Below are 72,089 nucleotides of genomic sequence, written 5' to 3'. Positions count from 1 at the left end.
GTGGTGCTAGGGTGGTTTCAGGTGCCAGGGTGGTGCTAGGGTGGTGCCAGGGTTGTGCTAGGGTGGTTTCAGGGGCCAGGGTGGTGCTAGGGTGGTTTCAGGTGCCAGGGTGGTGCTAGGGTGGTGCCAGGGTTGTGCTAGGGTGGTTTCAGGTGCCAGGGTGGTGCTAGGGTGGTTTCAGGTGCCAGGGTGGTGCTAGGGTGGTGCCAGGGTTGTGCTAGGGTGGTTTCAGGTGCTAGGGTGGAGCCAGGGTTGTGCTAGGGTGGTTTCAGGGGCCAGGGTGGTGCTAGGGTGGTTTCAGGTGCCAGGGTGGAGCCAGGGTTGTGCTAGGGTGGTTTCAGGTGCTAGGGTGGAGCCAGGGTTGTGCTAGGGTGGTGCCATGGTGGTGCTAGGGTGGTGCCAGTGTGGTGCTAGGGTGGTGCCTGTGTGGTGCTAGGGTGGTGCCAGTGTGGTGCTAGGGTGGTGCCTGTGTGGTGCCAGTGTGGTGCTAGGGTGGAGCCAGGGTTGTGCTAGGGTGGTGCCTGTGTGGTGCTAGGGTGGAGCCAGGGTTGTGCTAGGGTGGTGCCTGTGTGGTGCTAGGGTGGAGCCAGGGTTGTGCTAGGGTGGTGCCTGTGTGGTGCTAGGGTGGTGCCAGTGTGGTGCTAGGGTGGTGCCAGTGTGGTGCCAGTGTGGTGCTAGGGTGGTGCCAGTGTGGTGCCAGGCTTCTGCAACGGCGCTGTGGACAGAATTAACAGCTGTAACCACCGTATGATGCAGTGCTAACCAGAGAGACATTACTCCACTATATCTTTCTACAATATATATGATGTTCAGAATGGAGCTCCTTTAAGCATTCAACCCAGAAATCTGTGTTTTTCTATTGCTTTTTTCACACCAATGATTTTGTGTGAGTGGTATTATATGAGAGTCTAACGTCTCCTGTGCAAATGTATGCGCACATTTTAAGCATTTTTGCACCAGCTTTAATAATGAACAGGATGTCAGAGCTAAGCAATAGATGACAAACTATGCACATTTATATTTTTTAAGAACACTGCCGTTAAGTGTTGACTTTGTGCATATAAATGGAATTTAAATCCAAGTTGTTTGAAAATGTTGAAAACAAATTGATTGGATTTGAGTTTTTTGGGGCACACATTCTTATCCCTGGTCATTATTAATAATCCACGTTGCAAAGCTGGAGTGTGTGGGTGAGGCAGGGTGCAGCTGAACAGCAGTCAAGCTCAAGCTACACTACACACACTATCAAATAGGTGGCTGGTTGGTTGTGTGTGTTTCTTGATGCATTTCGTCCTTCTATGTAAAAGTAGGAAATTCTTTTCAGAAATTCAACAGCACCATCTTGCGGCAGCAATACGTGATCATATCTTTGTAGTTGGCATATTCCTGAAAGTGCTGCTGGAGGTCGTCACATGGGTTGAAGTGGTGTGTGTGTGTGTGTGTGTGTGTGTGTGTGTGTGTGTGTGTGTGTGTGTGAGAGAGAGCGACAAACTCCTCCATGCATCACCAATAGGTTCAGAGCAACACATCTAAGCATACTAAACAGATTGCCTTATGTATTTAATATACTTTAACTTTGATATGGTTATAGATGTCAATGGACATTGGTGTGAAGCCCTTGACTTTTCCTCGTGTTACTTACACAAGAGGAATATTACAAACTAATGTCATCTTTTAAATAAATCAATATTTTCGCAGAGAATGAACATGTTCCATTTAGGATCATTTTCTTTTTCCACACTTTTGGGACAGGAACAAGTCTTTTGAACTTTTGAACCAACAATGCATCTATCTATTTTAAGTATTGAGTGTGTATCACAGCCTGATATATCTAATTTAGATCAATTAGATACCATACAGCTAAGACTATTGAGAACACATCATTGATCCACTCAACACTGTTTATTTGACTTAATCCCTCCAGTGAAAAGAGTGCCGACCAAATGACTATTTCCTATGTTTGACTTTCTACTTTTACTGTTGTTAAACAGCTGTTTTTAAAGATGTACATCTTCAGTAATAACCAATGGGTTTGCAGACATGGGAATAAGCTACATATTTAGTCCCACTGTGGTCAAACTCTAGGATTCGCAACATCTTCAAGTGGAGTGTGAGACTTTCTGTTGATGGATGTAGTGAATGTTTCAGTCTGTTAGGGCTTGATACGTATATTTATGTGTTAGTGTGCATTTAATTCTCCACAGTCTTTTAATGTAAAGCTCATTAATGTATTGCTGTCATGTTTTGTCTTTCAGTGTATTCAGTGGGTGTGATTGCTGCTGCCATCTTCCTCATCCTGCTGCTGATAGGCCTCATCATCGCCATCACAGTGGTCTGCTGCAAGCGCAGGAAGAAAGCTCTGAAAAGTGGAAAAGAAGGAGTGCCTCTCCGGGATGTATAAACACACACACACACACACACACACACACACACACACACATTACATTGCATATTATCTAGCTGACGCTTTTATCCAAAGCCACTTACAATAAGTGCATTAAACCATGAGTACAACTCAGAACAACACTGGGGCCAACACTGAGTTGTTGAAGGTAATAGTCAGGTCGTGGGTGGGAGAGCCTTTTTGTGACATACACACTCACACACACACACACACACACACACACACACTGTGTGCGGTACAGCTTAATTGATTCAGTCCAACTGTCAAACACTGGAATCAAGCCTTCCTTTAGTTTCTGTGAAACTGCCTTTGAATATGATATGTATTTATATGTATATTTAATCATGTTATCATTCCATGCTGTAGAAAAAGACACTGTACACACTCTACTCTAAGCTACACACTAGTCAAACTGCTGAGATTGTAATATTCCATTTATTTCTTTTATATTTGGTGAGTGGTACCTCTGATGACTGTATTGGAACATAAAGACTACCAACAGATTTTATTTATTTCATTCAATATCACATTGGATCTTTGGGAGACGAGTGAAATCAAGACCTAGTATATATTATTTTTGTATCTGATGCTTAATTTATTGTGTTTATTTGAAATTAACATATTTGTATATGATGCAATTTTTAGCTCTTTTATATTTCAGGTTGTTGCAGATCGTTTTATCATTTATAAAAGGTAACACATGTTTTACAGAACACAAGCAAGTTGTACATGTCCAAAATATATTTCTCTATTTCACTATCAATACTATTAAATGTTGTTCAAGTCAAACTGATGTTAAGAAATCATATATTCTTATCATACTTTTGTTGTTGTTGTTGTTCATCATTGCAACCTCTAAAAACAGCACTCGAGCAGGGCTGATGGTATTATTTACAGATCAATATTACCAAATATCTGTTCTTTAAAATGACTTGATTTGAAATGTTCATTGTATAGTTTTCATTTGTGAAACAATTGCCGTAAACAATATTTTCATTGAATGCAGTTAGAGCTACACTGTATAACAAACGATTTAAGGTGATTAATATACTGGAAACAAATCTAAGATGTCAATAAAATGTAGCAGAATGAAACACAGACATCTGTGTATAGTTTCTCATTAGGGAACCTCGGAGAACCCTAAGCTTCAGGAACCGTTCTCTAGAGCCGCTGGTCAGTGTGTCCGGAGGCTGCTGGTGCAACATGGTGGAAAAAGTGATGATAAACTAATTCAAACATAGTTATGAATATTATATTGCATTGCTGCCAGCAAAGTCCCCTAAACGTTACACACTGTTCCTCTAGTGAAGCCGTAGTTCCCTGGATGCTCCATCAGAAGGAACCACTCTGAAGGTCAAACAGTTGGAGTATACGGAGAAGATCTTTATTGTAGGACCAACACATTTGGGCTTGTGGTCTTCATCAAGCTCATCATAAAACATATTACAAATAACATTTGAACAGAGAAGGTATAGAGCAGAACATTTCTTTATATAATATAAAAGGCCAATTATATACAGTATATCCGCACAAATGTGAGCACCCAGCGATGGGCTGGGCTGTATGTCAGGTGGCACCTGTCAATCACATTCCCAAAGTGGCAGAGGCGAGGGCCTCATTAAGACCTACATGGATGACACCATTTGTGCATTCCATACTATTCAGTGACATTTAGTCTTTGAATCTTAAAGTTTGGCTGAAATAATATATGATATGCATATAGTGCTTAATTACAGCATAATAGAATTCACCACAATACAACACACAGGCGTTCTTAATATGTACAGTAAATAACCTGGAATGAGTAATACATTGAAATGTAACTGTTAAGGGTATACTGTATGAGTATGAAGACAATTAGTAAGTACATGTCTATCCACCTGCTGTATACAGAATGTGTGAATAAAAGAAGCTTAGACAACTCTCCTGTCTCTTATTTCCCCGTAAAAGGTTTTTCCTGATCCGATGTGAGGTCAAAGGTCAGGGAGGTCGTATGTGTACAGATTGTAAAGCCCTCTGAGGGGACTTTGTAATTTGTGATTTTGGGCTATACAAAATAAACTGAATTGAATTGTGTGAGCATGTGTTCTGTTTTGTGGCATACAAGTGAGTCTTCCCAGTGTGAGTATCTGATGGTGATGCTGCACAGCACCATGATGGAGAACTGTCATCGAAGTTTCCTAAATTATTTTTCTATAGTGTGTAGCAACTTGTGTCATATTTGTCAGTGTGGATCAGCCGTGGCAGGGTGTTGTGAACGAGGTCCTCTCTAAAGACTAAAGTTAAGGTGCAGGTTTATGAACCAATACAGCACCGAGTCACATCTTTTAGTCGGGGGTCGGCCCTCTGGGCAACCACACGGTGAGTCATGTCATGACTACTGTATAGATGTTCAACATATTTACAATGTTTGCAACTTAGCAATTCAGCCCATAGTCTTTGGGTTTGGTATTGTAGAGAATATTTCAATACTTGTGCTGATGTAATTAATCCATTTGGGTAATAAATCAAAACTAAATTAATGCTTTTTTCAATGTCGTTCTGAGAGGAAAATAACATGCAAAGATGCTAAATGTCATCTAAACACAAGCATTCATTAAAGACCTTTGATCTTTGTACATACATACATGCACAGCGTCAATTAATGACAGTATGTAAGAAATAGAAAACATTAAGCAGAAAATAATGGTAGTCAAAAATACGAGTAAAATATGTGAAACATACTAGACGTGCAAAACTATTGGTACTACACCACATGTCAAATAAATGTGTACGTGGATGACAGGCCTGGTAAACACATCTCCCATCAGTCTGCATGAAACTGACCGTCATCTGATGCTCAGTGACCTGGAAGTAAGCCACGCCTCCTGCTGTGATTGACAGGACTGGAGTAGAGCTGCCAGGAGAGAGGAACACTGTCCCTGTGAGTGGTGGCTGACAGAGCCACTCCCACTGACGACATACGAGCTCCCATCATGCTCTTTGATGAACTGGTGGAAGAGACAGACAACATCATCCGTGTTGAGGCAACATTAAAAAGAAAAAGCAAACCATGACGTACCATGATGTAATCAGATATTTAACCTAACCTGACCACTTCTGTATTCAAAACTATACATATATCAGCAAAATATAAGTCAGTTAGGGCTGTCCTCGACCTACACAATTGTTACTTGTTGTGGACATCCCAAAAACGCCCTGGTGTCTGGGTTTGATTCAACGGCATGACGTCACTGACGATGGGCGGAGCCTGTCAACGCAAAACTGTGCTTTGTTACTTTCCTCCACTGTTATGACTAATATGTTCATAATGGGTAGAAACAAAGCATCATACAAGCATATATCATACTCTGCCAACTTGAATTTCTGCTTTTGTGAAGATTTTTGGACCAAAATAAAAAGCAGCTTTGGTCCAATCAGCAGCAGGTACACATTCTTTGTTGCATGTGTGTTTGGCCAACTGGAGATAATGTCAATAATGGTCAGACAATTTGACCAATTCATTGTGGAGCAGACACACAGTACACACAGTACACACAGTACACACAGTACACACACAGTACACACAGTACACACAGTACACACACAGTACACACAGTACACACAGTACACACGGTACACACAGTACACACAGTACACACACAGTACACACAGTACACACAGTACACACAGTACACACAGTACACACACAGTACACACAGTACACACAGTACACACACAGTACACACAGTACACACACAGTACACACAGTACACACAGTACACACACAGTACACACAGTACACACGGTACACACAGTACACACACAGTACACACACAGTACACACAGTACACACGGTACACACGGTACACACAGTACACACAGTACACACACAGTACACACACAGTACACACAGTACACACAGTACACACACAGTACACACACAGTACACACAGTACACACACAGTACACACGGTACACACGGTACACACGGTACACACAGTACACACAGTACACATAGTACACACACTACACACGGTACACACGGTACACACAGTACACACAGTACACACAGTACACACACAGTACACACACAGTACACACAGTACACACACAGTACACACGGTACACACAGTACACACAGTACACACAGTACACGCAGTACACACGGTACACATAGTACACACAGTACACACGGTACACACAGTACACACAGTACACACAGTACACACGGTACACACAGTACACACAGTACACACACAGTACACACAGTACACACGGTACACACGGTACACACACAGTACACACAGTACACCCACAGTACACACGGTACACATAGTACACACAGTACACACAGTACACACAGTACACACACAGTACACACGGTACACACGGTACACACGGTACACACGGTACACACAGTACACACAGTACACACAGTACACACACAGTACACACACAGTACACACAGTACACACGGTACACACGGTACACACAGTACACACAGTACACATAGTACACACAGTACACACGGTACACACGGTACACACAGTACACACAGTACACACAGTACACACACAGTACACACACAGTACACACAGTACACACAGTACACACGGTACACACAGTACACACAGTACACATAGTACACACAGTACACACGGTACACACGGTACACACAGTACACACAGTACACACAGTACACACACAGTACACACACAGTACACACAGTACACACACAGTACACACGGTACACACAGTACACACAGTACACACAGTACACGCAGTACACACGGTACACATAGTACACACAGTACACACGGTACACACAGTACACACAGTACACACAGTACACACAGTACACACGGTACACACAGTACACACAGTACACACACAGTACACACAGTACACACGGTACACACGGTACACACACAGTACACACAGTACACCCACAGTACACCCGGTACACACAGTACACACAGTACACACAGTACACACACAGTACACACGGTACACACGGTACACACGGTACACACAGTACACACAGTACACATAGTACACACACTACACACGGTACACACGGTACACACGGTACACACGGTACACACAGTACACACAGTACACACACAGTACACACACAGTACACACACAGTACACACAGTACACACAGTACACACGGTACACACAGTACACACAGTACACATAGTACACACACAGTACACACACAGTACACACAGTACACACAGTACACACGGTACACACGGTACACACAGTACACACAGTACACACACAGTACACACACAGTACACACAGTACACACAGTACACACGGTACACACGGTACACACACAGTACACACAGTACACCCACAGTACACACGGTACACATAGTACACACAGTACACACAGTACACACAGTACACACACAGTACACACAGTACACACACGGTACACACAGTACACACACAGTACACACACAGTACACACGGTACACACGGTACACACGGTACACACAGTACACACAGTACACACACAGTACACACACAGTACACACAGTACACACGGTACACACGGTACACACGGTACACACGGTACACACAGTACACACAGTACACACACAGTACACACACAGTACACACAGTACACACAGTACACACAGTACACACAGTACACACACAGTACACACGGTACACACGGTACACACAGTACACACAGTACACCCACAGTACACACGGTACACATAGTACACACAGTACACACAGTACACACAGTACACACACAGTACACACAGTACACACAGTACACACAGTACACACAGTACACACGGTACACACGGTACACACAGTACACACAGTACACCCACAGTACACACGGTACACACAGTACACACAGTACACCCACAGTACACACGGTACACATAGTACACACAGTACACACAGTACACACAGTACACACAGTACACACACAGTACACACAGTACACACGGTACACACGGTACACACACAGTACACACACAGTACACACAGTACACACGGTACACACGGTACACACAGTACACACAGTACACACACAGTACACACACAGTACACACAGTACACACAGTACACACAGTACACACACAGTACACACACAGTACACACAGTACACACACAGTACACACGGTACACACGGTACACACGGTACACACAGTACACACAGTACACATAGTACACACACTACACACGGTACACACGGTACACACGGTACACACGGTACACACAGTACACACAGTACACACAGTACACACACAGTACACACACAGTACACACAGTACACACAGTACACACAGTACACACGGTACACACGGTACACACAGTACACACAGTACACATAGTACACACAGTACACACGGTACACACAGTACACACAGTACACACACAGTACACACACAGTACACACGGTACACACAGTACACGCAGTACACACGGTACACATAGTACACACAGTACACACGGTACACACAGTACACACAGTACACACAGTACACACGGTACACACAGTACACACAGTACACACGGTACACACGGTACACACACAGTACACCCACAGTACACACGGTACACACACAGTACACACAGTACACACAGTACACACGGTACACACACAGTACACCCACAGTACACACGGTACACACACAGTACACACAGTACACACAGTACACACAGTACACATAGTACACACAGTACACACAGTACACACAGTACACACACAGTACACACAGTACACACAGTACACACACAGTACACACAGTACACCCACAGTACACACGGTACACATAGTACACACAGTACACACAGTACACACAGTACACACACAGTACACATAGTACACACAGTACACACAGTACACACAGTACACACAGTACACACATAGTACACACAGTACACACAGTACACACAGTACACACAGTACACCCACAGTACACACGGTACACACACAGTACACACAGTACACACAGTACACACAGTACACACACAGTACACACAGTACACACACAGTACACACAGTACACACGGTACACGGTGACTCTACTTCTCCTAACCCTAACCCTCAGGCAGGAGGTCGGTCCATGGTGGCCAATGGACCACACAGGATAGTGACCAGAGACTGGGAGGAGCCAGATAACCAGTTAGAGCTTCATCCAGACACAACACAAACATCATGTCACAAATCATCAAACTGCATGCTTGTTTATAATAAATGATGTAACAAAGTGGTTCAAAGAACAATGTACTGATAATCTTAGGTTTGAACATGTATGACTTCATTTAGAGCCACTATGTGAAGATTTGATATGATTAAGGAGCTTCAAAGTTATTGTGATGACATATGTTTTGGTTGGTTCATAACTGTCTTCTGCATTGTTTAAGATGCACGTTGTGCCATCTGTTAGTGAACACTGCCACCTCCTGGAGGAATCCAGGTTTACTGCCATACATAATGAAGTGCCCTTGCATATACATACAATCTTGTACTTTGTACTTACAGACTAGTGGGTGGTTTCTGATGGGTGAAACATTAAAGGACAAACCTGGATAAATGAGGATGGGCATTGAAGGTTTCATTGAATTTGCTATTGCAATGTGTGTGTATCTTGCATCCCATTTAGTAAAGCAGAAGCTCATTGCTCATATCTAGGCTAGTGAAGGAGAGGGCAAAGTTCAGCAGCTATATTTCAGTTTAATTATAATCCACAAAAATGATCCAAACCACATGAGTGAAGAATGCTGTTCAACGAGTTCCACACGAGGTACTTCTGAAGGCTTGTGCTGGAACAACACACTGAATGCTGGCTTTGCATTCATGTGTTAGACATTTGTGTTAATTATGACAATTTGTCATTGTTGAGAAAGAAAAGCTGTTGCTCGTGTATTCAACCGCAGATGAGAACAACTGCTCTTGAACAACAGGCACATCTTGTTAATTAGGACGGCAAACGAGTACAAATAAATGAACACATCTTTTTTCTATCAGCATGTTTGGCTGTCAGGACAAAACAGGTCATTGGTGTCACGCTCAATGATAATTGGATGCTTTGTTCAGGATGTGTACTATATGTAGTGACACAAAATGAACGTGACAGACGTGCATGCTTATGGCTGATGTTTTTTAGTCTCTCTATAATGTGCCACTTCATGGCAGCTCGCCTGCTGCGGGCCAGTTTAGACCTGATCCAGTTCCAGTGTTGATCTGCGTCTCTGGGGTTCTTTGGTCCTGAAGGCTGGCTCTAAACTGGAGATCATAATATAGACCTGGGTAATTCCTACAGACACAACACAGCCTTTGTGAAGTACTGATACAAATAAGGCATCAGTGAGTCTTTTAATAAATAATTTAGGGGAAAGGAGGGGAGGTCACACCTCTGTAGCCTTCTCTCGAGGCCGTTCCACTATCCTGTGGACTAGTCGCAAGAGAAGGGGGAGTTGTGTGATCCCCTCTGCATTGAGCATCGTGTCACCAGTGGTATGGGGGGTCAACACCTGAACTGGATCAAGGACCCCTCTATCACCTTCCCCTACCTGAGCTGGGGACTCTGTGCTACATTTACTTGGCTGTTTCCCCTGGTTTGCCACGGGAGATGTAGAAAGATCACACAATCTGATATCTAAGTTATTGTCGCATCAGAGGGCAAACATTTTGAAGAAAATGATCTTAAAATAGATTAATAATCAATGACTGACATGAAACTCGTTAGAATTAAAGCAGAAATGAGTGTAGGAGGGTTGATTCTTTTAATTTCCATTGGAACCATGAGTAGGCCATCTGAGCTGAGATGTTGCCCTTGTGGTCGTGGTTTCCAGTAATCAGGTACCATGAGATGTCCAGCAGAGGGCTGAGAGAAGACCTTTCAAAGGTGTGCTGTGGATGACCAACTATTAGGACTTCATTGTTAATGTGCTTTTCACGTTTAAAATACGTCATTTGAATCAAAAGTTCAGAAATAATGCTGCATTCCCAGCATGGAATGAATTAGAAGTTGCCATGACAGTTACTTTTATGGCTAATGAACATATTTCTGTGATCAAATCAGAATCAGCCCTCTCATCCGCGCTCTAGGCTGCAGACAGCGTGGAAGAAATATTATGCACATTTTTATTTAAAATTTGAGTTGCTTTATATATTTTACAATTGAAATACATTTGCATAATCAATTATGGAATAGTTATGGCTCACTAGCATGTAAGCACAAATAACACTGCTGGTTTGAATGTATATGATAAAGTTATAAATGGACCCCAGATAAGATACAACTGGAAGAAACACGTGATTATTGAGGATCTTAATAAATGATGAACCGGATGGACCTCTGATGAACATAATGGACCTCATAATGGACCTCTGCGCTGCACTGGCTCCCTGTAAAATCAAGAATCACATTTAAAATTCTTCTCCTCACCTACAAAGCCTTGATTGGTGATGCACCATCATATCTTAAGGAGCTTGTAGTACCATATTGCCCCACTAGAGAGCTGCGCTCACTAAATGCGGGGCTACTCGTGGTTCCTAGAGTCCTAAAAAGTAGGATGGGAGCAAGAGCCTTCAGTTATCAAGCTCCTCTTTTATGGAACCAGCTTCCACTTTCAGTCCAGGAGGCAGACACAGTCACCTCATTTAAGAATATACTTAAGACTTTCCTCTTTAATAGTGCTTATAGTTAGGGCTGAATCAGGTTTGCCCTGGTCCAGCCCCTTGATATGCTGCTATAGGCTTATAGGCTGCTGGGGGATGTTTTAGGATACACTGAGCACCTATCTCCTCTTCTCGCTCTCCTTATGGATGAATTTACATCTCTCCATTGCACCTTATTAACTCTGCTTCCTCCCCGGAGTCGTTGTGACTTCACATCTCATAGGGTCCATTGGACCTGGAGGTGTCTGATGCTGGTGAGCCGGTCTCCCATTGGCCCTGCTGATGCCCCGCCCCCCCTCCTCTCTACCTCCTTCTGTTTCATGGATTGGAGTTCCTTTCATACATTGTCATATTCATGTAATGTGTTTATGTAACTCTGTAACTCTGTTCATCTGGTCACATGACATCTATTCTTCTGTCCATCCGAGGAGAGGGATCCTCCTCTGTTGCTCTACAGAAGGTTTTTTCCCTTTTTTCCCTGTCAAAGGTTATTTTTGGGGAGTTTTTCCTGATCCGATGTGAGGTCAAAGGTCAGGGATGTCGTATGTGTACAGATTGTAAAGCCCTCTGAGGATAATTTGTAATTTGTGATATTGGGCTATACAAAATAAACTGAATAAAATAAACTGATGGACCTCTGATGGAACACACGCAGAAAGGTTCATTGGGCTGATTACACGTTATGTTTTAAAGGTGCAACATACCAAATTGGGAGCATTTTGATTGCCTCAATGCTCCCATCATGTCACGGTGGTAACTGGGCCCACAGAGCTGAGGAGACATGCGCCCCGATGACATCAGCTGGAACTGCCGTATGAGCAGCGCTGACAAACACCATGCACTAAAAGTACGAGTGGCCAGCTGTGAACGAGCCGCTCTGATAACACATGACAAGCTCATTTCAGGTGTGCAGAGGTACCAAGAACAGAAGAGCTAGTCGTAAACTCAGCAGTCATTTGGATGGACCACATGTGACTGTGGCTCAGCGCAGAGCAGGTCGTCCTTCAGAGGATCGGCGGTTCGATCCCCGGCTCTGCTAGCCCATGTCGATTCAAGACACTTAACCCCAAATGTGCCTACGGCGTAGGAATGAGGTGGAAGCCATGAGCCGTCCTGAGCACCACTCTGGTCCACAGGAACCAGAAGAACCTGGATCCCAGCTGTGGTGAATGAAGGTGGAAAAACGCTGTTTTAATAAACAATGACTGCTCAAAGCATTTTTCATGAAGATGGGGAAATAGCCCGAGCTCTGGCAAAGCACACCATTAATACTGCATCACCTCAATGACCTGCTGGATACACAGCCACGTGCAGAGTGAAGTCCAGTTTGAGCACCTGAGGCGATAACACTTCCAATCATTGACATACTTGCTTTCTCACTCAACCACAACTGCAGGAAGATCTTTTGTGATAACAGCTTATTATTTTAATGCAGTGAGATCATTACAGCAGTATTAGCTATTCCCATGGCTGCTTCTTTCCATGTTCACATTGCTCATCAGTGTCATGGGGCTCGTCTGCATATGAATGTACCGGTGATCAATTGACAGACGTCATTATTACACTTTAGACACAGTCCTCAGCTTCATTGAGCTTGTGTAAAATCAGTTATCAACATAAAAAAAAGAAAAGGCTGAATAGCGAGATAAGAAAATGACTGATGTGTACTGAATTACTTTATTAACGGTTAGACAACAAAGTGTTCCCTCTTCATTAGAGCTTTCAAGCCATGTTTATTCATTAAAATCATAATCAGTCATCCTATGACTTAATGCTCCGACCAAAGAGCAGCACTGTTACATGAATTCACGTGTTCTCAAAGTCCACATGGGGAGCTTTTTCAATCGACTGCTCCACAAGCGGAATGGGAGCGCTTATGCTCGGGCATAAGTCACAAAGATCAGCACTTCCACACCAGTTTGGTCAATAGAGCCCAATCACTAAATATATAACAGTTCAAATCTCCTCATTTCACAAATGTTACAGGTGGAATGTTTAAAACACTAAATCCCTGCCACTGGCCCCAGTGCTGTGCTAATGAATAGGTTCACCCAGTGGCTCTTGAGTACATGGCATTGCTCTCTCATCTGCTGAGTCCATATTTACTCTTCTGATGGCCGTTCCCTCAAACAGGAGCTGACGCTGCACCACTTTAAGAGGCTCCCCTCAACACCTTCAAACCAGGTGGGTCTGAAGAGTCTGTCCTGTTCCTTCCCTGTAGCTACAGAAGCAAACAGCAGATGGTTGACTGTGTTCGGATTCTCCTTATGTCAGGATAACAGCTGTTCTTAATCCACGGGATATCTACGAGGCTCTTATTACCCTTTGTCCTCAAGAAAAAGACAGAAATTAAGTAGCAAGTAAGCCTACGTCCCATTATCTTAACCACCTCTTATCCTCTAGTCGAAATGACATCCAGGAACATTCACGTTGAGCACACCGGTATCTAGCATACTAGTTACTGAGGATTAAAACATTGGATATTTCCACCTTCACTGACATTTTTTTGCGTTATTTATATTTATAGAAGTTGTCAATATAAATAACATGTTTTTATAATCTGAACAAATTTATAATTAGACTAGACTCAATTGATGATTTAAATAACAGAAAACACTTGATTAAAAACATTAATTTCTATGACTTCTCTCTTAAGTGCAAATCATTAGTGGACTGGATTTTATCAGAGCATTTGTGTCTGCAGCAGCAACCAGTTAGGAGCCAAACTCCACCGTCTCCTCTGTGATGGGCTTGAACTCGTAGTTCCCTCTCCCGTCCATGTGGAGGTAATACTTGGACACAATGAAACAGTCAGTGAGACAGGAGACCTCTAAAGGCAGTACAACCTAGCTGAAACTTACAGAACAGAAACTATTTGTTTGTCAAATACACAATTATACCATCAAGTGAAAAGCTTAGTCATAGTGCCTAAAGAGTGTTTGTACAAATGTTAAATCATTTAAATAATAGACATTTAGTGAGCAGCCCAGCTGTAACCTAACACACATTAATGTCTGGATGAGGATTTCATTTAAAAGTCATAAAGTAATATTTACCTCGTGGTGCTTCCACAGAGACTTCCTATGGGACACTGTGAACAGGGTGATGCCCACCTGTGGACCAAAGAACACAGCTCGTCAAGGCAGAAACCTTCAGGAGTTACCATTGTGTCCATCCTGGGACATTAGAGTCAATATTAACACCGATACTCATTTAGAGGAGCTGGTTGACCAATAGCCAACCCTCATTTACCGACCAGTCTCCTTTGAGCCCGCGGTCCAACCAACGCTACCGGTCCGAATGAAACAACATTTTGATTAACTATCAAGGTCGGAAATACGTTTTATTTTGAAAAATGACCGGATACATCCGTCTGTGCGTCTCAGCCTCTTGACACATGTCACATCACCTTAAAAATTAAACCCACAAGCTAGCAAAAATGAGTGACTGACGGTGGCCTTAAAAGTACGTTTCAGACAACACGCTCAATCGGCGCGCTTTGAGCGGTTGGAAGACTAGAAAAGATCTCTACAAGTCCAGGTCCAGGTCCAGATGTTGTATTCGGTGAGTCATACAATTAAACTGTAGTCACGAGTGATGAATTATTGTATCCAAATGAATCCTGGCGGATGGTTGTCCAGGTTGGACAAGGCAGTAGAGGGATGGGAGCAGGAACATGTGATTAAACTGGCACCAGCGTTAGACTATTAAAGATAATGGTCAGCTTTCATGTTACCGGCCCTTCAATGCGTACTTTTTTATGTGTTGGTATTTGCCCTCTGCTCAACTGAAATGAAAACATTTCTACAAACAGTGTATTTGTGTTATGATGGTCATACCGTCCTGCAGTGGCTGTAGATGAAATCCTCCACATCTACACTCACTGCACTGGTGCACTCATCCAGAATGGCAAACTGGGGCTTGTGGTAGAACAGCCTGGCCATCTACGTGCATGAAGAACAAAGACATTACCAAATGGACCGCAAAGACAGCCGACACACCAAGGTGAACTTGATGAACCAGATGACGGACCACCACAGTTCATCGTTACCATCACTGACATAAATGTATATTATAGAAAGAATTATGAGAAACAAACACAATAGATGACTATAACAAAGTAAAAACGTAAAAGATATTAAGGTTCACACTGAATTCAGAAAAAAGATATTTGGAACGGTAACACAAAAAAAAGAAGAGCTGAAGCCTTATAGACCAGCTGCTATAATCAAACAAAGGAATGTGCATCTACCAATATGGATCATCATTGATCGGTATTTAGTATCAGCAGCAAAACATTTTGATCATGGTTTTCTAAAAGATATACTTTTGTGCTGATGGGGAGTTCTCTGATCCTCGGCACCACTGGCCATCAGATTAGAGGGCGGCTCAGTGGTCATTAGGGTCCTTCTACACAACAACTAGCAGTGGACTCATGATGACTACTTCACCCCATCATTCAAAAAGAAACAAACATTTAGGATGCGGCTTGTTGCCAATATACAAACACATGATATATTTATTTACAAAGGGTGATTAATGTTCTGTGGTTGAAGTCCCATGACATTGGGACATGCCACACTTACAACTTATTAATATTGGTTTTAGCCAACGTTTTGTTGCTAAAAGAATTTCCAGTTCTACCGATAACTATAATAAATAAAACACTTAAATAGGCCTAATTTAAATTATTATGTCCCAAAGTTCACTAACAGAATCCAGAGTTATTTGGAGTGCCCTCTATATCTATATCTATTTTCAAAACTACTGTAGCTGTCAAATTGGTGGACGTTGCATCACGGCTGTTGCCAAACCAAAGTGGGAGTGGCTTCATCTCAGCCCCTTGCCACGTTTCAAAATGATGCAGTTGGTGGATTGAGGCTCAGACCTGACATTTTCTTTGCATGTTCTCCTCACAGTCTTAGGACATACGACTGTAGTGGTGTGTGTGTGTGTGAGCAGGGAGAGGCCACACTACCCTGACTGAGCAGACTAGGCAGTTCAAAATGGATAGATGGTCTGTGTGGTTAGGAATGAAAGTCAATCTCAAGCCTGAAAGAAGTCCTTACAGCCATTCTCTGCTTCTCTCCTCCACTGAGGACATCCATCCAGTCCTGGACTGAGTCCCAGCTCGCCTCCCTGTCCAGGATGTGACCCAGCTGAACATTGTCCAGATACTCTTTCAATACCTGGACAAAGATAAGATGATGCAAGTAATTAGAAACACACACACACAGACAACCAGAGTGTGTGGGAGTGTGTGTTGTCTCACGTGGTCAGAGATGCCTTTCCTTTGCTGTTCTTCGTAGGTGTCGGGGTAAATGACTTGGTCCCTCAGAGAACCCAGAGTCATGTAAGGTCGCTAGAAAAAAAACAAAAAACAGTTTTGATGAAATTATTCCAAATAAAAAAACATTGTAGTTATTTTTATCTAGTTTTTACACTGAGCATGTTTAACATTACTGTGAAAGATACTCCTCCTAAATCTTCAGTACAAGTGTTTTGATCTTTGTGCCAGTGTTCGATTGTTCAGAGACACATTTTGTATGCTTTTTAGACTTAAAACAATGTTTATTTATATACACATTATTGGTATCAATGTAAATGTTAGCTAGAATACAGACAGGCCAGTCAGAGCAGGAGGACACCAGGAAACACAAACGTACCTGTGGAACATAGAAGAGCTTCCCTCTCTCAGGTTTTGTCAGCTGTCCTCCAAACAGAGGCCACAGCTTTCAAAAGACATAGAAAATTACTTTTTTATGCCAAAGGAAAAAAAATATACATGCAAAACATGTGCACATTATTTTTCAGACCAAACCTATCTAGAAGGTGTCTCACCTCTCCGAGCACTCTGAACAGAGAGCTCTTTCCACAGCCGTTGGGTCCACACACAAGAACATTGGTGCCAGACCTCACCTGCAGAGGGCAGAGAAACAATACAACACCAAAAACTCAATATTTTAAACCAATTCATAGTTAGCCTGTCTGGATTAGATATGGCAATAAATGAGCTTGACCTCAAATGTGAGGTCTTTGATCAAAACGTCTCCGTTGGGTGTTGCTAGGGGCGCATGGTCAAATCTGCAAAATAAAATTAAAAGTTGCTTTAACCTGTGCAAAAAAATATGCCAATGTATATTCAAGTGCAGAATAAGAGACCTACTTGATTATGTTATCTCTGTTGATAATGTGACCACTCCCAGGAACAAGTAGGAGTTTCTCTGCACCGTCTGATTCTAAAGGGAATGAAATAAACCAAACATCATTCCATGGTTTGGCTGCACAGCTCCAGTTATGAGATGGGAACTCATGTCTGATCAGGAGTCCTGTGTACCTTTCTCCTGCTGGGAGACCATGGTGCGTTCATATTTGCCAGCATTCAGCTCCTTCAAAACTTTCATCAGTTCAGTGATACGAGATGTGAATCTGTTAGACAAAGAAATCACAACATTTGACTTCATCTGAACAGAGCTCCGTCTCATGTTCCCTTCTAAAGGCAACACAGGCTGAAGGGTGACATTAACTGTATTACTAATGCAGCTTGCCTTTGCCATGTCGTGTGTTAATGCCTCCACAGTTTGCAGTTCGCGAGGGAGAAGGAACAAAGCATTCTGTCCCTAATGCTCGCTTTTTTTATGTTGCAATTAGCTGATCTAATTTACATTGACACCGATTCGGACTAATACATTTTTGTTCCGGGGCCGACAGAAATTCAGCTCTGCTCTGCTACTGGAAGCAGACTCCTGAAGAGGGGCAGGACTCTAGTTCTGCTGGGGGACTTTAACGCTTACGTTACCGAGTTCAAAAGGGATTTCATCAGAGGTGCAGAGCTGCTGTCGAGTTGACTCGGGTGACGGAGGATCTGGTAAACTCAAACGTGCAATGAGATACACTCGGAGATATTGAAGGCTCTTGACATTGCTGGGAGGTCAGAAACATTTTTTATTTATTTTCTAATAAAAAGCAGCTGTCTGTAACTGTAGGTCAAGCTGACGAGGAACAATTAAACTGTAATGATGGCAGAGAAGGACCCCTGTCCTAACACGCGTTACATTACGTCATGTAAGCAAACCACGGATCAGCTGTTCAATCGAGATCAGACTGGAAACGGAACAACGTCAAAGATTAGAAGGTAGTACCTCCTTCTGTTTCATGATTGGAGTTCCATTCATACATTGTCATATTCATGTAATGTGTTTACCTCTCTGTTGGATATTGTTAATGTGTCTTTGAGGAGTTTCAGTCAGGATTTAGAAAACACCACAGCACAGAGACAGCACTGATACAAAATTACAAATGACCTCCTAATTGCATCAGATAAAGGACTCATCTCCTAGATATGCTGCTATAGGCTTATAGGCTGCTGGGGGATGTTTTAGGATACACTGAGCACCTATCTCCTCTTCTCTCTCTCCTTATGGATGAATTTACATCTCTTTATTGCACCTTATTAACTCTTTTTGGGGAGTTTTTCCTGATTCGATGTGAGGTCCTGGGTCAGGGATGTCGTATGTGTACAGATTGTAAAGCCCTCTGAGGATAATTTGTAATTTGTGATATTGAGCTATACAAAATTAACTGACAAAATACTTCTTTTTGTCCCATAAATCTAATTTAATATTGTTATGTTTTATGGAAATGACATACAATGTAGTCAACAACCAGCAGGATCCTTTTGCGTATGACAAGACTGTCATCACCTTGGAAGATTACAGCTGGATCCTTGGAGCTTTTACTTCCACTGTGCTGCAGAGTCCACTCATCAAACCAGACTCCATGACGATGGTTCCAGAACAAGAGGACTGTCACAAGCCCTTTTCTCACTGCAGAGCATAACTGAACTTTGCACATGGACACCAGAAGGGGCAATGTTGAGCTTGGTAGATGTCATTGATTTTAGCCTTAGGATCTTTGCTGTTGGCTGAGAATTAGTTTGACCTAACATGACCTGGATCCCAGGTGGGGTCTAGATCGTCAGTGGTTAGCCGGTCCGTCTCTCAATCAGAGGATCGGCGGTTGGATCCCGCCCTTGTCGATGTGTCCTTGAGCAAGACACTGAACCCTGAATTGCTCCTCGTAGCCGTTCTACGGTGTATGAATGCAAGTCGCTTTGGATAAAAGCGACAGCTAAATGACATGTAAAGACCTATATTTTTGGCAGCAACTCTATATTCTGTTAGTTAAGGCAGTCAAGAAAGCTCCGACTGGTTTCAGACATTTAATTCAGTACATTTCATTTGAACCGTAACTGGCCAAGATGATAATTCACAACATATATTGTCAATGAATTACTGATTGTGTACTCAAGAGTTAATGCAAGCTGCATACTGAAAGAAATGTAATAAAAATACTTCAAACTAAATGAAGGAAAAGGCTAAACAAATCAAGGATGTGAATTGAATATTTGCTTCTCATGGCGGTACAAACCAACACTCAGCCTTTTTATATCAGTTTCTACATTTTATGATTTTCATATTCATCTTTCCGGTACCATTCTGAACACTCACCCAGAGAGACGGGTCATCTCTCGGCCAGCCAGTACAATCCTGCCCAAGGCCTGGGACATTCTCAGGAGCATCCTCCCACTCTGGTAGTAGTCCTACAGGCCAAACAGGTCCAATTAGTTCAACCTCAGAGCCCCGAAACATTTTCAAAGCAAGCTGTACTGTTTTTCTACCTGAGAGCCAGTTGTTTTTCTTAATATTAAGATGGCATATTTAGAATAAGACGTGTTTATTATTGTCAAAACCACCTTATTGCCATTTGTATGCACTGACTAGTTTGACAAGCATTGATATGCAAGGCCAGACATTCATCAAATGTCTTATCATTTAAAATGTAAAATGGTCAAAAACAGGAATGCTTTTCAACTTGTATTTTACCACCCAAATGTGTGTGTGTGTGTGTGTGTGTGTGTGTGAGAGATCTCTGACCTCAAGCAGCTCAGAGTGTGTGCTGTGCAGGTGTCGAGGGTGGGACGTGGTGAGGAATGGCCGGCTGACCACCATGTAACCTACTACGGTGGCCAGGTCTGCACAGAAACAGCATGTGGACACACAATCAGGCCTAATTCTATAAACATGGTTCTCACATACATTCTACTATATTAACACAAATTCTACAACATTCCTGTCACGGGGCCCAAGACAAGGATTTTGACTCTCACAATACATTTAAAGTCATAAATATATGACTATCCTTTTTAAACACTGAAACAGAGAAATGCCTTGTGTTCACTACCTGTAGTTAAGGATTATATTTTCAGTCAGCATGATAAATGGACCCCCCTCTGCATGCATGTTTTGTGAAAGAAAATGTTATATATCCAACATCTTTTACATTTAACACCACATGAGCCTAACTAAAATAAAACACTTTATTCATATCAATGAATCAATAAATGGAATAATTAATTGGGTATACATAATTCACACCTTTAATCTAAATCTAAAATCTAATCCAGTTGCTGAGGGTATGGTGATAATACAACATTAAATTAATTTGTGCATTTTCTTTTATTTATATATTCCCTTTTGTGTTTGTTTGCTCCCAAATTTGTCCTGATACTTAATATGAATTATTGTTGGAACAGTAAGGAACCTAAATATCAGGTATATGACTTGTGAATTAAAGAGATATATCTACTTACACTTGGCAATTATGCTGTCAACAAATCCCATAGAGAAGCGAAAGAAGATAAAGTTATGCAAGTGGTCCACCTGGAAGACAAAAAAAATGTATACGTTTTGAAGTTCGGAAAACAGTAATATGGACGTTCACAGAAGTTTGTAGAAATTAATTTGAGAAAAGAGATCTGCAATGTTTCACTGTAAAACACAGCGCCGTCTCTGGCAACCTGTACAGTGGTACATGTTGTATTCCACTAGGCAACATCATGTTTCAGCTGTTTTCTAAACATGTTGCATGTCATGCACTGCAATCCATGAAATGGTTCAGAGGACTTCATCAGCATATGATTCAGAGACCTGAGCGCAGCCTGTAGGAGGAAGCAGGAGTTGGAGTTAGTTGGGGACTCCTTACCAGCGTAGATAGCCACGGTTACATGGTTCTCTCTTTTATCATATGTTCATATTATTTATAAACTTATCTGTGTCAGCTTCTTGAAACTTCTGTTGCCAGTGCAACATGTTGGAGAATGCATTGCCTTACCTATATAGTCAGATATACTTTCTCTAGATGGGGCCTGATAAGTTATGCATTCACACAGTCTGCAATTGTTTTGCCAGCTATTCTTTTTGTTTGGCAAACTGCAACTGTGTTACTTTTAGTCTGGATTAGGATTTATAACTTCCTCGTAGTTGTCATATGTCAAATCTGTTGACAGTAGAAATGTTTGATTTTGGTTGTTGGTTTGTAGGGTCAGATAACTAAGACATCCTGGGCCTCTCTGGTTGAGAGTGGACAACAACAAAGCACTGCTGTTGCAGTCACATTTAAGGAGTGACCTAACACCATCTTTTGTTTTCCAGTGGTTGAACTTCTCAGTTGCTGCAGTGATGGTAAACTCCAGAAAACCATAACATGGTGTGGTTACAGGTGCAACCAACACATTCTAGACCACACCAACCAGAGTTGCTGGCAATAGTAAGAGGTGACAGTCATACAACTCCAAGTCCCTTTGGAGAGTACATTCGAACCTTGTGGGAAATACTGCTCAACTGTTACCCACCAGTTTCTTGAATGTGGTGTAAATGGTCTGCTTTTCCCTGATGTTCCCATTGTAGAATGCAATCTCCTCACTTTAGGGAAACAAAACACATCAATGCAGTGTTGTAGTAAACATCTGTACAGGGATAGCTTTTGAGCAGTGGACGATGCGTTTACCTATTAGTGATGAGGCGAGAGTTGACGAAGCGGTACTCTCCCTCGTACCGCTGCTCGGTGACGGTCATCTTGCCTATGGGTCTTCTCAGTCTGGTCAGGAAGAGGCCTGAGATCAGTAGGTATGTCATCATGACGGCCGGGCCCTAGGTGGGGGAGGGTGGTGGGACACATTACATTCACTTCCTGTTTGGTAGCAGATTTCTACACAGCTTTTACAACTAGTGTTGATCTGCACAGTTGATTGAAGTTCAGCCACATTTTGGCAATCCGCTGATCCCATACCGACGCCTTCAGACATCCAGACTGTAGCAACAGCCGGTTATACTTGTATTATCATTATTATTGTTTGCTTTATCTTGTTGTTTGGGGGGGTCTCTGGGGCACACAATATGAAGCCATACAGGCTCAGTTTCATCTACAGTCCCTGGCAGGTCAATCACAAACATGTTATACACACACGTAAAATATCTGCACACTTTATCATAATCATTTTACATATGAACATGACTTTTTATCCATAGTTATAGAAAGCCAGCTTATAAAGGGTTCCTACTGATTTTGTGGCCTACCTGTATGTGTCAGTGTGTGAGAGAATCATTGCATTGATGAACTTAAAAGTCTTGATAGTTCCTAATGTGTCAGCAAAGGCCCTATTGAAACTGCCATGTTTAGGATTCTGCAAATTAACTGGCTTTTTGGGGGCTTTATCATATCCCAAAACTCCACCGGTTTTAGGAGTCTCACATTTATGTATAAAAGATGGCTCTAGAGTATCTTTTAAGGTTAAGAAAAGTTTGAAAACCGATACTTTAAAGTCAACACATGTCTGTATGCTCTACAAAAAGGCAATCGGTGCATTATACGCTGCCTATTTTGATTTTTCCATTCTTTTTTGCACATTTCTGGGCACTATACTTTAACAAACACCGAGGGGATTCGTCAGATCCACTTCAAATTGACGTGGCGGACATTTTACATGAATTTCCATTAAACAAGCTCATGAAACTCCACTGAACTTGCTCGAGTCTGTTGCGGCCCGAGTATGTTGACAAGCCCATTTTCATTCAAACCTAGCGCCACCTACTGGCAACAGGAAGTCAGTGTTAACGCATGTTGTCGAGCACCACACAGTGGATACAGGAGGTGGTGGACGGTTTGAAAAGCATCATTTCCAGCCTCACTCCAACCAGGTGCTTGCAACTTTACATTTTATTTGTGTTTCGAATGTATATAGTTACATAGTATAGCCGAGGCAGGGAAAGTTGTGTGAGAGATACAGACTGTAGCTCAGGTATAAAAACAAATGGTTTGATAGTCAATTTTATGCCAGATTATAATAGACCACAAGAAGAAATCTGATCAGTCAGTCCAAGACGAGAGACAAACATCTAGAAGTGTGATACATGTCCCAGAAATGAGGGAGTAAGTGATGACATCCTGCAAGGACTTTCACCTAAAAGGTCATTTATTACTTTATTATTAAGTTGTCATGGGCAGGTGGCACCTTGAATGGTAGCTCCTCCCATCAGTGTATGACTGGGTGAATGATGTGATGTAGTGTTAAAGCGCGTCGAGTGGTCGGAAGACTAGAAAAAGTAACTTTACCATTAAATAGCAATGATGAAAATGTTTTACATTATTCCTTTTCAATGTGGTTATTAAACACCTTTCAAGTTTAAACATTTTCTTGAGGCATTTTGAGAGCATGGGATGATTTTATTACCATAGACTGAAGAGATCATGCAGGAGATAACCTACTTACCTGAGCTCCAATGGCACTTGTCAGCTTAAAGGTGTACAGACAGATATCCAACAGAGGCTGAAGGACACACAGACAGACAGATTTACAAATAACGTATTGCTAATAGAACTGTTCAAACTCAGCTGTTATATATTGCTCATAATATCAATTATGTGAAAATAAAGCAGGACACTTCCCGATCAGTAGAGCTCTTCAATGAGGTTCTGTAAATATCTTGACTACCCTGTGAGACTTACATTTGATGTCAAAAGGCCAAAGGTCATGCTAACATTTTCTACAACATTTGCATGCCTGGTGCATACACTGCTGAGGCATATCAGGCATCATCAGGTATTGTCATATGTAATCAATCACGTATGATGATACCGGATAAGCCTCAGCAGTGTACAATGCATGCCCATTGTGAAAGGCCCAAATCTCAATGTACCCCAGGAGTCACGTGGCCAAAGAAAGGGTAATCTGCCTGCCACTGTGACGACTTACACAGCACTCCACTCTATTAATTAACATACATGCTAGAACATTATTCATTTGAAAGCCTTTTGTACCTTGCTGAGGTTAGAGTAGAGGTCCACCACACTGTTGCAGAATTTCTCCACATCCTGTGTCAGTAGCTGGTCTGCATTGGCTATCCGGTTGTCCAGGTTTCCCATTTTGTAGTAGGTGAAACCTCTAAAGAACCAGAACACAGGGAAGGCTCAACAAACCAGGAAACACACAACACATTGGTTGTTTTTGACATGTTTGGACTTTGAGAGAGAGGTCAAGGTATTTCTAGAATGACCTTTGGTTCCAAATTAAACTCTTTTTTGCATGAGTGGTAAAAATATATACTATGATGGAACAACCAATTCACTTTTGATGGAAATCTGTCTGTATACAGGGCTCTTCTGCCAATGAAACAGTTACCAAATAGGATGGTTATGTATTTAGCAGCTCCATTCTGAAACCCAAAGGTTAAAGACAAAAACATCACGTATGAACCCCCATGAGCACCTCCTTCATTATTCATCATCATTTCACTCCTCACACATACCTGTACACTTACATAACATACATGAAAATACTAAGTTCTCCAACTAACAAAAATACAATTCTTTACCAAACTCAAATCATAACCTCTGCTTGTTATTTCTTAATATTTTGTATCATCTATATCATTTGTTGCATCCGTGTTCAATTTGTCCCCATTTTATACTTTGTCCAATTGCACTAAAACTTAAAAGCCAACATGACCCTACACCACTACGGTAACCGGAGTTCAGTGGTAGAAATGTCCGTCACTGTAGAACTAAACAGTGACGGACATTTCTTTAAACATAGTCTTGCCCTCACATTCAAATATGTCAAGTCATCCTTTTTTTCAGAAACATACATGTCAGCACAATTCCTATAATATTGTATGTTAATTCTGAGTGAGCAGGCTTGTTGTGCAGTTTTAGGCTGTGTAGTCTGAATGTGTTCCAACATGATTTGAAATGCATTTGTTGAAGTAGCTCATATAAAACCAGTGGATGCTATTGAGCCAAGATGTAGAACAGTTAAAAAGCAATGTATTTTAACCTTTAAACACATTGTTACTGAATCAGACTGTGATCCATCTTACAATCATATGTCTCTTATGTCTATTGATCAATTTAGTTTTTAATCTTCAAATATATTTTTTATCTTAAAATGGCCTGCGTTTGTCAGATCAAATATGAACAAATTAAAATATTTAAATGTAGTGTCAGAAACCACCACTTTATCTATTCAGGATATGCAAGTCTGGAAAATCATAGGATAATGGATGACACTGAATAAAACTGCATCGTGTTAACTTATTGACACTTTTCCTGGTCTGACGGGTTCTTTTTTTTAAAGATTATGCTCCATAGTTTTCATTTAACAGCATAATATCTTTACTCCCACTGGATCGAAATGGAGCTTGTGACTTCACAAATATGAATATATCAAATGTATATACCTTGTGTCCCCATGAAGTACTTAGTCATACTATTAACGTGCCTTTGACACTCACGCAACCGACAAACCACTTTGATTAACTTTTTCCTCTGGAGATAGATTTTTGTGTTCTCATATTGCGAGAATTTAGCTGCTATGCAAGGTGCACCTAGTTATGCTTCATTGCTTTGCTTTATTCAATATAAAAGACTAAATGATAATCAAAAGAAGGCATATGATACTTACTGCAGGTACTGGTCGTACAAGTTCTTAGTGAGCCTCTCACGGAACCTCAGCTTCAGCTCGTACAGACCCAACTTCAGGAAGTTGTTCACCAAGGCGATCTGTAACCAGTCAGACAGCAGACATGAATCCAGCGCTCACGAAGAGCTCTTCAGTAACAGGGTTTTAGAATCCTTAGAGGAAATCATGCCGATTGTTGACTAGAAGCACAGGGAGTGAAGAAAACATGCAAGAGCAGAATATTTAGTATGATTTTACAAGATCAAAACAAACTCACAACTTAAAGAATTAGATATTGTTCTAATGGTCAACAAATCAACGGTAAGTATACGGGGACTGATCAGTTTCAAGATTAATGCGCACACACATAAATATTTGTCAATGCACAAAAATATAGTTGTTATACCAAATGTTAACAAAATCCGCATACCAAATATAAGAGAAAAATGTACTTCGGATGCACACACAAATATTCCTTGTTTTAAATAAATGCAATAGAAATCTGCAAATTTGTACTAAAGAATAACTGAAAATTTGCATCAAAAACATACATATTTGGATGTTGGTAAACTTATGTATAAACTGTTGAACCTGCATTTACAAACTGGTCACGTTTAACTGCATGTGTAATTTCTTTTAGACTTCCTTGAAGTCATTTGATTCACAAATGCATTTTTTTCAACATGAAAAGCTAATATTATATCAAAATAATAACCATGCTAAATTGTACTGCAAATGTAAATGAAATGATTCAATGAAAAAATGATTAACCATCACAGTCAGTGTTTTTCATATCAGGTCTCCTCTGTTCAGAAGAATGAACTGACACTGAACTACAGAAGAATATAAAGCACGTTAGCAATTAAGATCACACTTGTGACAGATCATTTAAAAAAAAGTTTTATAAAAACAAACACTTACAAGTGGCATGAATTTGATAAAGCTGAACAAGAAGGTCTTGAAATCTTTTGTCGAGCGACCGATAATTGCACTGCAACCCACAACATGCACAGAGATGAGCAAACATGGCAAAGATCCAGAGGCTTCATACACTTCCTTTTCCTTTGGAACCAACACACAAAGAAGTCCTGACAGATAAACTCAGGAATGCCATTCAAACTATGTATGCCCATGTTATTGTACATGTTGCACACTGACTTGTTGGACACACACACACACACACACACACACACACACACACACACACACACGGATGTTCGTATTCTCTTATACAATAGTTTTTCGTATCATTTCATCAAAGCAGTGCTGTACTGTTTGGTATTAAGTAAGATGGTAAAACAAATCTTTCTAAAGTAAAGTGGAAGTGGTCCATAGCAAATATAAAAAAGGTGCTCGAGAGGGAATATTATAGCAAGATGATGAACATGGACAGAGACCTGAGAACTAATGAAGTTACTATGCCACAACATTTGTTTTTTTTTTAATTAAAAAATTAAAAGCTGTGACATTGATATGGTGAAATAAATAATTAGGTCATTGGGTTTGTCTTGATTATACATTTCATTTTATTGAAATCCAAATTTCATATAAGGTCTTGTATATGTTTTTACTGCAAGAAAGGCAATTGTAAGGACGGTTTCTCCCATTAGTAAACTATACAAGTTATCCACGAAAAGATATTTTTTCGAATTTCAAATTAACACATGAATTGAATGGAATTCCATGTGCACATTTTTTAAGTTAATATAAGCTATGCAAACACTATTGATTTTACCACTTGATAAAACACACTGGTCAGTGTTATGGCTTGGAAGAAAAAGTGGACCTCAGACAGTAAGTGATGAAAAAGCACTATTACTAAGCAAGCTGTTAAAACATCAGTGTTAGTGTTTTAAAGCTGGACTTCACTTCTAGGAGAACCCGGTGTTGGACAGTTACCCCTGGTATGACTGATATGTAGGAATAAAAGTGCTTCTTGAAAAGACTGATGTCTCTGCTTATAATACCGCTGTGGAAAATCAAAACAAAGTCATCACTTTCTACAAAGAACCACATAGATGCATGATGACTGACACACACACACACACACACACACACACACACACACACACACACACACACACACACACACACACACACACACACACACACACACACACACACACACACACACACACACACACACACACACACACACACACACACACACACACACACACACACACACACACACACACACACACACACACACACACACACACACACACACACACACACACACACACACACACACACACACACACACACACACACACACACACACACACACACACACACACACACACACACACACACACACACACACACACACACACACACACACACACACACACACACACACACACACACACACACACACACACACACACACACACACACACACACACACACACACACACACACACACACACACACACACACACACACACACACACACACACACACACACACACACACACACACACACACACACACACACACACACACACACACACACACACACACACACTACTGAAATATGAACCATGGAGATAAAGACGACTTGGCAGAGACAGCCAAATATGTAAAATGTACAGTGTAGAGTTTATTACTAACTACATTTCCAAAGCCACATCACCAATATAACAAAGAATACTTTGTTCATCTTAGACAACAAGCCTCTTGCTCTTGTCAAATGTATATAGTATATGGACTGTGTCACCATTTTTCTTATTTTCCTCTTTACACAGATTTGAAATGACGCAGTCAATATTCAATTCAGTTTATTTTATATAGCCCAAAATCCCAAATTATCCTCAGAGGGCTTTACAATCTGTACACATACGACATCCCTGACCTTTGACGTCACATCGGATCAGGAAAAACTCCCCAAAAATATGTAAATATGTAATTAAAGTGTAGACTTGTAGCTTTAATAAAATGGATATAGCAACATTTGCATTAACTGTTTAGGAATTACAACCATTTGTACACAGTCGCACACATTTTCAGAGGTTCTGAAGTATTTGGACAATTGTCTTACAAATGGTCTGATGGCCAGGTGTGGCCTGTTCCCTCATTATTTCATGACAGTAAGCAGATAACAAGGTCTGGAGATGATTCAACATGTTGAATTTGCATTTGGGAGCTGGTCCAGGGAACTCTCAGCATGAGGACCAAAGAGGTGTCAATGCAAGTGAAGGAGGCCATTAAAAGACTGATGAACTACATAAACCTATCTGACAGATAGCAGAAACATTAGGATGGACCAAATCAACAGTTTGATACATTCCTATAAAGAATGTACTGGAAAGCTCACCAACACCAAAAGGCCCAGAAGACCACAGAAGACATGGACAGTAGACGTAGCAGAATTATTTCCTTGGTGAAGAGAAACCTTCATAACAAGAATACTGAGGTCAAGAATACTCTGGGGGAGGAAGGCGTGTCTTTGTCAAAGTCTACAATCAAGAGATGCCTTCATGAATCTGAATACGGATGTTTACAACGAGGTGCAAACCACTGAAGAACAGGAAGGCCAGATTATACTTTGCCAGAAAACATCTGAATGAGCCCGATCCGTTTTAGATGAAGGTTCTTTGGAAGATGAAACCAAGATGAACTTGTACCAGAATGATGGGAAGAGAAAGGTGTAGAGAAGCCAACCACATCCTCTGGTTAACATGGTGGAGGCAGTGCTATGGCATGGGCTGTATGGCTGCCAATGGAACGGGGTCACTGGTGTTCATTGATGATGTCACAGCTCATAGAAGTAGCAGGATGAGTTTTGAGGCGTTTACTATCTGCTCACATTCAGCCAAATCTTATTCAGCCATAGACAGAGAAGCAGGCCTTTTAGTGTTGAGATAGATAGAGATGTATCTCAAATAAATTGAATATTCTTTAATGGCAAAGGGAGTCACCTGATCTCAACTCAAGTGAGCATACTTTTCATTTACTTCAGATAAAAACAAACAGGCAGCACCTGAAGGAGGCTGCAGTAAAGGCCTGGAAAGCATCTCAAGGGAGCGTTGATACGGGGGACAAAAGGACATTCAGTTCAGTTAACTTTTTGTTTCACTTGTTTATATCCAAGTTTGGTTCATGTGTAGCAGAGCCATTGATGTAAACAAACCTTTGGTTTCTCAAAGTATCTAATGACTGCGTCCTACCACTCTCCAAAGCCACTCCGGTCAGGCTTCACCACAATGAGTAATTCCTAAACAGTTAATGCCATAGTTTGTTATATCCATTGAAATAAAAGCTGAAAGTCTACATGTCAAGCACATTGACTGCTTTATTTAAAATCCATTGCAGTCGTGTAAATAAGGCAAGATTTGAAAAAATCTGTCACAAATACTTATGGCCCTGACTGTAGTTCTCTTGTCAGTCAGTTGATGAATTATTAAGGACTGACATCATTAAACCCCCAACATAAGTTTAGTCATAAATGGTAGCATCTTGATTTTAAGCTTTAAACAAGCAAAGCACAAAGCCAGTCTGACCTTTCGATCATGGTGCCGTTCTGGATCATCCATACGTCACAGTAGGTCCTGGTCACCAACATGGCAGCGATAAGGAGAAGGTAGCCAGTCTATAGTGAGAACAGAGAATAGTTAGTCCAGGCTGTAAAACACTGCAGATCATTAAGTGCCTTATCATCCTGCCTTTGCTCATATCTAATACATTGATGGGATAAGACCGGATGTGTCCTTGGGTTACGGAGCTGATGCATCTGTGCCAACTATTGTATTTAGGATCACATTGAAGCAGCAGTACAGTCATCTTTAGTTAGCCTACTTTTACTGAATAGACCATCAGTAAAAATGTCATTATACACAAAAATCAACATGGTGTTTTCATTTGATATAAAGAAAAAAAAAAAAAAAGGCATTTGAGGGAAACATAAAATCTTCACTTCTTCCAAATGTATTAAAATGCTGTTTCCTGAAGCTCCATGGAGACGGTGATTTTTTCCATTATAAAGACCTCATGATATGATACGATATAAGATACCAGTCATATAGATGGTGTGTCTGGTTTAAGCAATTTATTTGTAATTGCTTTTTTGGAAGTAATCTCATTCAGAATTTTGTTTTAATATTTGTGGATTTTGAAAATGGAAGACCAAAAATAAATGAACCCCAATTAAAAGTAATTTGAATAAATACTTTTCTTTCCTGGAGTCCCCTTTATAGTTGTTCCTCTTAATGTAAACTTTCAATAGGTTGTTTTCAACATCAAACCATTTGCGATGGCATAATGTGTGTTCTATGTTTTTGGTGTATAGATCTTTTAATGTTTATAAAGTGTGTATTAAATTCCATTTACTTATGTCTTCCTGTATTTTCTGACATAATGTGTTGACATTTAAGGCATAATACGTATTATTTATTCTTGGATGTTCACTCCTAGATATATGTTGTCAATTCAATTGGGTATTAGAGATTATAATCTGGCTAGGGCTGTAAATGCAATTAAGTATTTAGGTCTTTAGAATATTCAATTTATAACCTGAGATGGAATTTAAAACATTTAGGAATGATAACACATTGCCCTGACATCCAACACCACTGTAAAGAATCTAGGCGTTATCTTTGACCGAGACTTGTCCTTTAACTCCCACGTTAAGCAAATCTCAAGGACTGCATTTTTTCATCTACGTAACATTTAAAAAATCAGGCACATCTTGTCTCAAAAAGATGCAGAAAAGCTGGTTCACGCGTTTGTTACTTCCAGACTAGATTACTGCAACTCCTTATTATCAGGCTGCTCTAATAAGTCTCTTAAGTCCCTCCAGTTGATCCAGAATGCTGCAGCTCGTGTACTCACAAAAACTAAGAAAAGAGATCACATGACTCCTGTATTAGCTGCTCTGCACTGGCTCCCTGTAAAATCAAGAATCACATTTAAAATTCTTCTCCTCACCTACAAAGCCTTGATTGGTGATGCACCATCATATCTTAAGGAGCTTGTAGTACCATATTGCCCCACTAGAGAGCTGCCCTCACTAAATGCGGGGCTACTTGTGGTTCTAGAGTCCTAAAAAGTAGGATGGGAGCCAGAGCCTTCAGTTATCAAGCTCCTCTTTTATGGAACCAGCTTCCACTTTCAGTCCTGGAGGCAGACACAGTCACCTCATTTAAGAATAGACTTAAGACTTTCCTCTTTAATAGTGCTTATAGTTAGGGCTGAATCAGGTTTGCCCTGGTCCAGCCCCTTGATATGCTGCTATAGGCTTATAGGCTGCTGGGGGATGTTTTAGGATACACTGAGCACCTATCTCCTCTTCTCTCTCTCCTTATGGATGAATTTACATCTCTCCATTGCACCTTATTAACTCTGCTTCCTCCCCGGAGTCGTTGTGACTTCACGTCTCATAGGGTCCATTGGACCTGGAGGTGTCTGATGCTGGTGAGCCAACCTCCCATTGGCCCTGCTGATGCCCCGCCCCCCCCTCCTCTCTACCTCCTTCTGTTTCATGGATTGGAGTTCCTTTCATACATTGTCATATTCATGTAATGTGTTTATGTAACTTTGTAAATGCTGTTCATCTGGTCACATGACATCTATTCTTCTGTCCATCCGGGGAGAGGGATCCTCCTCTGTTGCTCTACAGAAGGTTTCTTCCCTTTTTTCCCTGTCAAAGGCTATTTTTGGGGAGTTTTTCCTGATTCTGTGAGGTCAAAGGTCAGGGATGTCGTATGTGTACAGATTGTAAAGCCCTCCGATGCAAATATTGGGCTATACAAAATAAACTGAAATATTCCAAATTGAACTCTTTGGTTTTAATTAGGCAAACAGAAATGGTATCCGCAAACAAGCCTATAACAGTGCACAGGTGAGATCGGGATGTTTTCAAAACGTAGCAACCAGGGGACGGTACGAAGAAGCGAGTTCAATGTCATACCTCTTTGCAGAAAACTTGAGGTACCATGATCCGCACAATCTGGAAGATTCGGAGGAAGAAAACCTTGTCCACTGCTGCATGGTCTTTTTTGCCATCTTTCTGAATGATGAGGCGTAACAAAAAGGTGGGCTGTGTTATCTCTCACACACACACACACACACACACACACACACACACACACACACACACACACACACACACACACACACACACACACACACACACACACACACACACACACACACACACACACACACACACACACACACACACACACACACACACACACACACACACACACACACACACACACACACACACACACACACACACACACACACACACACACACACACACACACACACACACACACACACACACACACACACACACACACACACACACACACACACTTACTTCAGTGTTCAGCACTTTATCTGAGCCTCCTTTTCTACTGGAAAGAAAGAACACGCATTTCCAGCAAAATAGTTATTTTTCCAGACATAAATAACTATGCACACATTTACAAATCTCAATCTGCATTTAGACTCTTTTATACATTTATAAGATTGATTCCACACAGACAGATTGACAGTTGCATAACTCTCCACACACACACACTTGAAAATAGCTACAATAATGGCCCCATAGTGTATGCCCTTTAGTTGATTTCAGACAAATAACAGGGGACTAAACGTCGGTCTCACAGGACATTATACTAACACCCCAATAATGTGAAGAAATGTCCCATTGGACCAAAAGCTGGTGAGCTAGCAGCTCCAAATAATATTTAGAGAACAGGCCTCAGGGTCAGGTAAGTTACAGCCTCACTTTACCTCCTTGTGAATTCCTGCTTTTAAACGTATTTTCATTGCATTTAGGCTACAAACGTGATTCATCATTTGATTTATTATGTTATTGTCAATTAGTTAATGCCAAATTGACAAGTGGCTTACAGCAAATCTGAATAATTTAGTATCATGTTTTACTTGCTGATAAGTTTGGTTTATCTATTCTCTCCAAACGATAATCACGTTGAGTGATCAGAGAAAGGAGCTCTGAAAACAGCTCAACACAAAGACAGAACTGATCACACATCATTACAAAGAAAGGAAGCTAGCGATACCCAACTTAGCCAAAGTTAAACAAATCTGCCATTCATGGGTGTGCATGAAGTCACGGAGACATTCGTAGTCTAACATTATGTGTACGTTGAACTGATGGTCAGCTCAGTGAACAAGCCGGCTTACTGCGTAGAAAAAGAAGCAAAAACAATGGAGTGAATTGAACCTCGTCCCAGCGGCAGGTCGCAGTCACCTGGCTGTCAGAATGGGAGCTAGCAGCTGCTACTTAGCATCCAAATAGCCGTCACAAATGTACACGGAAGCAGCGTTTTCTGAGTTTCAAGGCAATACGACCGCCTACTTACCCGCCGGGATGCAACGTCCGTCTTCTACGTTTCAGCAGGTATAAAACCAGCAAAACACCGCCTGCTATGGACGAGTTTTTTGCTGTCAGATATTTACTGAAAGTCGCCATGTTTCCGACACGACGACCAGGGGACGGTTTGGGTTAGCTAGGTTGTCGATTGCTAGTTTTCTCGAGGTTGCAGCAGTTCACAACGGCATTCTGGGAGTCTTCTTCTTCGTTGGTGTTTTACGGCAGCCGGCCTCAGATATGTTCTTCTTCTTCTTGGGGTTTTATGGCGGAGGACATCCAACAAAAGGTGCATTACCGCCACCTACTGGATCTATTCTCGATCATTACTGTGCCTACTCGATCCTTTTTTATTAAACCAGTCTCAAGAAGTCAAACAGCCATATCATCTGTCCACCCGGGGAGAGGGATCCTCCTCTGTTGCTCTCCTGAAGGGTTCTTCACTTTTTCCCCCTGAAAGGGTTTTTTCTATTCTTTGGGGAGTTTTTCCTGATCCGATGTGAGGTCAAAGGTCAGGGATGTCTTATGTGTACAGATTGTAAAGCCCTCTGAGGATAATTTGTAATTTGTGATTTTGGGCTATATAAAATAAACTTAATTGAATTATTCCATTTCCTTGACTTCCAATACACTAAACATTTCTCACTGATATTTCTGTCAATCCCACGGTCCTCCTTTTAGTTAACATCCCTTCTCTTTCTGCACTAGTACCTCCTAGATCCGTGATTCTCAACTGGTGGGTCGCGGTGGGACCCGCACTCTTACTTTGACCAGGGGTGTTAAACTCATGTTCACCGTGGGCCACATCAGCCTCATGCTGCCCTCAAAGGGCCGGTTGTAACTGTAACACTCTATAAATGTAACTACTCCTGAGCATATTGTTAAATAACTGTCTTTGCATTTGATTATTGTTTATTCAAGTGTAAAAATAATGTACATGCATTTATATAAATGTAAAAATATAAGTAAGCACATTACTCTGTTATTATAACATGAATGCATTTAACTTAGGGTTAAGGAATTCAATTAAATTCAGTTTATTTTATATAGCCCAATATCACAAATTTGACTGAGAGGGCTTTACAATCTATACACATACGACATCCATGTTCCAGGACCTCACATCGGAGGTCGGCTCACCAGGCAGGAGGCATCAGACAGTGCCAGGTCCAATGGACCCTAAGAGATGTGAAGTCACAAAGTTAGTAAGGTGCAATGGAGAGATGTAAATTCATCCATAAGTAGAGAGAGAAGAGGAGATAGGTGCTCAGTGTATCCTAAAACATCCCCCAGCAGCCTTCCACGCCTCTTCTGTCCCCTTCCTGGGTTACATCGTTGGACAGGGGATCGTGCAGATGGATCCTGCCAAGGTGTCAGCGGTGACGTCCTGGCCCATTCCAGACCCACGTAAGCAGCTACAACGATTCCTGGGGTTCGCCAATTTCTATCGGAGATTTATTCGTGGCTACAGCACCGTGGCTGCCCCACTCACAGCCCTCACCTCATCCAAGGTGCAGTTCCAGTGGTCACCCTCGGCTGAGGAGGCCTTCCGGACCCTTAAAGCCCGGTTTACCTCTGCCCCTATCCTTCAGGTCCCCGACCCAGAGAGAGAGTTTGTTGTTGAGGTGGACGCCTCCGAGGTAGGGGTGGGGGCCATCCTTTCTCAGCGGGCTGCCAGTGACCAGAAGCTCCACCCATGTGCCTTCTTTTCTAGGCGGCTCTCACCTGCTGAGAGGAACTACGATGTTGGTAACCGAGAGCTGCTTGCCGTTAAGCTGGCCCTTGAGGAGTGGCGCCACTGGCTGGAGGGGACCAGTCTGCCATTTTTGTGTTGGAATGATCACAAGAACCTTGAATATATGCATTCCGCCAAGAGACTGAACTCTCGGCAAGCCAGATGGTCTCTGTTTTTTACCCGGTTTAACTTTTCCCTCTGTTACAGGCCCGTTACTCATAACGTCAAGCCGGACGCCCTGTCCCGCCAGTTTGTGGACAAGGGTGATTCCACCCCTTGCAATGACAATATCCTTCCTGCCCCTGTCTTGGTTGCCGCTATCACCTGGGAGATAGAGGAGAGAGTCAAGGCTGCCCTGGAGTCCCAACCCGGCCCGAGTTCCTGACCGCCTGTTCGTTCCCCAGACCCTGAGGTCTGAGGTCCTCCAGTGGGCCCATAGCTCCAGACTCAGTTGCCATCCTGGGAGCCAGCGTACTAGGGATGCTTTGCAGCAGAGGTTCTGGTGGGCGACTCCGGAGAAGGACACCTGGGAATTCGTCAAAGCCTGTCCTGTCTGCAACCAGCACAAACCATCCCATCAGGCTCCCGCTGGTTTCCTGCAACCACTGTCGGTGCCCCATAGGCCCTGGTCGCACATCTCCCTGGACTTTGTTACCGGCCTCCCACTGTCCAACAAGCACACCACCATCCTAACAGTGGTCGATCGGTTCAGCAAGATGGCCCACTTTGTGCCCTTGCCCAAGCTCCCCTCGGCCTAGGAGACTGCAGAGTTGGTTCTGCTTCATGTCTTCCGGCTTCATGGCCTACCCACGGACATAGTCTCTGACCAGGGTCCTCAGTTCACGTCCATATTCTGGAGGGAGTTCTGTACACTAATCAGGGCCACAGCCAGCCTGTCATCTGGATTCCACCCCCAGTCAAACGGCCAGACTGAGCGCAAGAACCAGGAGATGGAGACCGCTCTACGGTGTTTGGTCTCCAAGACTCCAGCATCCTGGTCCCAGCAGCTCCTGTGGGTGGATTATGCCCACAACACCCTGACCAGCTCTGCCACTGGAATGTCCCCGTTTCAGTGTGCCTACGGGTTTCAACCCCCATTGTTTTCTGCCCTGGAGAAGGAGGTTTCCTGCCCCTCAGTCCAGGCCTTTGTCCACCGCTGCCACCGTACCTGGGCCAATGCCAGGGTTGCACTCCTCAGCTCAGCCAACCGTTACTCCGCAGCAGCCAACCGGCGCCGCTCCAAAGCCCCCATCTACCAGGTTGGCCAGAAGGTGTGGCTATCGACCAGGGACCTACCCTTGCGAGTGGAGACGAAGAAGTTGGCACCCAGGTTCATCGGACCATTCTGTACACTAATCAGGGCCACAGCCAGCCTGTCATCTGGATTCCACCCCCAGTCTAATGGCCAGACTGAGCGCAAGAACCAGGAGATGGAGACCGCTCTACGGTGTTTGGTCTCCGAGACTCCAGCATCCTGGTCCCAGCAGCTCCTGTGGGTGGAGTATGCCCACAACACCCTGACCAGCTCTGCCACTGGAATGTGCCCGTTTCAGTGTGCCTACGGGTTTCAACCCCCATTGTTTTCTGCCCTGGAGAAGGAGGTTTCCTGCCCCTCAGTCCAGGCCTTTGTCCACCGCTGCCACCGTACCTGGGCCAAGGCCAGGGTTGCACTCCTCAGCTCAGCCAACCATTACTCCGCAGCAGCCAACCGGCGCCGCTCCAAAGCCCCCATCTACCAGGTTGGCCAGAAGGTGTGGCTATCGACCAGGGACCTACCCTTGCGAGTGGAGGCGAAGAAGTTGGCACCCAGGATCATCGGACCATTCGAGATCCTGAAGATCATCAAGCCTGCAGCGGTGAGGCTCAAACTGCCCCGGACCATGCGGGTCCATCCCTCGTTCCACGTTTCCAGAATAAAGCCAGTTCGGGAGAGTCCACTGGCCCCTGCTGTACAGCCTCCACCGCCACCGCGGTTCATCGAGGGAGGTCTTACCTACACGGTGCGCCGCCTGCTTCGTTCCCGCCGTCGTGGAAGAGCGTTACAATACCTGGTTGACTGGGAGGGCTACGGTCCAGAGGAGAGATGCTGGGTCCCGGCCCGACACATCCTGGATGCCCCTCTCATAAGAGAGTTTCACCGCAGCCACCCTGATCAGCCCGCTAAGGGCTCTGGGCCCAAGGGGGCTACCGAGCCAGATGCTGTTTCCTCTCTCCCATTAGCAGCAGCAGACATCGGGGAGGATGAGGAGGAGCCATCTTTTGATCTGGAGAACTCACCTGCCGATGAGGAGAGGGCGGAGATGTCTGAGGAGTATTAGTCCTCCCCCAGATCCCCTCTGCCCACCCGGTGTGGCAATTGTTTTGGGACGTCGGGAGCGTCCCTTAGAGGGGGGATTCTGTAACAGTTCAGCTCCACACCTTCTTTCTGTTAATTGTTGTTTTCATTAGATCTGTTTGTCTATTAACTCGTCATTTCAGACCCGGTCATTCACACCTGATCATCCTTCATTCCCTTCACCTGGTTCTCACGCCAATCTCACCTGCAACCCATTCCCTTGTTAGTCACTCCCTACTTAGGTTCCCTCACTTGCACTTGTCCTCTGCCAGATTGTCGTGTGTTCTGAGACCAAGTTCTCCAGCGTGTATTGTTCATGTCTTGTCCTGAAAATATTCTGTACAGTAAAGGATTATTTCTTACTACCTCCGTTTCGTCCATTGTGCTTGGGTCCCTGGTCTTCGATCCTTGACACCAGCAGCCTATAAGCCTATAGCAGCATATCTAGGAGATAAGTCCTTTATCTGATGCAATTAGGAGGTCATTTGTAATGTTCAACAGTGCTGTCTCTGTGCTGTGTTGTTTTCTAAATCCTGACTGAACTCCTCAAAGACACATTAACAATATCCAACAGAGAGGTGCCAATTAAAATGCCAATCGACTGATCCAATCTCTGTAAGGATGTCATGATCAATGGTGTCGAACGCAGCACTAAGGTCTAATAATACCAGTACAGAGATGAGTCCTTTATCTGATGCATTAGGAGGTCATTTGTAATTTTCACCAGTGCTGTCTCTGTGCTGTGGTTTTTTCTAAATCCTGACTGAAACTCCTCAAATAAACTATTCTAATGTAGAAAGTCACACAACTGATTAGCGACTACTTTCTCAAGGATCTTAGAGAGGAAGGGAAGGTTAGAGATCGGTCTGTAGTTAGCCAACACTTCTGGATTAAGAGTGGGCTTTTTCAGGAGAGGTTTAATTACAGCTACTTTGAAGGAATGTGGTACATGGCCTGTTAGCAAAGACACATTAACAATATCCAGCAGAGAGGTGCCAATTAAAGGCAACACGTCTTTAAGCAGCCTTGTTGGGATGGGGTCTAAGAGACAGGTAGACGGTTTAGAAGTAGAAACCGTTGAAGACAATTGGTCTAGGTTAATGGGAGAAAACCCATCCAAATATACACCAGGGCATACAGCCGTTTCCAAGGCCACTCCTCTTGATGACAGATCGGCAGTAGTTGAGGGCAAGAGAGCATCAATCTTGCCTCTAATAGTTAACATTTTTTCATTGAAGAAGTTCATGAAGTCATTACTACTGAGGTCTATAGGAATACACGGCTCCACAGAGCTGTGACTCTCTGTCAGCCTGGCTACAGTGCTAAAGAGAACCCTGGGGTTGTTCTTATTTTTCTCTATTACTGATGAGTGATAGGGTTCTCTGGCATTACGGAGAGCCTTTCTATATGTTTTAAGACTATCTCGCCAAACAAAGCGTGATTCTTCCAGATTGATCCTCATCCTCTCCCCTCACTCTGACCCATCCTCATCCTCTCCCCTCACTCTGTCTCCATCCTCATCCTCTCCTATCACTCTGTCTCCATCCTCATCCTCTCCCCTCAATCTGACCCATCCTCATCATCTCCCCTCACTCTGTCTCCATCCTCATCCTCTCCCCTCACTCTGTCCCATCCTCATCCTCTCCCCTCACTCTGACCCATCCTCATCCTCTCCCCTCACTCTGACCCATCCTCATCCTCTCCCCTCACTCTGACCCATCCTCATCCTCTCCCCTCACTCTGTCTCCATCCTCATCCTCTCCCCTCACTCTGACCCATCCTCATCCTCTCCCCTCACTCTGTCTCCATCCTCATCCTCATCCTCTACCCTCACTCTGACCCATCCTTATCCTCTCCCCTCACTCTGTCCCATCCTCATCCTCTCCCCTCACTCTGTCTCCATCCTCATCCTCTCCCCTCACTCTGTCCCATCCTCATCCTCTCCCCTCACTCTGACCCATACTCATCCTCTCCCCTCACTCTGTCCCATCCTCATCCTCTCCCCTCACTCTGACCCATCCTCATCCTCTCCCCTCACTCTGTCTCCATCCTCATCCTCTCCCCTCACTCTGACCCATCCTCATCCTCTCCCCTCACTCTGACCCATCCTCATCCTCTCCCCTCACTCTGACCCATCCTCATCCTCTCCCCTCACTCTATCCCATCCTCATCCTCTCCCCTCACTCTGACCCATCCTCATCCTCTCCCCTCACTCTGACCCATCCTTATCCTCTCCCCTCACTCTGTCTCCATCCTCATCCTCTCCCCTCAATCTGACCCATCCTCATCCTCTCCCCTCACTCTGTCTCCATCCTCATCCTCATCCTCTCCCCTCACTCTGACCCATCCTTATCCTCTCCCCTCATTCTGTCCCATCCTCATCCTCTCCCCTCACTCTGACCCATCCTCATCCTCTCCCCTCACTCTGTCTCCATCCTCATCCTCTCCCCTCACTCTGACCCATCCTCATCCTCTCCCCTCACTCTGTCTCCATCCTCATCCTCTCCCCTCACTCTGACCCATCCTTATCCTCTCCCCTCACTCTGTCCCATCCTCATCCTCTCCCCTCACTCTGTCCCATCCTCATCCTCTCCCTCTCTGTCTCCATCCTCATCCTCTCCCCTCACTCTGACCCATCCTCATCCTCTCCCCTCACTCTGTCTCCATCCTCATCCTCTCCCCTCACTCTGTCCCATCCTCATCCTCTCCCCTCACTCTGACCCATACTCATCCTCTCCCCTCACTCTGTCCCATCCTCATCCTCTCCCCTCACTCTGTCTCCATCCTCATCATCTCCCCTCACTCTGTCCCATCCTTATCCTCTCCCCTCACTCAGTCTCCATCCTCATCCTCTCCCCTCACTCTGACCCATACTCATCCTCTCCCCTCACTCTGTCCCATCCTCATCCTCTCCCCTCACTCTGTCTCCATCCTCATCATCTCCCCTCACTCTGTCCCATCCTTATCCTCTCCCCTCACTCAGTCTCCATCCTCATCCTCTCCCCTCACTCTGTCCCATCCTCATCCTCATCCTCTCCCCTCAATCTGTCCCATCCTTATCCTCTCCCCTCACTCTGTCTCCATCCTCATCATCTCCCCTCACTCTGTCCCATCCTTATCCTCTCCCCTCACTCTGTCCCATCCTCATCCTCTCCCCTCAATCTGTCCCATCCTTATCCTCTCCCCTCACTCTGTCTCCATCCTCATCCTCTCCCCTCACTCTGACCCATCCTTATCCTCTCCCCTCACTCTGTCCCATCCTCATCCTCTCCCCTCACTCTGTCCCATCCTCATCCTCTCCCTCTCTGTCTCCATCCTCATCCTCTCCCCTCACTCTGACCCATCCTCATCCTCTCCCCTCACTCTGTCTCCATCCTCATCCTCTCCCCTCACTCTGTCCCATCCTCATCCTCTCCCCTCACTCTGACCCATACTCATCCTCTCCCCTCACTCTGTCCCATCCTCATCCTCTCCCCTCACTCTGTCTCCATCCTCATCATCTCCCCTCACTCTGTCCCATCCTTATCCTCTCCCCTCACTCAGTCTCCATCCTCATCCTCTCCCCTCACTCTGACCCATCCTCATCCTCTCCCCTCACTCTGACCCATACTCATCCTCTCCCCTCACTCTGTCCCATCCTCATCCTCTCCCCTCACTCTGTCTCCATCCTCATCATCTCCCCTCACTCTGTCCCATCCTTATCCTCTCCCCTCACTCAGTCTCCATCCTCATCCTCTCCCCTCACTCTGACCCATCCTTATCCTCTCCCCTCACTCTGTCCCATCCTCATCCTCTCCCCTCACTCTGTCCCATCCTCATCCTCTCCCCTCACTCTGTCCCATCCTCATCCTCTCCCCTCACTCTGACCCATCCTCATCATCTCCCCTCACTCTGTCTCCATCCTCATCCTCTCCCCTCACTCTGTCCCATCCTCATCCTCTCCCCTCACTCAGTCTCCATCCTCATCCTCTCCCCTCACTCTGACCCATCCTCATCCTCTCCCCTCACTCTGTCCCATCCTCATCCTCTCCCATCCTCATCCTCTCCCCTCACTCTGACCCATCCTCATCCTATCCCCTCACTCTGTCTCCATCCTCATCCTCTCCCCTCACTCTGTCTCCATCCTCATCCTCTCCCCTCACTCTGACCCATCCTCATCCTCTCCCCTCACTCTGTCTCCATCCTCATCATCTCCCCTCACTCTGTCCCATCCTCATCCTCTCCCCTCACTCTGTCCCATCCTCATCCTCTCCCCTCACTCTGACCCATCCTCATCCTCTCACTCTGTCTCCATCCTCATCCTCTCCCCTCACTCTGTCTCCATCCTCATCCTCTCCTCTCACTCTGTCTCCATCCTCATCCTCTCCCCTCAATCTGACCCATCCTCATCCTCTCCCCTCACTCTGTCTCCATCCTCATCCTCTCCCCTCACTCTGACCCATCCCTATCCTCTCCCCTCACTCTGTCCCATCCTCATCCTCTCCCCTCACTCTGACCCATCCTCATCCTCTCCCCTCACTCTGACCCATCCTCATCCTCTCCCCTCACTCTGACCCATCCTCATCCTCTCCCCTCACTCTGTCTCCATCCTCATCCTCTCCCCTCACTCTGACCCATCCTCATCCTCTCCCCTCACTCTGTCTCCATCCTCATCCTCTCCCCTCACTCTGACCCATCCTCATCCTCTCCCCTCACTCTGTCTCTGTTACAGGTCTCAGATTGACAGAGCCTGATGACAGACTTGTGCCTGAGAAAACAGGAATAAATGAGACAGGCAACTGTTCGGCTTCTCTATTCAGCGTCTCTATTCAGCGTCTTCTCAAGTTATCTTTATTTCACAAGTGAAACAATCATCTCTTTATGTTGGTCCATTTCTACATGACCAGATAAAACAATTACATTACTATGTATAGTCAATACATTTGTTATAACCTAGGGTTTAAACCCTTCTTTATTGCACCTTGGCAATGCGCCCAGTCACTGTGGCGCACGTGACGAAGACTTTACTGATAATGGCGGCGTTGCATCACTAGTACAGCGAACCGTTAACAAATGCTAATACACATTTACAACACTTATATACACATTTCAGTAACATTAATTAACATATGTAGTCTGAATTGACCTACCAGAACATCATGAATGCATTCATTTAAATTATTAAGAAACAAAGTAAAACGTATAGGAGCCGGATAAAACACGGGAGGTTACACAAGGCTAATCTCCGCCTAGCTAGCACTTGACAGTAAATCTCATAAAACAGCTTAGCTATCAATCAAAACACAATGGAATCTTCTAACAACGTTTACTAAACATTGGTACACAATTCACAGTTTATATTTGGGTGTACTTTACCAGTTTACTGACCTGAGAAAACAGGAATAAATGAGACAGGCAACTGTTCGGCTTCTCTATTCAGCGTCTCTATTCAGCGTCTTCTCAAGTTATGAGACGGTGTAACGGACGTGAACAGGGCATGGAAGAAGTCGACTCAGAAGTTGATCTTTCTTGTATTTATTTCTGCAGAAGACAATAAAAACACACACATTGCCTTCTGGTCTGTCTTGCTGCACATCAGCTTCCACGAATAGTATTAAAACTTTTGTGAAGGAAAGCCTGGACTACATTAAACAAAATAAAACACATACCTGCAGAAGACAATAAAAACACACACATTGCCTTCTGGTCTGTCTTGCTGCACATCAGCTTCCTAGACACGTAAAAACAGGATTTATAAAAGGTAAAGTATACATCAGAGCGACCGGATGTAGCTCATACAAACGGCGCCAAATGAAACATAAACTTCTACCGTCTAAAATAATGACACAACAGCTGAACACCGTGATCGTACTAACGACCTTTACCGCGTGTAGCAAACGGTTACATTTTTAAAAGAATATAACAAAATAGTGCGACATCATTTCCTCCACAACTTACCACGAATAGTATTAAAACTTTTGTGAAGGAAAGACGGGACTACGGAAGCCTAGGAGGCAAAGAAGAGGTGAAACGCAATTTCCACAGGAAAAAGATTTAACTCTTCAAAATAAAATTCACACAAACACACACTTCAACAGGATCGTTGAATAATAAACAAAAATAAGATATAATACATCAAAAATAAGAAATAACAGAGTGTATTTCTAACTCCGTTACATTCACCCCCACTGAATTTTATCAAACATGAGCACTAACTACAAAGTGCACGCCAAAGAAAACATTACAATTTGACAACTTACAAAGGGCCAACTTCAAGAAAACCAACATAAAATGTATCCCATAAGGATGAAGTGGTACGAGAGCAGCGCTAGCCTCTCAACCCAACAACTGGCAACAGGGTGCCTTGTACACCCCACAAGACCCAAACACAAAGTGCAGTGCAGCACAGGCTGATGACACAAGAGAAACAGAACAGTGGGACATCATACTAATACAACACTTTCCAGACTCGTAAAGACATAAGCTACCGACTTATGGTTTTAAAAAGTACAAATCTGGAACATGGAGTTGCAAACAGCCTCAACATTGAGCTACTCCTGGACAACATCCTGCCTGGACATGGTCTGTATGAGCCTGTTCACAGGCTTGATTAAGCGACCAAACCTTGACCTGGCCTGTGCATTAAAACGACCACAGTGTGTGGGTGAAACCCGAACCACAGTATGCAACGTGTCAGATGTGTTATCCGTCTGTGTCATGGTGTCAAGCGCAAAATCTGACTGTCTCACATCTGTTGAGACATCCGCAGCAGTCAAAGGGCAAGAATCACAAGTCACAGACTGATCGTTTGTGTGGTCCTCAAGTGAGACAGCGGTGTTCTGGAGGTCAGAAGTAACACTCGTCATGTCAGCAGTGCCCGCCTCGGCCAGACTTGGCACAGACAACTGAGTAATCCATTCAATGGTTCTCCTTTCCGAATCCACAGATACCGCATCAGTCAAGGGTCCATCTCTCACAGTCACAGGAGGTTCTCCGCCACTTTCAGTGTCAAGGCTTTCACTGGCCACATTACGAGGCTCATCCCCTCTCCCAGACGAGATCTCTTCGGCCTCACCACCATCATCTCCTGAAGCTGAGGATCCTGTAACTAGCAAGGATGAGGCCAGGTCAGACATTTCACCTGTGTCCCCCACAGGGAGAAAATTAACCAGCAACAGCAAGTTTCTGTGGATCACCTTCTCCCGTCCAGTGATTGTGTCGCGGACTCTGTACGTGTGCGTCTCTGTATTCACGTCCACCACGGTGTAGACGGTCGAGTCCCACCTGTCAGCAAGCTTTCTTTTACCCCTTTCCTTTCTGTTGGCCAAGAGCACCCTGTCACCGATCTTGATATTGGATCCCTTTACTCTCCTGTTGTACAGCTGGGTATGTCGATTCTGCTCTTTTGTAGCATGGACCTGAGCAATAACCATTGCTTCTTTCAGATCATTGGCGAGACTCGCCACGTACTTCTCATAGCTCATTACAGCAGAGTCATGAAGAACAGCACGAAAGAGGACATCAACGGGTAGGCGGGGGATCCGGCCAAACATGAGGTAGAAGGGGGAATAACCTGTCGTCTCATGTTCCGTGCAATTGTACATGAACGTCAGAGTCTGCAAGCGTCGCGGCCAGTCAGCCTTCTCTTCAGGGGGCAATACTCGAATCATGCCACCCAAGGTCCGGTTGAAACGTTCCACACTCCCATTCCCCATTGGGTGGTAAGGAGTTGTGTGCGACTTCTTGACACCTGAGACCCTGAGAAGCTCACTAATCAGCAGACTCTCAAAGTTAGCACCTTGATCACTATGGATCCTTTCCGGGAATCCGAAGACACAGAAGTACCGGTCCCATAGAACCCTAGCCACCTGCTTAGCTGTCTGGTCTTTACATGAAAACGCTTGAGCCATCCTCGTGAAATGGTCAGTTATCACCAAAACATCGACAGATCTGTTTTTGGAGTTCTCAGCCGACCAAAAGTCAATGCAGACCAACTCCAATGGACGGGTTGTCGTTATGCTCTCCAGGGGGGCCCGTCCTTCAGGCTCGACTGTCTTGCTAACGATGCATCGCTGACAATGACGAACATAGTCTCTTACATCCCTGTCGAGGTTTGGCCAGAAAAACCTTTGTCTTGCCAAACTGAGGCTCCTGGACTGAGCTTGATGCCCGGCCCTATCGTGAATCCCCTGCAGAACCTCAGTCTTCAGGGAGTCAGGGACAACGTATTGAAAACGCTTTTCTTTGGTCTTCTGGTCTCTTGAAATCCTGTACAGTACACCCTCCTTCACAGTCAGCCTATCCCAGTGCTTCAGGTATCTTGTGACCAGGACAGACTCATTGAATCGTTCCCTTCTAGAAGGCCTCCGATGTCTCTCAACATAGGACAGAACACAAGAGAGGGTTCTATCTTCCAACTGCTTATCACAGAGGTCCTTCACAGTGTAAGCAGGTAAGGCGTCTTGTCCAGGCGGAACCAACTGAGGTAAGTGCTGCAACATCTCAACAGCACGGGCCCTCGGACCAGCATCCCACTCAATGTGTGACTGTAGTACAGCGGACACGTCCTCCTTTGCAACAGACTGAGTTTGCATGCGCAGTGGACTGCATGCAGACTGGACATTGTTACTCAAAGGGGAGGGCTCTCTGTCATGACTGGATGACCGAAAGGCATTTTGGACAGAGAACCTCGACATGTCTTTGACTTCTGTGAGGAGACCCGCATAGGGTTCAGTGAGCAGCCTGTGACCAACACTTGCCTTGACAAACGGCACACGGCTCAGGGCATCAGCCACAATGTTCTGTGGGCCCGGAACATACTTGATATCAAAGTCGTAACTCGCCAACTTGGCAACCCAGCGTTGCTCACAACAATCTAGCTTCGGCTTTGTCAGGATGTGAGTCAACGGGTTGTTATCTGTCCAGACAGTGAATTTGTGGCCTTTCAGCCAGTGACTGAACTTTTCGCAGACTGACCATTTCAAGGCTAGAAACTCCAACCGATGAGCTGGGTAGTTCTTTTGGGACCGAGATAACGACTTGCCGGCAAAAGCAATGGGCCTGGCTCGTGCCTCACCCTCCTGAATTTGGGACAGAACCGCACCTATGCCATCCAAGGACGCATCAGTTGACAGCATAAAGGGACGATTGAAATCGGGGTGAGCCAAGACAACACTATGGACCAGTGAAGCTTTCAGACTTTCAAAAGCCTGTCCCTGCTCCGGTGTCCAATCAGCCGCATACAGCTTCCTGCTCGACAGTTTGTTTTTGTGTTGTTTACCTCTTCTCTTCGCACCTTTCAACAGGTCAAACAGCGGCTTGGCCATTGCAGAGTAACCGGGCATGAAGTGTTGATAGTAATTTACCATCCCTAAGAAGGACCGTATGCGCTTCGGGGACGGAGTCACGCCATCAGGCTCCATGAGATCAGTGCTCGCCATGTTGGTGATGCTCTCAACCTTGCTGGGGTCTGTTGAAACACCATTCTCATCAACAATGTGGCCAAGAAACTTTACAGACCTCCTGAGGAAGAAGCACTTTTTGGGGGCTAACTTCAAGTTGTGTCTACGCAGCCTCTTAAACACCGTCTCCAAGCGCAGTAAGGCAGTCTCCTCATCAGGTGCAAACACCAGCAAGTCATCCAAGTAGCATAAGAGACTCAAATAGTTTTGGTCACCGAAAATGCTTGTCATCATGCGCATAAAGCTCCCGGGACTGTTGCAGAGGCCCTGCGGCAGACGGTTGTACTCATACAGGCCCATGGGAGTGGTGAAGGCAGAGTACTTCCTGTCGTCCTCGTGGAGTGGCATATTGTAAAACCCGGAGGTCAGATCCATTGTGCTGAAAAGGCAGTTCCCCCCCAGCGCTGCCAAACAATCTGCCTGGTGGGGAAGAGGATGAGCATCCTTCAGTGTCCTTTTATTCAACCAGCGAAAATCCGTACAGATGCGGAGATCTCCGTTTTTCTTCCACACAAGCACCAATGGCGAAGCATATTCACTGGTTGATTTTCTGATGATCTCCTTTTCCTCCATCTCGCTCAGTACCTGGCGCAGCTTTTGGTACTGGCCAGGGGGCACTCTCCTGTATGGGAGTCTGAATGGTCTTTTATCTGACAGGTGTATGCGATGTACAAAGTCCTTTGCCTCTCCACAATCAAGATGGTGGCGCGAAAAGATGTCCTCATACTGCATCACAAGGTCAGCCATCCTCTTCTTACAGTTCACAGACACTTCACACGACTCAACGTCAACAGTACTAAGCCCAATTGAGCCAAGCATTTCCTTGGAAGAATCTGCGTCAGCAGTAGGAGGCACGGCTGATTGAGTGCAGCCAGCCAGGAGAACCTCTGTCTGTTCAGCAACATCCATGTCTTCAAGCGCTGCACACGTATAAACATCAGCCAACTTTGCATTTCTCCTCAAGAGCACAGGTCTGTCAGATGTATTGATGAGCTTCAGCGGAACCTGCCGGTCTCCCCAAAGTGTAGTTACAATCTTTGCGACCAGAACACCTCTGGGAGCCGAGCGGGATGAAGTGGGCTCTGTCATGACGGTGCTACCTGGAGAAATAGCAGTATTCCTGGGTAGTTTTCCCCAGATGAGGTATTCACGGCCAGGCTCGAGACAGGTGGCTGAGTTACATCTGACTGTACCAACTTTGTCAGGAACATCACTACCTCTCCATGGATTCAGACCTGAGAGCATAGACAGGAAACGTTCAGTGTCTGGGTCTCTGTCTGGGCAAGGGCCAGACACTGTCTTCCAATAGGACTCGCAGAACTTAGACTGATGCAGGATGTGTTTTATAACATTCGTCCCTATAATCAACTCATCATGCTGTCCCGGGACAACAAGTGTTGGAACAAACATCTTACAGCCATACACTTCCATCTCCATCCCGAAAGCACACTTGGGCCTCACACGAAGTCCACCACATCCAACAAGGACTACATTGACATCAATTTGTTTTTGGTCGGTTATCACTCCAGCATCTCTCAGTTTCATCTCAGCTGTTTCGCTAATGCTACACGCCATGGAGCCACTGTCCAACATGCCACCTATTGTAACTGTCCCACCCACTACCGCAGGTGTGTAGAAAAGACTGTCACTACTGCCAACTCTGTGAATATTCTGAAAAACAACAACCTCAGATTCATCACACGAGTCTCTCACAGATGTGTACACAGTCTCAGCATCAGACATGTCGTCTGTTTGGGAGTTTGTTGTGCGACCTGTACTGTCTCCCTCTGAATACAAGTCGGCTAGTTTCCCTCCGTCTGGTATCGGGTTGAGTTTTTGGCAGGGCAGTTCAGTTTGGTGTGGCCAGGGGCGTGGCAGGCAAAACAAAGTCTTTCGGACATACAGTGTGAAATGGTGGTGTGGCTTGAGTTGTTACAGACCTTACAAACTGCCTCTCTGGAACGCTTTTCACGAGCGGCACGCTGGAACCGCCCACCTAGCGTTGGATGCAAAGTGTCGCACGACTGCATTTTCTCCATCATCTCCTGAAACATGTCGACCATACGGGTGAGAAGTCTCTCCTCTGACTGTTGGAGATTTTGTGCCACGACTGGTACAGAGGGACGACTCGGAGCATGACAGGGTTCGCCTTGAACTGGGACAGATGTTGGAGAAGGGCAAAGAGGATGACACACATGATGCTGGGCTTGGAGAGAGGAAGGTGAGGGACTCTGAGTAAGGCACTGCACAGGCACCGCCTCGCCAGTCGATGGCTGACTGGGCTGCTCAGAGGCGACTGCGGTGATGTAGTTTTTCAGTTGTAGAGTACCAGCGGCACCGCCACTGGCTCTCAACTCACGCTGATAATCATCAATCCTCAGCTGAACATCACGTGAGGTCCATTCGTGAAGTGGTTTAAACTTCAGAGTGCAGGACAGTTCTGGGTCAGGGCAATGTTTGACAAACATAAGAGCCACTTCATCACTCATGTTCTCCGTCCGCTTCCCTTGTCTGTGCAAGCCCTCAAGAGCTAGGTCGGCAGCTTTGTTCAGTCTTATCCAGTAGTCAACTGGGTTTTCTCTATGCTTGGGCAAAGTAGCATAGAAGTCTGCGAGAGGAAGACATGAGGGAGCGACACTGAAGTAGTGGAGGAGAACATTGTATATCCGTTCAGGTTCCTGTTTGGCATCAAACCCAGGATCACTACGCAAGGCAATCTTCACCACATCTCTGGCCTTGCCCATTAAATGGCTCATAACCTCCTCCGCTTGGTCACAAACAGGAATCTGTCTTTTCCTGAGATGTGTTTTCGTCATGTCAATCCAGTCCTGGACTGGGTATTTGTCGGTACTGTCACCTCTGAATGTCTGAAGTCCTTTATCAGAGTTCACATGGACTGTCACCTGTGGAGGACGGTCATGTCGGTCAACATTGGCGTGTGTGGTCTGAGTGGTAGTCGTCTGGTGGTCACTGGTCATGTTTACAACACCAGCTGACATTAACTTCTCGACAATGGACTCACCAATTTGAGCACCTAACTGCCCTACCATGTCAGTGAGATGGTGCATGACATCAACATCACTGTCAGGAGTAGACGTAAGAGGACCCCTCATTAACCCACCAACAGGAGTACAATCCGGGCTCTGACCTAGCCCTGTATCACGGTTATCCAGTGTCAGTTTAGAGTATCCCACATCCCTACTGCCAGCAATATGACTGAGCCAAACACCCCTCCCCTTTGGCAGACTAGGGCTAGCAAACTCATCCATAGTTACTCTAGAGGCCGTTTATAACCAATAAATGTACTTGCGTTGTGTATCTAGAACCAAAACCCAACAAAAACAAAAGATAGTAATAATAATATATATGTGCATTAATAATCAAAAGTCATCGACATACTGAGGATAAACAATTTAAATCACTATGCCCTAATCCACAATCTTTTAAACACCTGATATGACCACAATAGTCTTCAGGATCAGGACTGAGTCAGCACAGCATCCACAGCGACGAGCATCAAGCTGGTCTGAAGATCCGAAGGTCACGGCACCAGTGTAACGGACGTGAACAGGGCATGGAAGAAGTCGACTCAGAAGTTGATCTTTCTTGTATTTATTTCTGCAGAAGACAATAAAAACACACACATTGCCTTCTGGTCTGTCTTGCTGCACATCAGCTTCCACGAATAGTATTAAAACTTTTGTGAAGGAAAGCCTGGACTACATTAAACAAAAGAAAACACATACCTGCAGAAGACAATAAAAACACACACATTGCCTTCTGGTCTGTCTTGCTGCACATCAGCTTCCTAGACACGTAAAAACAGGATTTATAAAAGGTAAAGTATACATCAGAGCGACCGGATGTAGCTCATACAAACGGCGCCAAATGAAACATAAACTTCTACCGTCTAAAATAATGACACAACAGCTGAACACCGTGATCGTACTAACGACCTTTACCGCGTGTAGCAAACGGTTACATTTTTAAAAGAATATAACAAAATAGTGCGACATCATTTCCTCCACAACTTACCACGAATAGTATTAAAACTTTTGTGAAGGAAAGACGGGACTACGGAAGCCTAGGAGGCAAAGAAGAGGTGAAACGCAATTTCCACAGGAAAAAGATTTAACTCTTCAAAATAAAATTCACACAAACACACACTTCAACAGGATCGTTGAATAATAAACAAAAATAAGATATAATACATCAAAAATAAGAAATAACAGAGTGTATTTCTAACTCCGTTACAACGGCGCTGGTCGCGCACATACAAGTCGAAACCACAGCGCTGCACTGTCACCTACTGGGCACAGTTGGTACTACATATCACAGAAATGTGTTCATTCTAATCTTCAATAAATAACAACAATGTGACCATACATTTTGTGTGCGTCACACGCTCCCGTACAAAATTAAAATGGCTCCTGACATCGCAAAAAGAAAACATATTCAATCACTACCACAACATCTTTGGTGTCTGTATAAGTGATGTAAGGTAACTGCGTTTCAAAAAAAAGGTCAAGGTGTGTGTGTGAGTGTGTGTATGTGTGTGAGTGTCCTTCAGTGTAGGTAAATAGGAATTGAATAAGGCACTACTGGGGTGTAAGGCATGGCCTGGTATGTCAGTGCCTGATGAGGTATTTGGTAAGATGCCTGATACAATGTTGGACAGTGACCCTGTTGTGACATGGAATATGGTTGCATTCCCCAGACGGGCATTGGCTGCACCCTTACACTGTTTACGGAGCTGTGGGGATAGTATGAAGGCTGACCCAAGGATTCATATGTCAATATCTGTGTTGGCTTTCTGTCTCGTGTGGACCTCCGGACTTGTTCACTCTCTTTGTCCATTGCTTCAGAGGCGACAGATCCATCACATTCATCCGTGCTGGGTCTAGTTCCCTCATGCTCGTACTCTCCTAGTTGTGCTTGGTCTACGAGTAGGTGGTTTCCATCGATTTGCACTTCAGGTGTGTCCTGTCTCAGTTCTCTTTCAGGTATGAAAACATAGGGATCTTCTCGTCTGTCGTCCCTCACAGGTCGTGCTTTGTTACTACCCTTCCTTACAGGTAAGATGACTCTGGGCTGTTTCGGCAATTCCGAAGTTGGAATGTGGGCTGTATTTTCCCAAGGTTGAGAAGCATGTCTCACAACTTCCGTTTCAGTTTGTCTTGGAACCCTCAACCAGTACTGTATCTTTGGAGTATCATCATCCGTGTCTGACGAATCACTGTTTTGAGATAGCTCCCTCTGGTTTTGTGCTCTTGCAGGTCTGTTTTGCACTCTTCTCTCTGTGAGTGGTGTGGTCTTTGTCCGTTGGGTTAGATCAACCGGTAGGTCATTTACAACATGCAGGAGATTTCTGTGAAGAGTCCGTACTTTATTCCCACCAGTCTCTGGGGACACCTTGTAAACAGGGTTGTCATTCACTTGTTCTCGAACGACATACACTGTCTGTTCCCAATAGGACCGTAACTTCCCTGGACCCCCTCTTTCACCTAGGTTCCGGACCAAGACCCTGTCACCAGGCTGGAGGACGACTCCTTTCAGGTGCCGATCATAATATCTCTTGCCTCTGGCGCTTGATTGTTGACTATTTTGGGAGGCAACTCGATAGGCTTCTCTCATTCGCTTCGCCCATTTCTCTGCGTAACCCCTCGGAGAATCTGCTTCCTCTTCTGTGGAGCGCCCAAACAATAGGTCCACAGGTAAGCGCGGATGACGTCCATACAGTAAGTAGTGTGGTGAAAACCCTGTAGCTTCATGTTTCGTGCAATTATATGCATGCACAATCTGTGGTAGGTGTTGTTTCCAATTGCTCTTCTCTTTCTCTTCTAGAGTTCTCATCATCTGAAGCAGGGTTCGATTTAGACGTTCTGCTGGATTACCCTGAGGGTGGTACGGTGTTGTCCTGGAGTGGCTTACTCCGGTCAGTTGTTGTAGAGTTTTGAATGGTTCGTTTTCAAACTCTCTTCCTTGGTCATGGTGTAGCTTGGCTGGGTATCCAAAACGGGGAATGAAGTCGTTGAAGATTCTTTCAGCAGCTGTTCTTCCAGACTTATTTCTCGTTGGATACGCTTGGGCAAATCTGGTGAAATGGTCTATGACCACCAAGATGTATTCATAACCACCCTTGCTTGTCTCTAAATGCATGAAGTCAATGGAGACCAGTTCCAGTGGTGAAGTGCTGGTGATACTTCCCATTGGGGCTCTGATGTGAATGACAGGTTTCTTCTTTTTGATACAGGGGCATCTCCTGGTCACGTACGCTTCAATGTCTCTTTTCATAAAGGGCCAATAGAACCTATCTCTTGCCAAGGTAAGGACTCTCTCAGTTCCTACGTGACCCATGTCATCATGGAGGTGCTTAAAAGCCACAGCGTGGTACTTTGTTGGTAGGACGAGTTGTTGTCGCTGCGTTGTCTCCCTGTACAGCAGTTCATTTTTGATGTTGAGTTTTCCCCATTCATGCATGAGTTTTCGCAGCGCACCATTCGCTCCTTGCCGATCTTCATTTGACAAGACTCTCTTTGTTTCTTTTAGTCTTATTAGTGCCCCAATTGCTGGGTCTTCTCTCTGAGCCTTGACCAGTTCATCATGGTTAATAGTAGGTAAATGTCCTATCCCATAAGGTTCTGGGTCTTGTGCGAGATTAAGAGCTGCCACATAAGCAATGTCTTGGTTCTCTGCAGCCTGACTACCTTCCCACGTTGCCAATACAGTTTCCTTGGACAACTCTTCGGTGCATTCTACCACATACCTGTCAAAGTCCAGTGGTAGACGGGAGAGGGTGTCAGCATCAACATTGCTCTTCCCTGGTCGGTACCTGATATCAAATCGGAAGTCTGCAAGTTCACCTACCCATCGGTGACCAACGGCGTTTAACTTGGCTGTGCTCATGACATATGTTAGTGGGTTATTGTCTGTGTAGATGGTGAAGTGGGGCGCATAAAACAGATAGTCCCTGAATTTCTCACAAACAGCCCATTTCAAAGCGAGGAACTCAAGCTTTCCAGAATGAAGCCTGTAGTTCTTCTCGGCCGGAGACAAAGTCCTTGAACCATAGGCGATGACTCTCAGTCTTCCTTCCTGGCGCTGGTAGAGCACTGCACCTAACCCTTGCTCTGAGGCATCAGTGTGTATGGTAAAGGGCAGGTCAAAGTCAGGGTATGCTAGTACAGGTGGGTTGGTAAGCGCGTCTATGAGTTGGTGGAGGATACCTTGGTGCTCTATTGTCCACTGGACTGGGGACCTTGATGAGAGCTGGACACCTTTCCCTCTCTTCATAATCCTCGATGGGTTTTCTGCTGCATTTCCTTTTATCTGCAGCAATTCATAGATGGGTTTGGCAATGCGAGAGAAGTTTTGGATGTATGTCCTATAATAACTGAGAAATCCCAGTAGCTTTCTGACATCTCCTACTGTGTTGGGTGTCTTCTCCCTCAAAGCTAACACAGCATCCAGGTCTTTTGGGTCTATCCGTACTCCCTCTGCAGAGACCAGCCTTCCCACATACCTGACTTCGGGCTTGAATAAATCACATTTTGTTGGTCTAAGCTTCACACCATGTCGCTGCAGAGCCTTCAGGACCCGCCTTACCCCCTCAAGGTGATCTTCAAAGGATTTGCCATAACAAAGGACATCGTCCAGGTAGGGGATACAGCATTCATCCCGCAGACTGTCAAGCATTTCCTCCATGCTCCTCTGAAAGGCGGCTGGAGCATTAGAGAGGCCGAATGGGATCCTCACCCATTCATATAGGCCCCAGGGTGTGACAAATGCTGTCATGTGACGAGATCCCTCAGCGATGTAGCCCTGATGATAGGCCTTTCCTTGGTCCAGAATGGTGAACCAACTGTGACCTCCAAGGGTGTTAATTAGGTCTTGAATGCGAGGTAAGGGGTGTCAATCCGGCACAGTCTTTTGATTGAGTAGTCTGTAGTCAATGCACAGTCTGAGTGTTCCATCTTTCTTCCTTACACAGACCACTGGAGCAGCAAAGGGTGATTTTGACTTCACTATCCATCCTTTAGCAAGCAGAACCTGTACATATTCCTTGACCTCCTTGTAGAGTGGCTTGGGAATAGACGTATACGTTCGCTGGACAGGAATGTCATCCTTAAGGTTGATGCTCATTTGGAGACTGGGGATGCATCCAATATCATCATCATCCTGAGCAAAAGCTTCAGATTCTTCAAATAGCATTTGGTTGACTTCTTTCTGTTGTTCCTCTGTTAGATGGCTTATGTCAACAGGAGGGTGCCATCGTGGGGTTGAGTTGCCATTGTTTAACTGAGTAGCTGGTGCAGGGTCTGCACTATGTACTAGGTTTTCCTGTTTCTTGTGATTCTCTGGCGCTGTTACTTCTGTTATTTTCTCAACAAGCTCAATACTGCCAATCACTGTCTTGCTGGGCAGTATCACATCCTGCTCTGTGTGGTTCCCTATAGGCACTTCAACGTAGGGCCTGTCAGACTGACGTACTTTTACCAAGCCCACACCCATGTCTAGTCTCTCTAATGGTAAGCTGTTGAATTTGGGTTCAAATAACACCAATGAGTCAGAGGAATGAAAATTGTCTGGGACTTGACATTTGACATAGGCAACTTCTCCAGGACGGATGATAGCCCCTTTCAGACCGACCTTCACAGCAGTATGTTCTTCCTCTGGTCTTTGGGCCTGCACGAAACTCACTATTGCTTCCGCTTTGACACTGTCAATTTCCATGGCTCCAGCAAGGAGGTTGGTGAGGATAGACATGACTTTGGGTCTACTTTGTTGTCCCCTAATAAGCTCTTGAATTACATTAAATCCAATCAATGGTCTTTCTATCTTTAAATGACTCACTAGGAATGGCACTCGAATAGACAGGTCTGGGTCATCGTTGCCTTTTAGGTTAACTATTACCTCAACCCATCCGTCGTAGGGTACTTCGTCTCCTGTAATGGCTAGCACATCCAGTTCCTTGTCAATGAGCTCACTGAGGGGTCGAGTATCTTGACAGGGTAAGTATTTTTCTTTCCAGGTACGATCAATGATGCTCACATTTGCTCCAGTATCTAACAGAACGGTGACAGCATAGCCTGCCATGCTGCATCTTAGCAGGGATCTGCGTCCTATGAGTGGAGCTACTTTGTCTGTGACTGGCGGTGTTTTGTTGGACAGCTGAGAGGAAGTGCCTGACCTGACATCGACAGTTTCGGATGCCAGAACATCACTGTAATGGGACTTGGTCTTGAATGTGGTCACAGGTCGTCCCTCTTCCGTGACCGAGGCCCGTTTCCCGGCAGCTTTGGGTTTCTTCAGGCAACCTACAGCACGGTGACCTTCACCTCCACAAGCGAAACAATGGCTACAGTTAGGTAGACCTTGTTCTACACACTGAGGGCATCCAAAGGGTCTTTTTTTCCTCTGTGACATAGCTTTGTCAGTGGTGTATCTATACACAGGTGAGTATGGCTGTTCAGACGCCTGAGTTTGTATTCTAAGTTGCTTCAATGAATCTATGGTCTTGTTTAAGGTCTCGACCTGAGCCGCTAGTCTTTGAATTGTCTTGTCTTTATTTTCAGTTTCAGTATTCTTGTCACCTTTGTTCGTCTTTTCCGGTTCAGCATGAGTACTGTGAGCCTGAGTCACTTTGCGGATTGAGCTGCGACCCAGTCTGCGCTTCCTTTCACTTTCTTCATTGGTAGTTTGGATAACTTGTCTTAGTATTGATTCATCCGACAGGGTGGAGTCAGACAGAAGAGGTTTTAGATCTCGCCTCACATCTTCATGTTTCTCACCCAGACCTTGGTAGATGGTGTTAAGGAACACACACTGTACTGTGGATGCATCATACTTAACCACAGAGTTTGATTGTCTGGATGTGAACATTATCTTCTGCTTCAGTCCAATTGTCCTGTATAAGAACTGCTGAGGTGTCTCATGTTCATGTTGTTTTGCACACATCAGTTCTTGAAATAACTCTGTGCTGCCCCTCTCACCAAGATGAGATTGGAGGAAACTTTTCAGCTCTGAGACAGTCATTTCTTCTTTGTTTGTGAGCATATCTCTGAAGTTTCCAGGTTTAATTATACGCAGGACTCCTTTGATAATCTCATTCTCAGTGTGTCGCTCCCTCTGTCCCTCTTCTACTTGTTTGCAGATGCTGTTATAGCTCATGTCTGATGCAGTGTCCCCTATTTGCCCTCCATGTATTTTAAATTCCCTACGTTGTAGCAGTGGGAGATCTCTTAAGGCTATCATAGTTTCACTTGCATGAGTGGGCTGCTCTGTTCTGAACTGAGGTATGTAGTGAGGTGAGTGATCAATGTGTAGCCTACTGGTCTGGGTGGGCTGTTTCTCTGTGCTGGAGTTAGGTAAACATGGGGTTGAGTGAAATGTGTTTAACCTGCTAGGCGGGTTACGGTCCCTCAAACTAGGTACCTGCTTGTCTGCAGCCTGTGTGGTCAGTGGGACATTTAACTGGAGGAGTTTGCTGTAAATCTCCTCATAACTGGACAGTAACTTTTGCATATCAGGTTCATGGTTATCAGCATTAGCAGTGTCTGTATCAATTTGTGTGTGTGTCCCATGTGTGTCAGTGTTCACTCCAGTCACTTCATTTAGCATTAATCCAGAATAATCATTAGCATTAGCTCTGTCAGTATTTAACTGTTGAATCTCCGGACTCTCGCTATGGCATTCAATGATCTGATCTACTTTATCTTTTAGATCCAGTAACCATGACATACCCTCATCTTCTAACGTCAAAAGGGAATTGCAAGACATATATGCAGACAGATATTCAAAACAACTCTCCTCGTCATCTTCGTCCAACTTATCTGATTGAAGCTCATCAATTGGTCCAATGTTTTGAGTAAGCTCGAAGATCTTTTCAGCTGACAGGTGGTGGAGTCCTTTCTTTATTGTCCAAACAAGTCTTTTCCTCTCGTTGTCAGACATGCTGCACGTTGTTGAAGTCCTGGGACTGTTGAGTTGCGCTCTCTTGGCTTGGATTCCACTCTGCTGGTTCCCTCACCCTGGCAGTCGCACACTCGTAGTGCCCCTTGCTCTGGCAACGTGTCGTCACTCTGGCCCACGATTCATGGATCACTAGATCAGCAGTTTCCGGACCTCCGTAGCACTGCCGATCCCGGACGAGCCCCCAAAGATCTGTTACAGGTCTCAGATTGACAGAGCCTGATGACAGACTTGTGCCTGAGAAAACAGGAATAAATGAGACAGGCAACTGTTCGGCTTCTCTATTCAGCGTCTCTATTCAGCGTCTTCTCAAGTTATCTTTATTTCACAAGTGAAACAATCATCTCTTTATGTTGGTCCATTTCTACATGACCAGATAAAACAATTACATTACTATGTATAGTCAATACATTTGTTATAACCTAGGGTTTAAACCCTTCTTTATTGCACCTTGGCAATGCGCCCAGTCACTGTGGCGCACGTGACGAAGACTTTACTGATAATGGCGGCGTTGCATCACTAGTACAGCGAACCGTTAACAAATGCTAATACACATTTACAACACTTATATACACATTTCAGTAACATTAATTAACATATGTAGTCTGAATTGACCTACCAGAACATCATGAATGCATTCATTTAAATTATTAAGAAACAAAGTAAAACGTATAGGAGCCGGATAAAACACGGGAGGTTACACAAGGCTAATCTCCGCCTAGCTAGCACTTGACAGTAAATCTCATAAAACAGCTTAGCTATCAAACAAAACACAATGGAATCTTCTAACAACGTTTACTAAACATTGGTACACAATTCACAGTTTATATTTGGGTGTACTTTACCAGTTTACTGACCTGAGAAAACAGGAATAAATGAGACAGGCAACTGTTCGGCTTCTCTATTCAGCGTCTCTATTCAGCGTCTTCTCAAGTTATGAGACGGCGCTGGTCGCGCACATACAAGTCGAAACCACAGCGCTGCACTGTTACCTACTGGGCACAGTTGGTACTACATATCACAGAAATGTGTTCATTCTAATCTTCAATAAATAACAACAATGTGACCATACATTTTGTGTGCGTCACATCTCCATCCTCATCCTCATCCTCTCCCCTCACTCTGACCCATCCTTATGCTCTCCCCTCACTCTGTCCCATCCTCATCCTCTCCCCTCACTCTGACCCATCCTCATCCTCTCCCCTCACTCTGTCTCCATCCTCATCCTCTCCCCTCACTCTGACCCATCCTCATCCTCTCCCCTCACTCTGACCCATCCTCATCCTCTCCCCTCACTCTGTCTCCATCCTCATCCTCTCCCCTCACTCTGTCTCCATCCTCATCCTCTCCCCTCACTCTGACCCATCCTTATCCTCTCCCCTCACTCTATCCCATCCTCATCCTCTCCCCTCACTCTGTCCCATCCTCATCCTCTCCCCTCACTCTGACCCATCCTCATCCTCTCCCCTCACTCTGTCTCCATCCTCATCCTCTCCCCTCACTCTGTCTCCATCCTCATCCTCTCCCCTCACTCTGACCCATCCTTATCCTCTCCCCTCACTCTGTCTCCATCCTCATCCTCTCCCCTCAATCTGACCCATCCTCATCCTCTCCCCTCACTCTGTCTCCATCCTCATCCTCTCCCCTCACTCTGACCCATCCTCATCCTCTCCCCTCACTCTGACCCATCCTCATCCTCTCCCCTCACTCTGACCCATCCTCATCCTCTCCCCTCACTCTATCCCATCCTCATCCTCTCCCCTCACTCTGTCTCCATACTCATCCTCTCCCCTCACTCTGTCTCCATCCTCATCCTCTCCCCTCACTCTGACCCATCCTCATCCTCTCCCCTCACTCTGTCTCCATCCTCATCCTCTCCCCTCACTCTGTCCCATCCTCATCCTCTCCCCTCACTCTGTCCCATCCTCATCCTCTCCCCTCACTCTGTCCCATCCTCATCTTCTCCCCTCACTCTGTCCCATCCTCATCCTCTCCCCTCTCTGTCTCCATCCACATCCTCATCCTCTCCCCTCACTCTGTCCCATCCTCATCTTCTCCCCTCACTCTGTCCCATCCTCATCCTCTCCCCTCTCTGTCTCCATCCACATCCTCATCCTCTCCCCTCAATCTGACCCATCCTCATCCTCTCCCCTCACTCTGACCCATCCTCATCCTCTCCCCTCACTCTGTCCCATCCTCATCCTCTCCCCTCACTCTGTCACATCCTCATCTTCTCCCCTCACTCTGTCCCATCCTCATCCTCTCCCCTCTCTGTCTCCATCCACATCCTCATCCTCTCCCCTCACTCTGTCCCATCCTCATCTTCTCCCCTCACTCTGTCCCATCCTCATCCTCTCCCCTCACTCTGTCCCATCCTCATCCTCTCCCCTCACTCTGTCCCATCCTCATCCTCTCCCCTCACTCTGTCCCATCCCCATCCTCTCCCCTCACTCTGTCCCATCCTCATCCTCATCCTCTCCCCTCAATCTGTCCCATCCTTATCCTCTCCCCTCACTCTGTCCCATCCTCATCCTCTCCCCTCACTCTGTCTCCATCCTCATCCTCTCCCCTCACTCTGACCCATCCTCATCCTCTCCCCTCACTCTGACCCATCCTCATCCTCTCCCCTCACTCTGACCCATCCTCATCCTCTCCCCTCACTCTGTCCCATCCTTATCCTCATCCTCTCCCCTCACTCTGACCCATCCTCATCCTCTCCCCTCACTCTGACCCATCCTCATCCTCTCCCCTCACTCTGTCTCCATCCTCATCCTCTCCCCTCACTCTGACCCATCCTTATCCTCTCCCCTCACTCTGTCTCCATCCTCATCCTCTCCCCTCAATCTGACCCATCCTCATCCTCTCCCCTCACTCTGACCCATCCTCATCCTCTCCCCTCACTCTGTCTCCATCCTCATCATCTCCCCTCACTCTGACCCATCCTCATCCTCTCCTCTCACTCTGTCTCCATCCTCATCCTCTCCCCTCAATCTGACCCATCCTCATCCTCTCCCCTCACTCTGTCTCCATCCTCATCCTCATCCTCTCCCCTCACTCTGACCCATCCTCATCCTCTCCCCTCACTCTGTCTCCATCCTCATCCTCATCCTCTCCCCTCACTCTGACCCATCCTCATCCTCTCCCCTCACTCTGTCTCCATCCTCATCCTCTCCCCTCACTCTGACCCATCCTCATCCTCTCCCCTCACTCTGTCTCCATCCTCATCCTCTCCCCTCACTCTGTCTCCATCCTCATCCTCTCCCCTCACTCTGTCTCCATCCTCATCCTCTCCCCTCACTCTGACCCATCCTCATCCTCTCCCCTCACTCTGACCCATCCTCATCCTCTCCCCTCACTCTGTCCCATCCTTATCCTCATCCTCTCCCCTCACTCTGACCCATCCTCATCCTCTCCCCTCACTCTGACCCATCCTCATCCTCTCCCCTCACTCTGTCCCATCCTCATCCTCTCCCCTCACTCTGACCCATCCTTATCCTCTCCCCTCACTCTGTCTCCATCCTCATCCTCTCCCCTCAATCTGACCCATCCTCATCCTCTCCCCTCACTCTGACCCATCCTCATCCTCTCCCCTCACTCTGTCTCCATCCTCATCATCTCCCCTCACTCTGACCCATCCTCATCCTCTCCTCTCACTCTGTCTCCATCCTCATCCTCTCCCCTCAATCTGACCCATCCTCATCCTCTCCCCTCACTCTGTCTCCATCCTCATCCTCATCCTCTCCCCTCACTCTGACCCATCCTCATCCTCTCCCCTCACTCTGTCTCCATCCTCATCCTCTCCCCTCACTCTGACCCATCCTCATCCTCTCCCCTCACTCTGACCCATCCTCATCCTCTCCCCTCACTCTGTCTCCATCCTCATCCTCTCCCCTCACTCTGTCTCCATCCTCATCCTCTCCCCTCACTCTGTCTCCATCCTCATCCTCTCCCCTCACTCTGACCCATCCTCATCCTCTCCCCTCACTCTGACCCATCCTCATCCTCTCCCCTCACTCTGTCCCATCCTCATCCTCTCCCCTCACTCTGTCCCATCCTCATCTTCTCCCCTCACTCTGTCTCCATCCTCATTTATACTATATGCATTTAATAACAATAAATCGTTTTTTATACAGTTATACATCAGTCAACACGTGATCAGACCACCATTTATTGGCAGCTTGACCTGTATGTTACGAGGCTTGTTACAGGTTTTAAAAGCTTGTGTACTTTTACTGCTCATACTTTTTCTATCACGCCCCACTTTGGAGGAAGAAAAATGTTCATGCCCCACCGGCCAACAAAATGGTCTATGCAGAATTTTTTTTTCTTTTTGTGCTTTTTTAAATAATATAATAAAGAAAATTGCAATCACTTTCAAGTAAACCAGATTGCTCCATTAGACAAAAAAAAATACAAAATGTTAGAACAATGCAAATAAAGTTCTATCTCTGCAAAAAAAGAACTAATATTTGGCGAAAGATAGCTTCTTGTGGCTGCAATTAAACTGTTTTAAACTGAATTTATTTTCAATATAAAAGTGCAACCTGTGAAAAAAACGACAAACAAAACAAGTTCCAATATTTGGCAATACAGAGTTTTACACTGCATATATTTACAAAACAATGTTTTGAAGGGCAACAGCAGAAAAGCCACTCAATTCATGCTCAATGTTGAGCTTTTGTTTTGAAGGGAAACAGCAGAAAAGCCACTCAATTCATGCTCAATGTTGAGCTTTTGTTTTGAAGGGAAACAGCAGAAAAGCCGATCTCGGGGAGGTACAACATGTACACGAAGGTACAGGAATTTTGCCATGTATTTAATAATGACAGTTTTATGTCTGTGTACTTTCTACTTTTGTAATATGTGAAGTTCTCAATAAAGGTCTTGAAATACCCCTTGCCCCTGTAATACCTCCGCACCCCACTAGAGGGGCGTCCCGCACCGTTTGAGAACCATTGCTCTAGATGCATGAAGCTGAAAGTATTTCTGTACTTTCACTTGAACCAACAATCTTTAGAATTCCTCCTAAACATGTGAAACACTCATGTTCAAATTCAAAATGTTTTACAGAGAAATGTAAAAAAGGTAAGGATTGTCCTACTGGACCTCACCCTGTCCCCATCCTCAGCCTGACCTCACCCTGTCCCCAACCTCACCCTGTCCTCCAACCTCACCCTGTCCCATCCTAACCCTGTCCTCCAACCTCACCCTGTCCCATCCTAACCCTGTCCACCAACCTCACCCTGTCCCATCCTAACCCTGTCCTCCAACCTCACCCTGTCCCATCCTAACCCTGTCCTCCAACCTCACCCTGTCCCCATCCTAACCCTGTCCTCCCTCACCCTGTCCTCCAACCTCACCCTGTCCCCATCCTAACCCTGTCCTCCCTCACCCTGTCCTCCAACCTCACCCTGTCCCCATCCTAACCCTGTCCTCCCTCACCCTGTCCCTCTCCTCACCATGACCTCACCCTGTCCTCCAACCTCACCCTGTCCCCATCCTAACCCTGTCCTCCAACCTCACCCTGTCCCCATCCTAACCCTGTCCTCCAACCTCACCCTGTCCCCCCTCACCCTGTCCCCATCCTCACCCTGTCCCTCTCCTCACCATGACCTCACCCTGTCCCCATCCTAATCCTGTCCTCCAACCTCACCCTGTCCCCATCCTAACCCTGTCCTCCAACCTCACCCTGTCCCCATCCTCACCCTGTCCTCCAACCTCACCCTGTCCTCCAACCTCACCCTGTCCCCATCCTCACCCTGTCCTCCAACCTCACCCTGTCCTCCAACCTCACCCTGTCCCATCCTAACCCTGTCCTCCAACCTCACCCTGTCCTCCAACCTCACCCTGTCCCCATCCTAACCCTGTCCTCCAACCTCACCCTGTCCCCATCCTCACCCTGTCCTCCAACCTCACCCTGTCCCCATCCTAACCCTGTCCTCCAACCTCACCCTGTCCTCCAACCACACCCTGTCCCCATCCTAACCCTGTCCTCCCTCACCCTGTCCGTCCTCACCCTGTCCCCATCCTAACCCTGTCCCCATCCTCAGCCTGTCCTCCAACCTCACTCTGTCCCCGTCCTCACCCTGTCCCCGACCTCACCCTGTCCCCGACCTCAGCCTGTCCCTGTCTTCACCCTGTCCCCGTCCTAACCCTGTCCCTGTCTTCACCCTGTCCCCGTCCTAACCCTGTCCCTGTCTTCACCCTGTCCCCGACCTCAGCCTGTCCCCGTCCTCACCCTGTCCCTGTCTTCACCCTGTCCCCGTCCTCACCCTGTCCCCGACCTCACCCTGTCCCTGTCTTCACCCTGTCCCCGTCCTAACCCTGTCCCTGTCTTCACCCTGTCCCCATCCTCACCCTGTCCCCGACCTCACCCTGTCCCCGTCCTCACCCTGTCCCCGACCTCACCCTGTCCCCGACCTCAGCCTGTCCCCGACCTCAGCCTGTCCCCGTCCTAACCCTGTCCCTGTCTTCACCCTGTCCCCGACCTCAGCCTGTCCCTGTCTTCACCCTGTCCCCGTCCTAACCCTGTCCCTGTCTTCACCCTGTCCACGACCTCAGCCTGTCCCCGTCCTAACCCTGTCCCTGTCTTCACCCTGTCCCCGACCTCAGCCTGTCCCCGTCCTCACCCTGTCCCCGTCCTCACCCTGTCCCCGCCCTCACCCTGTCCCTGTCTTCACCCTGTCCCTGTCTTCACCCTGTCCCCGACCTCACCCTGTCCCCGACCTCAGCCTGTACCCGTCCTCAGCCTGTCCCCGTCCTCACCCTGTCCCCGTCCTCACCCTGTCCCCGTCCTCACCCTGTCCCCGACCTCACCCTGTCCCTGTCTTCACCCTGTCCCCGTCCTAACCCTGTCCCTGTCTTCACCCTGTCCCCGTCCTCACCCTGTCCCCGACCTCACCCTGTCCCCGTCCTCACCCTGTCCCCGACCTCAGCCTGTCCCCGACCTCAGCCTGTCCCCGTCCTAACCCTGTCCCTGTCTTCACCCTGTCCCCGACCTCAGCCTGTCACAGTCTTCACCCTGTCCCCGACCTCAGCCAGTCCCTGTTTTCACCCTGTCCCCGTCCTAACCCTGTCCCTGTCTTCACCCTGTCCCCGACCTCACCCTGTCCCTGTCTTCACCCTGTCCCCGACCTCAGCCTGTCCCCGTCCTAACCCTGTCCCTGTCTTCACCCTGTCCCCGTCCTAACCCTGTCCCTGTCTTCACCCTGTCCCCGTCCTAACCCTGTCCCTGTCTTCACCCTGTCCCCGACCTCAGCCTGTCCCCGTCCTCACCCTGTCCCCGACCTCACCCTGTCCCTGTCTTCACCCTGTCCCCGTCCTAACCCTGTCCCTGACCTCAGCCTGTCCCTGTCTTCACCCTGTCCCCGACCTCAGCCTGTCCCTGTCTTCACCCTGTCCCCGTCCTAACCCTGTCCCCGTCCTCACCCTGTCCCTGTCTTCACCCTGTCCCCGACCTCACCCTGTCCCCGACCTCAGCCTGTCCCTGACCTCAGCCTGTCCCCGTCCTAACCCTGTCCCTGTCTTCACCCTGTCCCCGACCTCAGCCTGTCCCTGTCTTCACCCTGTCCCCGTCCTAACCCTGTCCCTGTCTTCACCCTGTCCCCGACCTAACCCTGTCCCTGTCTTCACCCTGTCCCCGACCTCAGCCTGTCCCCGTCCTAACCCTGTCCCGGTCTTCACCCTGTCCCCGACCTCAGCCTGTCCCCGTCCTCACCCTGTCCCCGCTCTCACCCTGTCCCTGTCTTCACCCTGTCCCTGTCTTCACCCTGTCCCCGACCTCACCCTGTCCCCGACCTCACCCTGTCCCCGCCCTCACCCTGTCCCTGTCTTCACCCTGTCCCTGTCTTCACCCTGTCCCCGACCTCACCCTGTCCCTGTCTTCACCCTGTCCCCGACCTCAGCCTGTCCCCGTCCTCACCCTGTCCCCGCCCTCACCCTGTCCCTGTCTTCACCCTGTCCCTGTCTTCACCCTGTCCCCGACCTCACCCTGTCCCCGCCCTCACCCTGTCCCTGTCTTCACCCTGTCCCTGTCTTCACCCTGTCCCCGTCCTCACCCTGTCCCTGTCTTCACCCTGTCCCCGACCTCACCCTGTCCCCGACCTCAGCCTGTCCCTGACCTCAGCCTGTCCCCGTCCTCACCCTGTCCCCGTCCTCACCCTGTCCCCGCCCTCACCCTGTCCCTGTCTTCACCCTGTCCCTGTCTTCACCCTGTCCCCGACCTCACCCTGTCCCCGACCTCCCCGTCCTCAGCCTGTCCCCGTCCTCTCCCTGTCCCTGTCTTCACCCTGTCCCCGACCTCACCCTGTCCCCGTCCTCACCCTGTCCCCGTCCTAACCCTGTCCCTGTCTTCACCCTGTCCCCGACCTCCCCGTCCTCAGCCTGTCCCCGTCCTCACCCTGTCCCTGTCTTCACCCTGTCCCCGTCCTCACCCTGTCCCCGACCTCACCCTGTCCCCGTCCTCACCCTGTCCCTGTCTTCACCCTGTCCCCGACCTCAGCCTGTCCCTGTCTTCACCCTGTCCCCGTCCTAACCCTGTCCCTGTCTTCACCCTGTCCCCGACCTCAGCCTGTCCCTGTCTTCACCCTGTCCCCGTCCTAACCCTGTCCCTGTCTTCACCCTGTCCCCGACCTCAGCCTGTCCCTGTCTTCACCCTGTCCCTGTCCTAACCCTGTCCCTGTCTTCACCCTGTCCCCGACCTCAGCCTGTCCCTGTCTTCACCCTGTCCCCGTCCTAACCCTGTCCCTGTCTTCACCCTGTCCCCGTCCTAACCCTGTCCCTGTCTTCACCCTGTCCCCGACCTCAGCCTGTCTCCGTCCTCACCCTGTCCCCGACCTCACCCTGTCCCTGTCTTCACCCTGTCCCTGTCTTCACCCTGTCCCCGTCCTAACCCTGTCCCTGTCTTCACCCTGTCCCCGACCTCAGCCTGTCCCTGTCTTCACCCTGTCCCCGTCCTAACCCTGTCCCTGTCTTCACCCTGTCCCCGACCTCAGCCTGTCCCTGTCCTCACCCTGTCCCCGTCCTAACCCTGTCCCTGTCTTCACCCTGTCCCCGTCCTCACCCTGTCCCTGTCTTCACCCTGTCCCCGACCTCAGCCTGTCCCCGTCCTCACCCTGTCCCCGACCTCAGCCTGTCCCTGTCTTCACCCTGTCCCCGTCCTCACCCTGTCCCTGTCTTCACCCTGTCCCCGACCTCAGCCTGTCCCCGTCCTCACCCTGTCCCCGACCTCAGCCTGTCCCTGTCTTCACCCTGTCCCCGTCCTCACCCTGTCCCTGTCTTCACCCTGTCCCCGACCTCAGCCTGTCCCCGTCCTAACCCTGTCCCCGTCCTCACCCTGTCCCTGTCTTCACCCTGTCCCCGACCTCAGCCTGTCCCCGTCCTAACCCTGTCCCCGTCCTCACCCTGTCCCTGTCTTCACCCTGTCCCCGACCTCAGCCTGTCCCCGTCCTAACCCTGTCCCCGTCCTCACCCTGTCCCTGTCTTCACCCTGTCCCCGACCTCAGCCTGTCCCCGACCTCAGCCTGTCCCTCTCCTCACCGTGACCTCACCCATTTTGTAAATAGCCCAAAATCACAAATTACAAACTCCCCTCAGAGGTCTTTACAATCTGTACACATACGACATCCCTGACCTTTGACCTCACATCGGATCAGGAAAAACTCCCCAAAAATAACCTTTGACAGGGAAAAAAGGGAAGAAACCTTCAGGAGAGCAACAGAGGAGGATCCCTCTCCCCAGATGGATAGAAGTAATAAGTTTGTTCTCAAATGAGGAGAAATTAGAGCTTTTCCTGTCGAGTTATAATGAGGAACATAACTGAGGGACTTCTTAACTAACTTCTTAGCTAAACCATGATATGTTTTGTTCAGGGATACAGAGCATATAGCCTACTTACTACTTTCTAATTATTTAATTTGGCTAAGCAAGCATTTTAATATTGATTAAACTCTATTCAATGTTGGTTTAAACTTGGATTGACTAAATGGTGACTAGTGTTTTGCAACAGAGCTCAGCTTCATTTTAAATCTGGATTTACTCATTTTATATCTAGCTTTTTTACATTAGATTATAACTAATCTTCGATTGAATTAATCCTTGTTGGTGCAACCCAGCCTTTATAGAGGCTGTCTACAATAGTTTCCACTGCATACCGACTGTACATTCCTCTATAAATGGCAGCACCGAGCAGGAAGTAACAATGTGCTGGAAGGTAACAATGGAATTGTATTAATACTTCAGGAGAGCAACAAGTATTTTGTATTTCCTTTCGTACTGTTAATATTAACAGTGTGCTTGGGTAGTTTTAAACAATAGTAAAACTTTCTTTAAGAAAAGAAGAAGACACTGGACAGATGAGACCTATACATTTAACTATAGATATGAAACTGTACAGTTTATGAGTGAGGACAACGGGCTGTTTAGAGCTGACAGGCAGGAAGAGTTTAACTGTGATATGCTGCTTTATTTTTACTTCTTCCAGTTACTGGGATAGAAATGATAAGGGGGGGGGGGATATAGTCTATAACAAATATTGTTTTGTTGAGACTCAACTGCCGAGTGTTGAGCAACCAAGCAGAGCTGAAGCTGCATGCTCTCATGGGTATATTGGGTGGAACAGTTTATTATACTTCCAAATGTTTGGTAAAGTAGGGGGTTGTGCTTCAAAGAGTTTGGCACACTGTACATAACATTTAGTGTGGAAATGTAATAGGATTTACAAAATAACCTCAAAAGCCCCCTTTGGGCTGGAACTGGACCCCCTGGACATGCTGCCAGTGGTGGAGACTACAGTTGCAGTAGAAGTAGCACTAGTGGATGAACAAAGAGCGGTGTGTGTCTCCTCTCTTTATTAAATCTTCCTCTGAAGTAAATTTGATTTAGGTGGTTTCCTCTTTAGAAAAGCACATGACCATCCTGTGATTGTATGTCTGTCGGTCAGCTGAACTGTTGTCAGTGTGAATATTACATTCTGGCTGAACTTTGCAGAGTCACTTTGAAGCGAAATGCAAGCAGTCCCTTGGTTCGTGGCAGTGTTCCTCGCAGTTGGTCCTTCTGAGTTTTGCTGTGCAGGACCTCTCCATGCTCAGTGCAAAGTCGAATGGTATGTTGTATTTCTATTGTACATACTTTGATAGAAGATCTGCTATATTTGATTTTCATAGCAAAACTACCTAATAGTGCATAACTCACAAAATATAGAACGATTTATAAAATAGCATCTACAAATGTATGATTATTTATTGATTGTCCTAAAGTATGTATTTTGAGTCTGTAGCTCTCATCCTAAATTAACCAAAGGTTAGCATCAGGAATGCCTTACAATAGAATAAAAATTCTGCCCTTGTCTAGCTGAAAATGTTCTGAAACGTGAGTATTTAATAAGTTTGTATTAGAGGTGTTGTAGTGACATTTTGTGTTACGCATCATTCCATCAGTGTGGATGTGTGTTTGCTCACTGTTCCGATGTTTTACTGTAGCACATTATTTTGTTACTTAGTGCATCATTGATTGATATTATATATATATATATATATATATATATATATATATATATATATATATATATATATATATATATATATATACGGTGAGTATTTTATTAAGAGATCTCACTGTGGATTGTCAAATGATTGCAATACCTGTAGCAACTTGCCACTATCAACTTGTATTGAATCTAATACTTGTATTATTACAATTGTGATGGGGTGGATGAAATAAGAGAGAGGCACAAACAAGAAGAGTAAAGCCCAGCAGGAGCCTGCAGAGGTCATCACACTCCACATAATGACTATTGCTTCATGCTGCTATACTATCAATGAGCTTCAGCCCTGAAGATGGACTGGGCTGAAACAGTATATTCCTCATAATAAATTGGTTTCACTTTTTCAAGCATTTTAATTGATTCAGGACATCTTGACATTATCTTTTCAGATAACCTGCCTTCAGAGAATAAAACAAACAGGTCAAGCTCCTTTGTGAAAAAAAATATTTTCTAAAATGTGGTCTTTATTTTATTTGAAGATCAATAAATCAATCAAATATAATATAACATATTTTAAATCAACAATGGAGAAATGTTGTGAACAAAAAAGGTAGGTACTGTTGTCACTAAAATACTGTGTTATATATGCGGTAATATTAGGTCAGCTTTTCAAAGCCTTCATAATAAGGACTTTCTGTTGTATAGCCGAAGAACAGCACGCATAACTCATTTCCAGTAGATGGTGCCATTTCATTTACAATGTGCAGAGTCGTTTCAAGACAACCAGAGTACTCACATGGATATAAACACATTCAGTGACTGTACTTCTTTTTCTCATGCAGGTACTTTGGGATACCATGCCGAGTGGTTTATGAATCCCTGGTCTCACAGATTAACAAGTGGAAAACCTTGGCTGGTTGCACCATGGGAGG

The 72,089-nt window shown here is 45.6% G+C and overlaps 4 protein-coding genes across 9 annotated transcripts in view; 1 reads left to right on the top strand and 3 right to left on the bottom strand.

The window, feature by feature from the left end:
• The window catches only part of f3a (coagulation factor IIIa), a 9,306-nt gene extending 4,980 nt beyond the window's left edge, over window positions 1-4,326 (top strand). The window contains exon 6 of the mRNA XM_034560002.1: window positions 2,256-4,326. Coding sequence (XP_034415893.1) covers window positions 2,256-2,401 — 146 coding nt within the window. The 3' untranslated portion in view covers window positions 2,402-4,326. The remainder of the gene's footprint in view (window positions 1-2,255) is intronic.
• On the bottom strand, window positions 3,684-11,342 carry LOC117749945 (tartrate-resistant acid phosphatase type 5-like). The gene is given in 7 exon segments (XM_034560762.1): window positions 3,684-3,751; window positions 5,179-5,279; window positions 5,281-5,343; window positions 5,345-5,394; window positions 10,510-10,649; window positions 10,652-10,683; window positions 11,170-11,342. Coding segments are annotated over 7 exon segments (627 nt in total).
• Window positions 11,343-13,708: 2,366 nt separating this feature from the next.
• abcd3a (ATP-binding cassette, sub-family D (ALD), member 3a) lies at window positions 13,709-35,417 on the bottom strand. Of its 6 annotated transcripts, none has more exons than XM_034559822.1 (23): window positions 35,187-35,417; window positions 34,175-34,211; window positions 33,758-33,856; window positions 31,353-31,441; window positions 28,747-28,816; window positions 26,851-26,948; window positions 25,209-25,332; window positions 24,661-24,717; window positions 22,899-23,041; window positions 22,744-22,813; window positions 21,703-21,772; window positions 20,987-21,084; window positions 20,561-20,652; window positions 18,388-18,479; window positions 18,217-18,289; window positions 18,071-18,134; window positions 17,892-17,969; window positions 17,717-17,782; window positions 17,323-17,412; window positions 17,120-17,239; window positions 15,890-15,994; window positions 15,107-15,163; window positions 13,709-14,842 (listed from the first exon to the last, which is right to left on the bottom strand). In XM_034559822.1, the coding sequence occupies exons 1-23, from the start codon at window positions 35,294-35,296 to the stop codon at window positions 14,765-14,767; spliced, it is 1,980 nt and encodes a 659-aa protein (XP_034415713.1). In that variant the 5' UTR covers window positions 35,297-35,417; the 3' UTR covers window positions 13,709-14,764. The 6 variants fall into 6 exon arrangements, with proteins under 6 accessions (XP_034415713.1, XP_034415712.1, XP_034415714.1 ...); XM_034559821.1 differs by lacking the exon at window positions 28,747-28,816 and adding an exon at window positions 27,769-27,838; XM_034559823.1 differs by lacking the exon at window positions 28,747-28,816 and adding an exon at window positions 27,769-27,838 and having other exon boundaries at window positions 34,175-34,208.
• Window positions 35,418-54,640: 19,223 nt separating this feature from the next.
• LOC117749943 lies at window positions 54,641-60,770 on the bottom strand. Its single transcript, XM_034560761.1, has 3 exons — window positions 60,533-60,770; window positions 57,618-59,912; window positions 54,641-54,706 (listed from the first exon to the last, which is right to left on the bottom strand). Exons 2-3 carry the CDS (start codon window positions 59,655-59,657, stop codon window positions 54,641-54,643), a joined length of 2,106 nt encoding a protein of 701 aa, XP_034416652.1. The 5' UTR covers window positions 59,658-59,912; window positions 60,533-60,770.
• Between the last annotated feature and the right edge of the window lie 11,319 nt (window positions 60,771-72,089).

This window comes from Cyclopterus lumpus, chromosome 20 (assembly GCF_009769545.1).
Source record: "Cyclopterus lumpus isolate fCycLum1 chromosome 20, fCycLum1.pri, whole genome shotgun sequence".
In the NCBI taxonomy this organism is placed as follows: domain Eukaryota; kingdom Metazoa; phylum Chordata; class Actinopteri; order Perciformes; family Cyclopteridae; genus Cyclopterus; species Cyclopterus lumpus.
Note: the sequence above shows the minus strand (reverse complement) of the source record. Positions and strands in the feature narration are given on the sequence as shown.

What these genes read in the sequence shown, in the direction of transcription:
- abcd3a (XM_034559822.1), bottom strand. Translation starts at nt 35,296, where the DNA reads ATGGCGACTTTCAGTAAATATCTGACAGCAAAAAACTCGTCCATAGCA. An exon ending in TGTTCAGAGTGCTCGGAGAG is followed by an intron (nt 17,783 to 17,891) that starts GTGAGACACCTT and finishes GTCTTTTGAAAG; the next exon opens with CTGTGGCCTCTGTTTGGAGG. An exon ending in CTCTGTGGAAGCACCACGAG is followed by an intron (nt 14,843 to 15,106) that starts GTAAATATTACT and finishes ATTGTGTCCAAG; the next exon opens with TATTACCTCCACATGGACGG.
- LOC117749943 (XM_034560761.1), bottom strand. Translation starts at nt 59,657, where the DNA reads ATGTCTGACAACGAGAGGAAAAGACTTGTTTGGACAATAAAGAAAGGA. An exon ending in CCTACGACGGATGGGTTGAG is followed by an intron (nt 54,707 to 57,617) that starts GTAATAGTTAAC and finishes TTGGATACCCAG; the next exon opens with CCAAGCTACACCATGACCAA.